The sequence below is a fragment of the Neoarthrinium moseri genome, assembly GCF_022829205.1.
Source record: "Neoarthrinium moseri strain CBS 164.80 chromosome Unknown scaffold54_Wmoseri_CBS_16480, whole genome shotgun sequence".
Taxonomy (NCBI): domain Eukaryota; kingdom Fungi; phylum Ascomycota; class Sordariomycetes; order Amphisphaeriales; family Apiosporaceae; genus Neoarthrinium; species Neoarthrinium moseri.
In genome coordinates this window covers 1-66515 of record NW_026055168.1, presented here as the reverse complement: position 1 = coordinate 66515, position 66515 = coordinate 1, and the positions used below count along the sequence as shown (strand labels likewise).

Below are 66515 nucleotides of genomic sequence, written 5' to 3'. Positions count from 1 at the left end.
CCGGCCGACTTGGGAGCCTCAGACGAAGCTGCACCTGTAGCCGGCTTGGCGGTGTTCCCAAACAGGCCTCCGGATGAGGCAGCCGTTGTAGCTGGCGTAGATGAAGAAGAGCTAGCCCCGGCGGCTCCAAACAAACCCCCAGAGGCTGGTGCAGTGGTAGCCGCAGCGCCTACTTTGGAGTCTGCAGGCTTAGCCTGTGTATCGGCAGGTTTGGCGAACAATGAGGGAGTTGATGAAGAAGTAGCAGCGCCAGTAGCTGCCGGTTCGGAAGCTGCGGGCTTTGCTCCGCCGAACAAACCACCTTCAGCCGCCTTGGGCGGGCCGTTGTTCGCAAACAGGCTTCCTTGCTGCTTGGGCAATGGCCCACTTGCAGCGGAGAAAAGGTTCGTCTTCTTGGCTTCGGTCTTCTGCCCATCAGCTGCCGGCGGTGCGCCGGCGGGAGTCGTAGAGGGCAGATTACTGAACATGGACTTGGCGGGAGTTGCAGTGGCAGAAGCTGCGGGGGCATTGGAAGATCCGAACAGGGACGTCGAGCCGGTTGTGCCAGTCTGCCCGGTCGCCGCAGGGGTAGCGCTGGCGGATCCAAATAGAGACGCCGAAGTCGTGGCCGTCGTCGGTGCTGTCGTGGCAGGAGTGCTGGTGTTGGCAGAACCGAAGGGCGACGGCGAGGAGCCAGCCTTGGGGGCGGCAAACAGGCTGCCTGGTTGCGTGCTTGGTGTACTGGCCGAGGTGGGCTTGTTGGCAAACAAGCCTCCCGAGGGGAATGCGCTGGCGGTCGTTGATGCGGCGGGTGCTGCACTGGAGGCCGGGGCGGAGCTGGCGTTGCCAAACAAACCGCCTGGCGGGGTCGGCTTGTTGGCAAACAACCCACTGCTCATTGCTGGCTGAGAGGTAGATGCACCACCAAACAGTCCACCAGATGGGCCCGTGGTCGTAGGCGTGGTCGTACCTGAGGCAGGAGCAGCACTGGACGCGGCGCCGAACAAGGACTTCTGGTCTGCGGGTTTGGCAGCCGAGTTGCCGAATAGACCGCCTCCAGAGGCGGGTGTTGAAGCACCACTAGCACCGCCGCCGCTGGCGTTTCCAAAGGCGAAGCTGGGGGTTCCGGACGACTGTGCCTGGCCGAAGAGACCACCGCCCGATGCAGGTTTGGCCGAGGAGCCAAACAGGGAGGTTGTGGGTGCAGTCGAGGTGGTGGCACCAGTGGTTTGGGCGGCCGAGCTGGCGGGAGTGCCGAAGGTGAAGGACATGATGGGCAGCTAGGGCCTTGGGAGGGGCTGGCAGGCTGGAATGCGGTTTGATGTCGAGGTGGCGTCGAGATGGGATAGTTGTTGGTCGGGTCTCACAGATCTCTCATCCTTACGTCGCTAGCTCGCTGGATGCCGTGAGCCAGGCGGGATGCCTGTAGGGTCCCGGGTGCGGGCGCGGGCGCGGACACGCTTCGGGGCGTTTGCAGGCTGCTTGTTGTGCGTGCTAGACAGCGCAGCGAGGCAGTCGTCGTCTGGTCGGATGCGGTGTGCAGTCCGTCGCTGAGTAAATGGGCGGTTGTTGTGAGGTGACGGGCTGTCACTTTTCGCGAGATAGCTTCGCAAAGAAAAAAGCACGGGCAAGGAAGCACCAGACAGTTGCTGAACGCGCCTTTGCTCCGCTAACCTTGGGCACGTACCGTGGGAATCTTAGTGGCTAACTCAAGTCAGTAAGTACTGTGGTACCTACCGCACCGTGCCTAGCGCGAGATTTCCAGCACGCACCATGCCGGGCGGCCGGGCGGCCTGGCAGCCAGCCTCGCCGCCAAGCCCTATCCATCCACCCAGCGCCGTCGGATTGGGTGAATGCTAGGCCGCCTGGGTCCCCTCCCCACTCTCTCACGAGGCTGGCCACTCACCGGGGCACACTACACTGCGATACCTAGGTAGGTACTGTGGTATGCCAGCCAGCGCGTGCCAGCAGGAGAAGGTAGGTACTGTAGCAGCAGTCTAGGCCTGGGACCGAAACAGCCTAGCAGCCTAGCAGCCGAAATATGGGCCCATCAGCCAATGCTAACCTCTAGCTAAGGCTGCCAGTCCCAGTCGAAGCCCGTCCACGATCCGTGGGACCCAACTTCCTCCCCCATCGTCAGTGACGAGCATCAATCGACTAAGGGGATCAAGTCCAGCCAACCGCGTCATTCCCTCCAGCATCGCCATCTCGCCGCCTCCTCTGCATTGCACCTCTCCCCTCTGCAATATCCTACCGTCCTCTGCGTTTCATCCCATCTCCATGAGATTGTTCAGCCACGCACAACACCTGAGTTGCCCACCGACCTAGATTCAAGCTCCCCCCTACAAAGCTCTTCTTGTCGAGCCAGATCGTCCGGCGCGCCTACCTGCTGGTGCGATACTTCATACAGCACGCAGCTCGACACCAACAGGCTCCAAGAACATGTCTGAGGGCCGCCGAAGATCCTCGAGTCTCGAGCCCCCCGAGCGGAAGGACGTTGCAGATCCTGGTGCTCATGAGTTGAGTATGTGTATATAGCATGACAAACTATATCCCCCATTTCTTCCGCCTCTCTGCCTGGCCACGGCTCTAACATTATATACCGCAGCCTCCGATTCTGATGACCACTTCTCGGACGCTCAATCCGTCCCTGCCGAGACCCCTACGCCAGCCTCGCCCGTGCCCAAGACCAGAGTTGAGAAGGTGGACGACGAGCCATCGTACGGCGAAGTCCCCGGGACCGAGGCTTACGAGAAACGCACTGGCGATGCCGCGCCGGACGAGATCGCCATCATCCCAGAGACCCAGGCTCAAGCACAAGCCGAATCAGCAGCGTCGACCGACACGCCCACGCCGGGAGGGCAGCCCATCCCCAAGACCGTCGTCGACGAGACTGCCGACGGCCCGGGCTCCACCACCCACCACTTCCAGGAGGACCTCCGCCAAGCAGACGCCGCCCCAGATTATGTTCGGAAGCCAGACGGCACGGGCGAGGCCAACACCATGCCCGCCTCGCTAGAGACTACTGGAGAAGGAACCGGTACGGCCGCCAGATCCTCCTGAGCTACCCACCTCGATTGACCTTGTCCCCGTAGATGCTGCGCCCATCTCTCCTGCTCTCAAGTCCCCCATGAAACACCGGCGAAGAAAGTCCTCGGCTGCCAGGTCGACTGGCGGCTTTGACGAGCAAGGAGCGGATGACGATGGCCAAGATGATGATGATGACTTCGGTGACGATTTTGACGATTTCGAGGAAGGCGACGAAGACGCCGACTTTGGCGACTTTGACGATGGATTTCAAGAGGCCGAGGCGGACACGGCGGCTCCTCCTCCTGGACCCGTGGCTGCGCCGCCGCCGGCCTCTACACCCTCATTTGTATGTTTAGCACCTAGTCTACATAGCAGTCTGCCCGAGCTGACAATCCACTCCTTTTCCAGCCCATCTTGGACCTAGACGGTCTCGACTCAGAGGACATAGTAGCAGCTACGGAACCGTATCTGGACGCTCTCTACCCACCTGACTTGGCAGATTTGCCCGTAACCCCATCTCCCCCCAAGGAGAACCCCATCTTTTTTAACCCACGAAGCGCGTCCCTATGGTCGCAACTGGCAGCGCCGCCGCCGCTACAGCCGCCCGACTGGATACGGTCACGTATTAGACGATTATTCCTAGTATCACTCGGCGTGCCTGTGGACCTGGACGAGATCCTGCCTGCCTCCAAGCAGAAGAAGCTCATCCTACCTTCGTTGCACCGGGTCACCTCGAATGGATCTCTACGGACGTCAATCGACTCTCGCTCGCTTTCACGGGTCAGGAAGACGGATGCAAACAACTCCAACGTGTCGCTGGATTCACAGGGCAAGGAGAAGCCTCGATCGTCGTCCAAGAGGAGGAAGGGCCCGCCGCCGGAACCGGCTCTGGACCTCGTGGCGGCCAAGCAGCTTTGCACGACGACAGACGAGGCCCTGAACGGCATGACGGACGAGGAGCTCAAAGGGCACATCAAGAAGCTCGAGGAGCTGGACGGCTTGGCCAAGGAGCTGCTCGAGCACTGGAAGAAGAGGACAGACGAGAAGATTGGCGACAGGGAGGCATTCGAGGGGGTTATAGAAAACCTGGTCAAGCACGCGCGCAAGACGAGGAAATAGATTATATTCTAATAATAAGTTAATGGGGAACCAAGGCTGCTGGTATGGACTCTCGGCCGAGCTCTTTCTCGTCCGACCACCTTTCTCTCCTTCCCTGTGCTCCGGTCTTGAGCGAATGCTGGGTGTGCGATGTGGAGAGCGCTCGTCAAGCCAGCCAGCCATCCATTCATCCATTGGAATAGAAGGAGAGGAGATTGCATGTTTACGGACATCGGACATGGAGCTGGCCGGTTCTTTGTGGAGCAGGACAGCAGAAGTCTGTGTCTGGTTGACAAATTTCAATTCCACTTCCAACTCCGAAGGCCTCGGCCACGGCCAAAGGATATCGTCGGACAGGCGCGGCGAGAGACGAGGTCGCGCGACGATGATAATTTCATTACGTGGTATCCATCGCCCGTCCTCCTTGTCCCTGCTATAAGTACATACCCTCGTCCTGGAGGAGTCGAAATTAACGCCGTGCCTTCTCAAGAGGGAAGGAGGGGTTGTCGCCAGCGCGCTCGAAACGAGCGCCAACCCCGCGGTTAGGCTGTAGGCTGTAGGCGATCGGCCCAGGGTGGGGCCCAGCCCCAGCACCCATGCACGCCCATGCCATGGCACATACAGTACCGTCCAGTAGGGGCCATATGTAAGCTAGGTACATGCAATCAGGGGGCCTGGGTGCCAACATTAGGTAGGCCGCAGCCCAGGGTACCAACGCCCATAAGAGGTAACCGAAAGGACAGACACACACAGACACTGGACACACACATGCTATGTGCGGTACACACACTTTTGGGCACACAGCAGCACAGCACACCGCTAGCGCGGCACTGTCCTTGGTGTCGGTCCCTGTGGTGGTGCGCTGTTGGTTCGCGGCTCGGCTTGCCGGGTAGGGGTAGCGTGTTAGGGGTGCTACCTAAGGAACGGCCCCCCGGGGGGTGCCAGGGGGCCAGGGGGGCCAGGTGCATGACAACGTGGGCGCGCGGGAACCTGGGAGCACTTTTTTCTTCGGATTGCCTCGTTCCATGCTCTTGATTGCGCCGGCCTCGTCGAGCTCGTCACCAACGCCGGCAGCCCACGGCCATTCATTCGCATGCACTGATGTCCAGCAGGATCTGATTTGCATTCACCGGGCACCCCATTTGGCAGCCCCCATCCCCTCCTTCCACTTGTACTTGTTGCGGACCGCCGGGTCCCCGTTCTGTATTCCCACCGTCCAGTGCCGGGGACACTCGCTCTGTATATAATTGCTGCGTCTCTCCCTGCCCAATGACGCTGCGTCACCTGGGCCGCCTGGAGTCTATGTCCAGACCCTCGCCCGCCCTCAGACCCGCGCGCCTCTGTAGATATAGATCGCCGCCCTCGCTGCCCTTTTCCAGCTCGCGGCTCCTCGCTCCCTCGCACTTGCAGCCAAGCAAGCCAGCCTCAACCCTCAGGCAAGTTCAGCTCTGGGCCTCGGGGCCCGACCTTCCCACCTGGGCAAGCCAGCGGGCAGTGACTAACAACCTCGAAGCTTATGTAGCTCGGCTCCACGCCCCCTCAGCACCACCACCACCACAGCTGCCTCTACACCTGTCCCTCCTACCCGTGTCACCACTTCACGCCGCCCGCTGCCCTCCTCGCGTGCGCCCTCCTCGCTGAGAAACACCACCCCGGCCAGACACTGCTCCTACCAGCGGCTCAACAAAATGTGCAGACTCGCCGGCAGCGACATCGAACACACGGGCGGCGCAAACCCCGACCCCACCCAGGGCCGGGAGCTGCTGCCCACCAACGTGATCCCGAGGCACTACGATGTCACCCTCGAGCCCGACTTTGAGAAGTTCACCTTCAAGGGCACCGTGCTGATCGACTTTGACGTCAAGGAGGAGACCAAGTCCATCTCCCTGCACACCATCGAGATCGACATCCACAGCGCCCGCGTCAAGGACGGCGACAAGATCGTAACGTAGGTCCCCGCCGAAGCTGCTATACTTCGCCGCAACATGCTCACACACAGACCCGGCAGCTCTTCCTCGGCCGTCACCTACGACGAGTCCAAGCAGGTTTCCAAGATCGACCTCAAGGATGCAGTCCCCGCAGGCGGCAAGGCTACCCTCGAGGTCAAGTTCACCGGCCAGCTGAACGACTCCATGGCCGGTTTCTACCGCTCGACCTACAAGAAGCCCGACGGCACCGAGGGCATCCTGGCCACCACCCAGATGGAGGCCAATGACTGTCGCCGCGCCTTCCCGTGCTTCGACGAGCCACTGCACAAGGCCAAGTTCACTGTCACCCTCATCGCCGACAAGCACCTCACGTGCCTGAGCAACATGGACGTCGCCTCCGAGTCCGAGGTTACTTCTGAGATCAATGGCACAACCAAGAAGGCTGTCAAGTTCAACCCCACCCCCTTGATGTCGACGTACCTTGTCGCCTTCATTATTGGTGATTTGAACTACATTGAGACCAAGAACTTCCGCGTGCCTATTCGAGTGTATGCCCCACCAAGCTCGGACATCGAGCACGGCCGGTTCTCTCTTGAGCTTGCGGCCCGAACTCTGGATTACTACGAGAAGATCTTCGGCGCCGACTTCCCGTTGCCCAAGATGGACATGGTCGCCATTCCTGACTTTGCGGCTGGTGCCATGGAGAACTGGGGTCTGATTACTTACCGAGTGGTCGATCTTCTCTACGACGAGAAGACCAGCGGTGCTGCCACCAAGGAGCGCGTTGCCGAGGTCGTCCAGCACGAGTTGGCCCACCAGTGGTTTGGAAACCTTGTGACTATGGACTGGTGGGAGGGTCTTTGGCTCAATGAGGGTTTTGCTACGTTGATGAGCTGGCTGAGTAAGTGACGCCGATGACTCTCCTTTGACTCGGATTCTGACTATTTGTTTAGGTTGCAACCATTTCTACCCCGAGTGGAAGGTCTGGGAGAACTACGTTACCGACAATCTGCAGAGTGCCCTCAGTCTGGATTCACTCAGGAGCAGTCACCCTATCGAAGTTCCAGTGAAGAAGGCCAGCGAGGTGGATCAGATCTTTGATGCTATTTCATACTCCAAAGGCTCATGTGTCCTTCGCATGATCTCCACCTACCTGGGCGAGGAAACTTTCCTAGAGGGTGTCAGACGGTATATCAAGAAGCATGCTTATGGCAACACGCAGACCGAGGATCTATGGGCTGCTCTGGAAGACGCCAGCGGCAAGCCCGTAAAGGATATCATGTCCATCTGGACCAAGAACGTCGGCTACCCCGTCGTTCAGGTTACTGAGAACAGTGATAGCTCGATCCACGTGAAGCAGAACCGATTCCTCCGGACCGGTGATGTCAAGCCTGAGGAGGACAAGGTTCTGTATCCCGTTTTCCTGGGACTACGAACCAAGGACGGTGTTGACGAGACATTGACCCTGTCCAAGAGGGAAGACAACTACAAGCTTAAGGACTCAGAGTTCTTCAAGCTCAATGCCAACCACACCAGCATCTACCGAACATCGTATTCTCCCGAACGCCTTGAAAAGCTCGGAAAGGCCGCCAAGGAAGGTCTGCTGAGTGTTGAGGACCGCGCTGGCATGATTGCTGATGCAGGCGCTCTTGCCGTCTCTGGTTACCAGAAGACTTCTGGTGTCCTGAACCTGTTGAAGGGTTTTGACACCGAGGATTCCTTCGTTGTCTGGAGTGAGATCATTGCTCGTGTCGCGACAGTTCAATCTGCTTGGGTCTTTGAGGATAAGTCTGTGAAGGATGGCCTCGAGGCCTTTGTGAAGGACCTTGTGAGCGAGAGAGCCCACAAGCTCGGCTGGACCTTCACCGACAAGGATGGTCACATCGAGCAGCAGTTCAAGGCCATGGTCTTCAGCGCCGCTGGTATGGCTGGCGACAAGAAGATTGTAGATGCCGCAAAGGAGATGTTCAACAAGTACATGGCTGGTGACAAGTCGGCTGTCCACCCGAACATCCGCGGCAGCGTCTTCAGTATGTCTCTGAAGTACGGTGGCAAGGCAGAGGTAAGCAATGTCCTTCGCGGACGGGTTCTCGATCGATGCTAACAAGACGCAGTACGATGCCATTCTGAACTTCTTCCGCACTTCAACCAACAGCGATGAACGCAACACCGCCCTGCGTTGCCTGGGCCGAGCTAAGGAGCCGGCTCTCATCCAGCAGACGCTTGACCTGGTCCTCTCGGGCGAGGTCAAGAGTCAAGATCTATATCTCCCAGCAAGCGGCCTTCGCAGCCACGCCGAGGGCATTGATGCTCTCTGGGGCTGGTTGACCGAGAAGTGGCCCGAAATCTACAAGCGCCTCAGCGGCAACCCGCCTATCCTTGGCAGCATGGTCACCATCTGCACCAGCAGCTTCGCCAAGCAAGAGCAGCTTGACAAGGTTGAGGCTTTCTTCAAGGACGTTGACACCAAGGCCTTCATTCAACCTCTGTCGCAGAGTAAGGACGCGATCAGGAGTAAGATCGCCTGGCTACAGCGTGACAGAGATGACGTGGCCTCGTGGGTCAAGGAAAACGGATACAAGGCTCAGTTGTAGAAATGTGCGTCATAAAATCATGACCACGATTGATGAGGTCTATTAGGAACTTGGGACAATGATGTGGTCCTAGATTAAGACCTATACAGTGAATGCGGGAGCCATCCAAACTGTGGGTGGCTCGACGCATGTGAGTGCCAGCTAAGATACTATACTAGACCCAGAAGGTCGAGTAGGTTCAATGGAAAAACCTCGTCTCCATTCAAAACTGTCCGTCCATAAAAGACATGAGTCCGTAGTGGCCATCTACCTATAGATGCATTATCACTTAAACTGTGTGTAAGTCAAAAGTCAGCACATGAGCTGGCGACTATTTACTCGATGTCGCTGTCTAAGTGGCTAAATTCTGATCTGACGATATCGGTTACAAGTCTCCCAGTCCTCAACCTACAGCATGGGGTGCTTGAGCATCTTACCAAACCCGTTATCTCTTTTCATCGTATAGTTAGAGTCGCATTCGAGGCTACCAGGCATATATGAACAGACCTGGGACTGTAGCGAGCATTGATGTTCGCAGTACTAGTTTTCCAATGTGTTGGGCGCTCCAGCAGTTGCGCTGGAAGTTGGCATCGTGGCAAATTTAGCCTTCATGACATCGGTGAAGGGGTATAGGACCCGATATTGAGATCTTTTACCAAATACTCCATGTTGCTTGGCACATTGGCAGATAAGATGGCGAGTTTCGGAGATAATCTGGGAGAATAGGGGCTCAGGCATATTGGGACAGCGAGGTATTGCCACGAGATTGGTAAACAAGGTATCCCCTGAGAGGCGTGTGAGATGGCGGCGCCTTGAGTCTAGTCTTTTGTCAGTGATAACACACAGACAAGATACGGAAAGCAGAAAACTTACGATATGGTACCAGACGAGAGGGTATCCGTCTTGCGGAACTTGACAACGACGCGCAACATCCGCCCTGCCTCACTCTCATCCAACTCGTGCGTCAGGTGCAGATGCTCCGTGCTGGGGCAGTCCGGGCCCATGCACGTGGGACTCATCTTGATCAGGCCCCTGGTCCACGCGTTGCGCTGGCTCTGCGTCGATGCCAGCACCAGCGCGGCCGAGTTGCCGTGGACCCGGAAGGTGCACAGCCCGGCCATGTCGCTCACCCGGCGCTTGTGCGCCCGCGAGAACCCGGCGTGGAACTTCAGATAGAGCCCGATGCGGTCCGCGCCCTTGCGCAGAACAATGGCCAGGAAGTCGACCATGAAGGCGTCCTCGACCTCCGGGTCGTTGATGTCTACGGGTCGCACGCCCGAGACCTGCGACGGCCTGGCCGTGTCGCGGACCGGGGGGAAGCAGGACTCGAGCCTATAGCCGGCCCTCAGGAGGGTCTTGAAGTCGAAGTGTAGCTCGCCCTCAAACCGATGAAGCGGGAGCCACCGGGATAGCCAGCTGCGCTTCCGGTGCTTCCAGTCGTAGAACATGTGCTCGGTGCCGTCATCATCCAGGAGGTATATGGTCTGTTTCTTGGCTTTCCGGAGCACGTTGGCCCTGGGACACACGAAAGGCGGGCTCCCGTCCAGCCTCCTGTAGTACGATGTCCCTAGACAACGAACCAAGGGGATGGCGACTTGATCAGACTGCCCGCCATAAGGCAGCAGAGCTAGGGTAACACCGATGTCGTTGTCCACCGGCAGCAGCGACAACTCGACCTGCAAGCCGCGATTGGACAGGGACTGGATCGGCAGTGTCAGCACGTCGCCGGATTCTAGAGATGCCAGTCTGCCACAGTTCTTGAACACATGCGGTGATTTGGCCAGGACGCGGCCGAAGCTGAGGGTGTTCCGGATCTCGGTCCACGACATACCCAGACCCCAGGCCAAGTAGCTCTGATCGGTCCGCGTCCGGATGGCCTCCTCCTGCAGCCGGCGGAAGGCGGCCTCGCCCTCGCCGTACAGAAGCGGCATGTTGACGCCCAGGATGCCGAGGAGGCTGTAAGCCATGTCCTCGACGCGGGTCGTGGTGCGGCCGGCGGCCCACGAGAAGCGCTGGGCCAGGGGCACGCGGCGGAAGTCGCCCGTGGCCACAACGGCGGCGTCGATGCCCGTGATCTCCTCGAGCAGCGCGTACTGCGCCGGCCCGAAGTAGTGCTCCCACGTCTTGGCCGTGCCGACGAACATGTCCAGCCGGATGATCTCCAAGCACACACCCCACCCGCCGTCGAAGAAGACCAGCTTGCGCGGCGCCAGGAACTCCTGCAGCGTCCACCCGCGCGTGAACCACCGGCTCCGCCGAAATGCCGAGCCCGGCGCCCCCGGGTCCTCGCCCTCTCCGCCGCCGCTGCCGCTGCCGCTGCCGCTGCCCGCCGGCACGTCGGCCAGGAAGATGTAGCACTCGGCCGCGTTGTGGTAGTACGAGTACATGGAGTTGATGGCCTCGGACAGCTCGGCGCTGCTCGACTTGTCGATGCAGCACGTGTCGATCCAGACCCAGCCGTAGCCGTCCTTGACGGCCTGGCGGCAGCACTCCTCGATCTTGGCGTAGCCCTTCTTGCCCCTCGTCCCCTCCCCTTCACGAGCCTCGGGGTCCCGCATGTCCTGGAACGTCACCTCGTCATCGTGCCAGGTGTGTGACAGGATGGCGTAGGACGGCGCGGCATCGCTGACGTAGTCTTCGAGCTCCCGGGTGAAGACGTTGAGGAGCCGCATGGCGATGAACCGAACCGGCAGGCCGGACGCCCTTCTTGTTGTTGGTTCTCCTATCCAGTGCCTTGGAAGTTGCGTCTAAGCTATCCATACGGACAAGGTACTTCCCCGCGGGCCTGAGAGAATGTTTGAAGCTATATGCATCGGACGATGACGAGCAGTTGTCATGATGAAGATGAACCAGTCCCTGAGATCAATTGAGGGTCTGATTTGCACACAGTTGTGAACGATCCTTGTACGTCGGTAGGATTATTGGTGTGGGGGTACGTGTAAGCTGCTGCGCTGGCATAGAAAAGTACCTAGGCATGTCAACAATAGCGTGGGTGACCGATAGAGTTGGGGCTGAATTGTTGGTACACTCAACAGCAATTCTTGGTCAACTGTTTCGAATGAAATACAATGCCGACTACTTCTGGCATTTGGCAAGCCACGGTGCTTATTTCATATTGATGTGCGAAGATGCCTCAATAATGACTACCATGAGTTAGAAATGGGAAGATACTTCAGGACGGGTCAAGTGACTGTCATTCTCATCATAGTCATCAGGTCCAATTCTTCTGTTATAGCGAACTCAGGCCGTGTCATGAGTTGCAGCCTTCGTTTGGTGTTTATCGAAAGAGCAACATCTGGAGTCACAATCGTTTGACCCACGTTTGCGGAGATGGCGCTACTAGTTCAACAGCATAGAAATGTGTCCGAGAAATAAAGCAGGAGTTACTGCGATGTTTTAAATTACAGTTCCATGTAGTTTCTTCAGTGCTTAGTCATTTAAAGAGTTTCGCTGCTATAAAAACACCTAGTTGCCTAGTTGCAGGGCATTCCTGCAAGTGACATTAAACACCAGCCCTAGTCGCTAGGCTCAGTCAGATGGCGTGCTCATACCGCAAGCTTGTACTCGAAAGGTCGTCGATCACCGCTGGAGTCAAAGACGGAGGACGAGCTTGAGCCGCCGCTCGAGTTCCCTGAAAAGCACCGGGCCGGAGTTCCTACTGAAACGCCCCCCCAAACCCCCAAACGAGAAGTTGTAGCCGGCGCATCCTTGAGTGCCCTTTGAAGTTGTTGGTGACAGCGTCATTTATTAGGTCAGGCGCTGTCAGAGCCGAGCCGCCATCGAAGTGTGCGTGACTGGTTTCATGTTACAGAGATGCTGTATTTGAAAGTGTTCAAGAATCTACAAGAACCAAGGCTCGAGGTAACCTAATGCAGAACACTAATTAGGCTGATTCATTCGGTACATGTTGGTTTGAGGCTACATGAGCCACAAGCATCTGGTAACACTGCTGCTTTCTGAATTTCCAACAGCGAACTTTGTGTTTGATGGTGGATCTGGCGGTAACCAGTATTTCAGAACGGTTGGCGAGCATTGCTCTGCATGCTCTGCGCACTTGAGCCACCCAAGCTGGTTCTGTGCCTTTTGGAGCCCTGGGACGACGACTGCGCGTGGGCAGGTGGTGCGGCTTTCCGCTTTGCGTTGACCACATTCAGAGCCGAGTACATATTTAGGCGCGCCAATGTCTGCTCGAACTCGGCTTCATCCAACTGCGAGGTTGGCTGGGAATCATATACTGCTTCTGAGTAGTCAGCGCTTGCATTCCATGGAGAGGGGGGAGAGCGCGCGCTGTCCATTCTTGGGCGGTGGCCATACCTAGATCCCTAGACCGAGCTGTTACGAGCTCCTCGGTGGTGGCATCCTCACTGCTCTCGATCTCGTCGCTGTCTAGGAGGTCGTGATCTTGCGTCGAGCACTCCTCGCCTATGGCGACTTCGCAGCCCTCAATGGTCTGCTGGTCAACAATGCGATACCATGTCTGCCAGAACGGCACGAGCCTCCTGCCTGTTGGGTGCCACTTGAGAAGCACTCGCTGATCTCTAATGTCGAGACGGTTCAACTCTGCGACGTCTCTGGACATGAAACATTCTTTCCCTAAACATCGCCTTGCACTGGCTACCTTGAATTCATCGGCTCGCGCGACCCAGAAACTGATGCAGTATGGGTCCTATTGTATAAGTCAGTATATCGCCCGATCGAGTCGAATTCAGATGTAGACTCCGTGATGGGTGCCGAACGAAGACTCACTTCATCCGTGAAGGTGGGCGATACGTCCGCATCGCATCTGTCTCCATCAGGCTGTGCTTCTCCCGAAGGAGGACCGGTCGAGCCGAGGTTGGACCCATCTGGAGTCAATGGCAAGCGGCTTCGGGCCTTGACTCGCAGGAATATATTGAAGATGTCTCGCGAATTCTTGTCGAAGTCTGCCGGCACGCTGTTCTCTCTGAAGAAGGCCTCGACTTGGTCGATGTCGTCGAACTGCCTACCGTCCACGAAAGCTTGGTGCAACACAGCCTCGACGTATTTCTGTTGGTACTTGTTCATGTGTTGCGACGACGAGTCCCCCATGAACAGGGTACAATTGATGGCTATCGCATCCTCTTCCCTTTACTGTGTATGCGATGGCTTGGCGCGCAACGAGGATAGGGTGTCGGCGACGTGTGTGACAGGTTGCGATGGATTTATTTGACAACGGCAGAGGTGTTTCAGCAATCGCCCGGCGAGCGGTTGCGGGGTCTATCGCATGCATGTTTGGGCTGCGCCATCCGCCATGGTGTCTGACCAGGTTTGGCAGGGCTATAGCTAGGCTACGGAATACTATAATGCGCGATATCACCTGCCGAGACACTTCGTGGGAAAGTGGAAGATTTATAGCAGCAAAACTTCAATTTCGATTAAGAGCTTGAGATTGTTCGATTGAGATTCTCATTATGTGTAAGGTTGACCAGGCAAGAACGCAAGACAATTGGTCTTCGCTTGGTATTGCTGCGCTCGATTTTGTTAGTCCAAGTAAACCCACGAGGTGAACACTCACAGTCTAGTGGGCACGTGGCCAGAATACAGTGAGTTCTATCGATCGAGACTTACCACCTTGACTCAGAGCATTGGACTGCCAAGTTCGAAGATATCGTACCAAGAGGAGGCCGGCCAACGGCCTCGCCTTCAGCCTGACCACTAGTCCTCATCGGCGAGCGGAGTGTTTATTTGTCGAGTCAACAGCTCCCTTATTCGATTGACTATTTTTCTGTTGTTGCTCTTTCCTTTTCTTTTCTAAAGCTGCAGCTTGAGCTGCAGCCGCCACGCGGTTGGCCTCTATCTGAGCCTTTTCTGACGCCTGCCACCGCCGTGAGCATTGTATTCAGCACCTTGAGAGGTAATCAACTAGGATCTCACCGTCTTCTTGGTTTGCACGTTGAGCAGTACAGGATCCACCTCGGGCTTCTCATTCAGGAACACCCCCTTGTTCTCCTTGAGGAAACGTCTTCCCACGAGAAGCTGTATGGGTGCCTCCTCCGGGGCTAGATAGAACCAATCGGTGCCAAGTCTCCCCGGCTTGCCCATCCACTCGACCTGAGCCCATTTGTCGGACCGGAACTGCTGGCCGGTTATGACTTTGTGGACAGTTGGCGCAGTGGGGTATATCCGGAGACCACAGGCTTGTGCCAGTGCTGGATGAATGAAGTTGACCCCAGTTCCCGAGTCTTCGATGACTTGCGCATCAAACACAAGAGAATTTGTAGGGTTGTGAATCTGTGCCCATTTTAGATGTGACTCGCCGCGCACCAAAACCTCTTGGCCTCTACATTCTTCAATCTGGCCAGCGGGACACTGGGACGGTGATTTAGTATGAATCCATCAGTGAGATACTAGTAAATGGGCTCACTATGAATGCATCTCCTTTGCCAATATCTCTGACATTCTCCTGGATAGCTTGTGCGTGCCATTCCTCCCATTCCTCCTGGTCGACATCTTGAGGGATACCACTCAGAAGATCAGCTATAGCGTAGGCCCTCCGTCTGTCTAAGTGTCTTCTCTTAAACTCCCTATTTTGCTCAGGAGTAAAGTTCCGCGCAGTTGTGTTGGCGTACACGGACATTATTGGGACTGTTAGACAGACAGCGCCAACATGCATATGACGTATTATACAGCAAAGCGGGAAAGAGATTCAAGGTCACATAAAGGATTTAATAGTTTGCAACATCGACTCCTCAGCACGCCAAAGAAACACGAGCATCTATACCAGGGTGTCACTCTGACCTGAGGCCAGCCCTTGCCTGTGCGCACTGTCGAAGTTGCGAACACAGCTATTGAGGAGCCAGCAACAGGCAACAGACTCTGTGAGGGAGCATGTTTCACTGGGGAGGTGAAATGGTGTGAACGGTAGACGTATTCGCCATTAAGGAGGTGCGCCATCTCGATGGTACTGGTGCCACGTCGAATGACAGCTGATTGGTAACAGGGCTGTGCTTCAAAAGAGCACAAGACTGAATTTGCCATCGCGGCGTATCTGGAGTTGCATAAGGCTGGATATTAGGCAGGCTGTGGCAAGCTGCACGCTCCTGCATATGCAAGTTTGCCTGACGATTCCGCTCGAATCGGATATATGAGAGCGACCGAAACGGCTTCTTGATATGCTGAAATCGCGATTGCGATGATGTACATTTCGTGACACGATGGATGGCTACGCAAAGGTCGCAAAATTGATGGCAACTCATGGCGAATATGCCATATTACGTCGCTTCAAAGCGCTGAACATACAGAACCTCCTATATCTTCAGGCCGAAATAACACATCTGGAAACGGAGCTAGCCGAGTTGGCACACCGAGACTCTCGGCATTTGGATAGAGAATACCACTCCAAAGACTGGTTTTCATTGAGTCGGTGTACTTCCGACGAAGACAGGGAACAGTGGGAAAAGTTTGAGGGCCTGAGGAAGAAGCTGGATGCCTTCAGTGCGTTGTCTCCTGGTCACATACAGCAGCCTAACGCATGCTGAATGGCGTAATGAACAGATACTGCTCTGATCAAGCAGCACCATCTTTCGCAACTCTCAAAACCGCGAAAGTACGACCTCGACTTCCTTCGAGACTGGTTCGAACGACCAGGCATGGGCTCTTTTCCTCTGCTTGGTCTTGATCGTAAGTCCTGGGAAAGCCAGTACGAGAATGATCTGGTAGGACTCGTCGTTCGAACTGCGCCTGATGCGTTTTCGGCATGGTTCGCTGAACGTTTAGTCCCTGCACTCCATCATCTCATTGGTGAGAGCTTTCAGGTAACAAAGAAGATGCCCCGCTTCTTATCCAGATCGGATGTTAATCTGTCGTTGTAGAAGCCTATACCCTCTGAGACGGTCGGCGCTGGGATATACAATTATTCTGAGCACAAGCTGGCGGTGGCTCTGCGGGTTATTGCGACTGTTGTTGCCTCTCTATTGCCACTCTGCTCAGTCATTGCTCTGTACATGGTACAGTCAAACAACCTGAGACTCGGACTGGTGGTTTTGTTCTCCGCTTGCTTCTCCCTAGCTCTGGCAACAATGACAAACGCACGCACCATCGAGATCTTCGCAGCTACTGCGGCGTAAGTATACGATCAAGCAAGATGCATGCAAGCGGGCGGCTGACCGCCATGATAGATTTGCAGCAGTGAATGTGGTATTTCTAACGAACAGTACGGGCTGTACTCCTATGGACACACAGTAGATAAAAAGACGATCCGGGCCGCAAAGGCTGCAAGGACCTCCCGAGGGCCGAGTAGAATGAAGCAGCGCAATCTGCTTCCTTCGTATCCTCTTCGGCAGGTATGCCGAGCTCAGATCTGGTTTACACTTGTAGCCGCGGACGGCTCCGAAGAAACAGACTTTGGGGGGTTGCTACCGTAACTCGTATGTGGACAGCGATGACAAAACTCAATTCATCATAGCAACGTTAGCAGTACCAGCCTAGTCCGTTCCTCGGGCAGCCAGACCAAGAGGCACCCTGATGACAGAGACGGTCCGATACAGTGAGGAGTGTTTGGCTGGGCAGGAGAGACGTCGAGCCAATCAGCAGGCCAGGATTGACCAAGTGCGATGTCTCTGGCTGGAGTGGGCAGTGTGGCAGAGTGGCAGAGTGGCAGAATTTGTTGACCAGCACCAGCACCAGCACCAGCAACGGACGAGACGAGACAGACGGGGGACTGGAGGCAGGTTTCGTTTCTGTTTGTTGGCAGCCGCCGTGGCCCGGGCGCGGAGCTTCTGGTGGGGAAGAGCTGGGAGCTTCGGCCAGTCCGCGGAGGTGACTTGGGCGACGGTGCAATTTAGTATGGCGGGCCATGTACCTCGACCCCTCATGGCCCTCATGGGCAGTGGGCGGGCAGCGAGTCTGTCTGAGACTGCCCAGGTGCTGGCTCGACTTGCAGGCAATGGATGGTGCTGGCGCTGGCGTTGGCCGCTGGCCGCTGGATGATGCGCCTTGGTGCCCACCACCCACCTGCCTTCCGGCCGCCCAGCCCGCCCTCAACCCGCAGGGTTGACCGCTGAGCCAATGCAGAGAACCCCGCCAATATTTCCCATGCCCTGAGAAACAAGACGGCCAAGTTCGAGCTTTCATCTTGACCTTCTGCCCGGACTGTAACTTCGTCCTGTCAACCTTCATACCCTTCCCATACCTCCAGCACACCCAACGTGTAAGTCTCAGATCCCCCAGCATCCGCCTCGCAGCACACAGGACCCAGAACCTCCCGTCGCCCTTCCCAAAGGCTCGGGCGAGCTTGCGAGGGCTGTGACAGCCCAGCACAGCTACCCCACCTACCTCTGCTCCTGTCCGTTGCCCATTGCCTCAAATTTCACCAGTGCACCAGGCCGTGGCGTGGCGATGAGGCATATATCTGGGTACCGAGTGGCATCCAAAACATGGCAAAACACGTCCAAACACGACAGCCATCACTTCCAAGTCCGGGTCTTGGCCTTGTTTGAGCACATCCCTTTTGTCGCTTTAAATAAACCTAAACCTTCCCGTCCTGTCTACGTCTGCAAAACAAAACACAAGGTCGCCAGCCCCGTCTTGTTGACTGACACCATTCATCACGACAGAATCACACACTACTAGACACCATGGCGATCAAGAAGATCCACGCCCGCTCCGTCTACGACTCTCGTGGCAACCCCACCGTCGAGGTCGACGTTGTCACCGAGACCGGCCTTCACCGTGCCATCGTCCCCTCGGGTGCTTCCACCGGTACGTTTCCATCGCCCCTCGAGGCCCCCGTGCAACCCGTGAAGCATCGTAGACGATAGCGTCGTAGACTAACACGGCCCCGGACAGGTCAGCACGAGGCTTGCGAGCTCCGTGACGGTGACAAGACCAAGTGGGCTGGCAAGGGTGTCACCAAGGCTGTCGACAACGTCAACTCGGTCATTGCTCCCGCCATCATCAAGGAGAACATTGACGTCAAGGACCAGTCCAAGGTCGACAAGTTCCTCATCGACCTCGATGGAACCCCCAACAAGACCAAGCTCGGTGCCAACGCCATCCTGGGTGTCTCTTTGGCCATTGCCAAGGCTGGTGCCGCTGAGAAGGTAAGTCCAACTACTCTCCCTGACGAGTTCCTCCGTGACCCCATTTCTCCAAGTTTCCCATGGCCAGGTAGCTGACTGAGTCGCCCAGAGCGTCCCGCTGTACGCTCACATCTCCGACCTCGCTGGCACCAAGAAGCCCTACGTCCTGCCCGTTCCCTTCATGAACGTCCTGAACGGTGGTTCCCACGCTGGTGGTCGTCTGGCCTTCCAGGAGTTCATGATTGTCCCCTCGGCCGCACCTACCTTCACCGAGGCCATGCGCCAGGGTGCTGAGGTCTACCAGAAGCTCAAGTCTCTGGCCAAGAAGAAGTACGGCCAGTCTGCCGGCAACGTCGGTGACGAGGGTGGTGTCGCACCTGATATCCAGACGGCTGCTGAGGCCCTCGACCTCATCACCGATGCCATTGAGCAGGCCGGCTACACCGGCAAGATCAAGATCGCCATGGACGTTGCATCCAGCGAGTTCTACAAGGAGGACGCCAAGAAGTACGACTTGGACTTCAAGAACCCCGACAGCGACCCCTCCAAGTGGCTCACCTACGAGCAGCTTGCTGATCAGTACAAGGAGCTGGCCACCAAGTACCCCATCGTCTCGATCGAGGATCCCTTCGCCGAGGACGACTGGGAGGCCTGGAGCTACTTCTACAAGACCTCCAACTTCCAGATTGTCGGTGACGACTTGACCGTCACCAACCCTCTGCGCATCAAGCGGGCCATCGAGCAGAAGGCCGCCAACGCCCTGCTGCTCAAGGTCAACCAGATCGGAACCCTGACCGAGTCGATCCAGGCCGCCAAGGACTCGTACGCCGACGGCTGGGGCGTCATGGTGTCCCACCGATCCGGTGAGACCGAGGATGTCACCATCGCCGACATCGTCGTCGGTATCCGAGCTGGCCAGATCAAGACTGGCGCCCCGGCCCGTTCCGAGCGTCTCGCCAAGCTCAACCAGATCCTGCGCATCGAGGAGGAGCTGGGCGACAACGCCGTCTACGCCGGCGAGAAGTTCCGCGAGGCCGTCAACATGTAAAGGGTAGACGGGCTACCCCGGAACGAAGAATGACTGATACGGATTATGATCGGAAAGGCGAGGGATGGCTCGGGCTTATTCGGTTGATCGGTTGAAAATAGTGTCATAGACAAAATGCGACTGCTTGTAAGCCATGGCTGGCACCTTCTCACCGAGCACTAACTCGTGAATGTCTTAGCGCGAAAGCCGCGATGGGGGAGGGTTACCAGGGCGAGCCTATAGGTGGCTGTCGTTTCAACAAGAAAGCAGGACCAGCGTGCGAGGTTGGTCTGTATAGGAAGTGAGAGGTGAAGAAAGAGGAGAGAGTCGCGAGAACGAAAACCACCGGCACCTCGGCTATGCGACTTGTCGCCCAGAGCGGGACCCCCCCCCCCCTTTGCAAGTTGCCGGAAAGCTGCAGTGTAGACCAGGTGGCTTGGGGTCCTCTAAGGGCCAGAGGGCTGTGGTTCAGTTGTGGCTGAACTGTGGCGTCAAATTACCTAATTCTTGGGGCTCATGGCTTATGGCTTGTGGCTTGTGGCTTGTGGCTTGTGGTAGGTGTTGGTTGTCAGGGCAACGATCAACGGCGTCCCCTGACTGCCAATTCGGCAGCGGCGCCAAAACAGTCAACAAGGGTTTTGATTGCGATAACTAACAAACCCGCTCCACATGACGGCCCTTTCACGCCTCCTAAGATCTCGCAACTAACACTTAGGAATCCACGACCAGATACACTGCCGGGCCTGTCTTGCGAATTCGGTAACCGGACTGTCCGCAATGGCCCCGTCGGAAGATCTCATCAACTTCGATGTGATCGAAGGCCAGAAGGAGAACATCCAGTCTCTTCCTGGCGGCCGGTCAGCAAAGAAGCTGGCCCAACTATACTCGCCCACACCCCTTCAGCAGCTGCCGACGCCCTCAGACATCAAGGACGCAAATGAGCGCACAAGAGCACAGTACGAGGCTGAGGTCGCCGCCCTCTCCGAGTCGGATGATCCCCTCGACATCTTCGACAGATATGTGAAGTGGACTTTCGACGCATACCCTTCGGCACAAGCGACCCCGCAGTCGCAACTACACACGCTGCTTGAGCGTGCGACCAAGTCCTTCATTGGCTCGTCGCAGTACAAGAATGACCCGAGATACTTGAAACTCTGGATGCACTACATCAACTTCTTCTCAGACGCCCCGCGCGAGACCTTTGTGTTTCTGTCGCGACACAATATCGGCGAGGGGCTTGCTCTCTTCTACGAGGAGTACGCCGCCTGGCTGGAGGGTGCTGGCCGGTGGAATCAGGCCGAGGAGGTGTACAAGCTCGGCCTCGAGCGTGAGGCCAGACCCGTGGCCCGCCTGTTGCGCAAATTCAACGAGTTCGAACAACGACGCGCTGCGCAGCCCGACGATACTAACGCGCCCTCATCTCCTGCTCTACCGACCGTCAGGGCCGCACTCGTTGCCAAGGTCGATCCTTTCGCAGGCGCACGGGCAGCCGACCCGCAAGCACCACGGGCCAACCTGGGCGTGGGCGGCGCCGCTTCGAAACCCACCAAGTCAAAGCTCGCCATCTTCTCGGACGCCGACGCAGCAGCACCGGTCATGTCGTCGATGGGATCAGGCTCCAAGGGCTGGGACAGTATCGGGTCTTTGGCGGACCGCAAGAAGGAGAACACAATGGAGCCCAAGCCGTGGGCAGGAGAGACGCTCAAGGCAGGAGGGAAGAAGAGCAGCGCACCCAAGATGTCCATCTTCAGGGATCCGGTAAGCCGCTGATTTCAGTTCCCCCAATTCGGCCAATGCCAAATGTTGATGATCATAGGACTAATTGTTGGCGGTTGTCGCATTTGTATTTTTTCAGTCCCTAGCAAGAATAGCAGAGTCCCATATTGTCATTGCACCGTCAAAACACCAGGTGATCGTGAATCCCGTTAACGGCAAACGAGAACGTATTTTTGTCAACCTCGAAGCCGTCTACCCGACGCCCGAGGAGCCAGGCACAGAGCTTAGTTTTGAAGAGCTATGGGCCGCCAGCCGAGGATGGTTGGATTGTTCGTGGGAGGAATACGAAAGTGAATTTGATAACGGACAGGAGGACTTCATTGATGAGAACTCACCGGTCGATGTATTGACCCAGAAGGTTGCGACCAAGCTGGTCGTCCACCACGACGTGGTCGAGCTGGACGAGAACGGCGCCATCAAGGCCCATCAAAAGCCCAGCAAGCCAAAGAAGAAGAAAATGATGGAGGTCAACGAAACGCAAGTTAGTAAGTACTTCCAATCCCCAACCCATTGATCTATTTTTCTTTTACGAAGCAAACGAGGGGGGCATTTGCTAACCACCTTTCACAGTCAAGGCAAAGCTGGACTCGCCATCTGGACCCAAGATTCGCAAGAGGAGCACGGCTGAGCCCACCATGACGCTCCACACCAGGGCGGCTACCGATGAGATCTACGACATGTTCAACGCACCTCTCGAGCCATCACAGGGCCAGGATGAGAGCGACGACGATGAGTACATGACAGACGGCGATTACACTAGTGGTGGTGAGAGCACTTGTACTACTCGCCAGATCTCGATGAGTGAGGCTGGTGATGATGATGATCACGACCATGACCATGACCATGACGAAGAGACCTCTGATGTGAAGAGCGTAAGCGAGTGGTCAGATTTCACTGCCCGGAAGCACATCCCAGATATCGACGGTGAGGATGTTGACATGGCGGACGAGGAGGGTAACGAATCGGACCTTATCGACGTCCGCGATGAAGACCACTCTGGCCAAATTACTGGTGAAATCGACCCCCGAGAACGTCGCGACATCAAGACGCCCACGGATGAGGCACCGCCCCAAGGTTGGACGACGTTTGTACCCATCCCGCCAGAGGATTATGTTCCCAACTCTCGGCCGTATAGGGACCCGGTCGAGGTGGCTAACAATCGCCTCCCGTTCATGACGCCGATAACAGAGCGGACTGAGATGTCACTTACCGTCACTGCAGCCAAGTCGCGGTATACCGCCACCCCGGTGTCTTCGCAAATATTGGAAGATGACGAGGAAGAGGAGGACGATGAAGATTTTGAGCCTCTCAGCAGCCCCCTGCGAGAGATTCTTGGCGATAATCGCTCCCCCGTCAAAATCGCCCAGCCAAAATTGCAAAAGACGGCCACGGCACCTGCCAAGACCATCCAGAAAGGTCCCATCATCAAGGACGCACAGTGCAACCCGGTCGACTCCGCAGTTCGCGAAGAAATCTTAAACAGCATGCACCCTCCCTTGGACGCCTACCGAGGCTTCTTTGACCATCGGGACAGCCGCTGCAACCGTGGCGCAGAAGTTCGCAGATTCTCCAAGTCTGGGGCCAAGGCTGGCAAGAGTGGCAACGACCGAAGCAGCATCGGCACCCCTGTTGTTCTGGAGTTTCCAGAGATCAAGTCGACCTACACACTGAAGCGGGAACTCGGTGCTGGTGCCTTCGCCCCTGTCTACCTCGTGGAAAACTCGTGCCCCGACGATCATGCAGAAGATGGAGAGGAGGCATTGATCGAGATGGGTAAGGGCGCATTTGCCACTACGTCTCGAGCCGCGCAGGAAGCATTGAAGATGGAGTTGCCCCCGACAGCTTGGGAATTCCACATGATGCGCCTGTCAGCTACACGTCTCGGCCCTCAACACCGCGCAACTGCCAGCATCTCCGCTGCGCACGAATTGCACCTATACCAAGACGAGGGCTTCCTCTTCTTGCAATATCACCCTCATGGCACCTTGCTAGATGTTGTCAACTTCTTCCGCGAGCAGCCCTCCCAAGCCATGGATGAGCCCCTCGCCATGTTCTTCACTATCGAGCTGCTACGCACTGTCGAGGCCCTGCACTCGAAGCAGATTCTGCACGGCGACCTCAAGGTGGACAACTGTCTCCTCCGCCTGGACTCTCTCGCCGGTGATCAATCTCTGAGCAGCCAATGGCATGCTGATGGCAGCGGCGGCTGGAGCTCCCGCGGGATCGTCATGATCGACTTTGGGCGCGGCATCGACATGCGCGCCTTCGACCCGGATGTGCAGTTCATCGCCGATTGGAAGACCACGGCGGCCGACTGCGCCGAGATGCGCGAGGGCCGACCTTGGACCTGGCAGATCGACTACCACGGCCTGGCGGGCATCGTGCACTGCCTGCTGTTCGGCCGCTACATCGAGACGGCCCGCTGCGACCAGGGCGGCCTCGGCACGGCAGCCGGCCGCCGCTACCGCGTCCGCGAGAGCCTCAAACGCTACTGGCAGACGGACCTCTGGGCCGCCTGCTTCGACGTCCTGCTCAACCCGGGCTCCTTCGTCGACGGCGAGGATGGCGCCCGTATGCCCGTCATGAACGGCCTGCGCCGCGTGCGCGAGCAGATGGAGGCCTGGCTCGAGGCCAACTGCGAGAAGGGCATCGGCCTCAAGGCCCTCATGGGCCGCGTCGAGGGCTTCGCCAGCGCACGAAACCGGAAGTAGGACGCCCGGCGATCGCGCCGCTCGCGCGGAGTCTAGATGCCGTATCTATTCGGCCGACCTAAGAATTCTGAATTCTGGGAATAGAGGGCAGTGGCTCTCGAGCTGGAAAGGGAGTGAGTGACTTGGACTTTTTGCTACCGTGGCAGGGAAGTGGACATAGAATGATTGAGCCCGAAGTTTCTTTTGCACATACACAACAGGCGTTGGCAGCACAGCAAGCAAAGCTTGGGTCTCAGAGACTTGGAATCATGGAAATTTTGTCTCTGTTGCGGGGATCCTCTGATCTCTCATCGAGTCTATAGTATACAGGAGGCGTTGGTGGTTGGTTGTTGTACATTTCAGTTTTACATACCCCCAATTGCACAAAACTGAGTTTCTTCTTTCTTACCTTTTGAACGCTTCGGCCCCCCCTTTTTTTTTACCGCCTTTTGGTTCGTGTGACCTGCCCTTTGCTCAACCCCTAATCTAACCCGCTCTCCTCGTCCGACTCGGCCTTTTTCTTCCCCTTCTTGCCTTTGGCCGCTTTGCCCCTGGTGCCCTTCTTCGCGTCCTGCGCGGCCTTGCGATCGACCTGCTCCTGGATCTTGTTCCGCTCGCTCGCGCCCTGCGCCTGCAGCTTCTTCTCGAGCGCCTGGAACTCCTCTCCCTCCGGGTCCATGCCGACCAGGCTCTCGAGCAGCTTGATCTCGTCGGCCCAGACCTGCTTGTCCTCGACCGTCTTGCCGTCGGGGCCCTTGCGGTCGATGGGCGTCTCGAGGACCATGGGCAGGCCGGCGAAGGCATCGTGGTTCACAACGTTGTGGAAGGCGCGCAGGCCCAGGAACCCCGTGCCGATGTTGGCGTGCAGGTCGCGGTGCGAGCCCAGCGGCGCCTTGCTGTCGTTGATGTGGAACGCGCGCAGGTACCCGGCCCCGACCACGTCGTTGAACCGCCCTACCGTGTCCCGGAACGCCTCGGGGCTGCGCAGGTCGTAGCCCGCCGCGAAGGCGTGGCACGTGTCGATGCACACGCCGACCCGGCTCTTGTCCTCCACCAGCGCGATGATGTCGCGCAGGTCCTCCCACGTCGAACCCACCACGTTGCCCTGGCCGGCCATGTTCTCCAGCACCGTGACGACGGTGCTGGTGGCCTTGTGGGCCTTGTTGAGCTGGGCGGCGATGCGGCCCACGGCCTCGGCGCGCGCCTCGCCGTTGGTGTTGCCCGGGTGGAAGTTGTACAGGCGGATGCCGAGCTGCTCGCAGCGGCGCAGGTCATCGAGGAAGGCGTCGTAGGCTTGGTCGGCCTTGGCGCGCTCGGCGGCGGCCAGGTTGACGAGGTACGAGCCGTGCGGCACGCAGTGCTTGTCGACGGCCCAGCCGTGCTGCTTGGTGCAGGCGTGGAAGGCCTGGATAGCCTCAGGCGCCAGCGGCGGGTTGGCCCACTTGCGCTGCGACTTGAGGAACAGCGCGAAGGCGTTGGCCCCGATGTGCACCGCGTTGGTGACGCTGTTCTGCACGCCGCCGGCGCTCGACACGTGCGCCCCGATGTGCATGGCCTTCTGCAGCGAGGCCACCGCCGTGCGCGGCGCGAGCGGCATGGCGTCCTCGGGTTTGGCCTTGGCCGTGGTCTTGCGCTTCTTGGTGGCGGTGGTGGTCGTGGCGGCCTTGGTTTCGGCCTTGACGTCCTGCTCCTCCTCTTCCTCTTCGTCTTCCACGACGGCCTCGACCTTGCGCTTCGTGGTGGTCTTCTTCACGGCCCTGGCGGCGCCGTTGGTGCTCGGCGTGGGCGCTTCGGTCTTGATCTCAGTCTTGGATACCACAGTCGTGCGCTTGCGCGGGGATTGGCGAGGCATTGTGTCTCTTGTGTGTATGACCTAGCCGATGGGCTCGGCTCGATATCCTGGTTGCTAGTGCCACGACGGCGTCACGGACGGGCGGGCGATGAATGCGGTCTCGGATTGAAGTGGTGATGTCGAGGGATGGAGCTTGGGACGCGCGTGGAGTCGATAGGGACGCGGCTAAGCGCTACGCGACATCACGTGCTCAATTAAGAAGTCATCTTGGTACAACGTGACTGATTCCTTTTTCTGAACTCCTGCTGCCAATCAATTGTCTAACAAGATTGCTTTTTCTGGATGAGTGTTTTGTCTCCGATTTATTCCGTCGAAGAGGATTCTCGCCCTCTTGGCGACCAGCATCTGATGCAAGATTGAATGTCGGCAATTGATGGCTGCGAACTCGTGTTCTGAAGTTCATATTCCGATGTCACCTATAGATCGCTCGTTGAAACATGGAGACACTGAACCAACTTTGCCCATGAGTAAGACAGCGATTTAGTATAGCTCCATTGCTGTGCATACAGATCCACAAGGATTGGCCTTCCATAACCTTTATTGCGTCCATTTTGGCCAATGATATTACTACCAATTTGCAGGACGCGGCGAAAGGAAGCAATAAACTGATCTGGATGCCTTAATATAGGTACCTCGTTAGGTATACAAGTACGACAGTTGCATGCATATCTCTAAACACCAAGTGCTCACATTGTCGTGGCCAGGACGACGGATCTCCGGTGGCTGACCAAGCAGCCAAGGAAATTACTGCACTACACTTCAGGTAATTATTAGTTACAGAGATGTGTAATGTACCACTCGGCAATTCGGGTAAATGCAACAATGGGCAAGCGTAGGTCGTGCGCAGATCTCACTGAGTGTCAGCCCCAGATTTGTGATGTATTGATGTGTGCACGTTCCTCTAGTGCACAATAGCTCGAACAGAACCAGAAAACAATCAAGACAATCCTTGGCCGCCAAACCGAACAAAAAATGGGTTGGTCGAGCTGATGATGCAAGATGTGTGATATGGGCTTGTCCTTCCCATCCGCCCACGTCTATAGGAGCACAATCTGGCAGGGGAGCCAGAAGTTGCAAACCATGGAGCGGCTGGTCGCGGGTCCTCCGTCTCTGCCACCAGAGCACCTAACTACGGGCAGACTCCGACTTCCGCCTCGCCAACTGCGTTGCGTGCCCGCCTGGTGCGAAAGTGCTAACAGTTCTCACTTGGGCGGCAGGGGAACCTCGGCTACCCATGGGGAAAACTGCGGCAGAGACGGGCCTAAGCTACCGCACACTTACCAATTCAGCTGGCCAGCGCAGCGGTTGTGGGTGTGTCTCGGTGTCTAGATTCGTATCTGGGCGCGGCCCTCATCAGCTCATCAGTCGATTTCTGGGGCCTGTTCAGGGTCCAGGCGGTTGGGGGAGGGCGAGTCTCGCGAGTCCCTGCAGCTGGCCACCGCGATACCTCCACTAATTGGCCGAGTCGGATGGGAAACCCATCTTTCTTGCACGTCCAAAAGGGGATGGAGGCAATGGAGCATTCATTGGCCATCCGCTAGTCCATGCAGGCTGTGCTGGATACTCCGTCGTCCGGTGTGCAGGCGCACACATGTGGCCTCTGCAGGACGGTTTGAGGTTGATACTTGGACGTTATACCATTTTTCCTTTGCAGACCATCGTGTCAATGTGAGCACGCGACCACTTTCCTGATTGATGAAAATTTGAGCGCTGTAGTGTGTGTGGATTTGCGGCCAAGCAGGTCAAGCACCAGCCGAGACTGCAGCCAAGCAGGCCAAGGTCGCCAAAGGCTTGAAAGGGGGCACACAAGCCGCGTGGGTGGCACTGGGCGCTCGGCTGGGCGCTGTGTTAGCGGCGGGCAGGCGGGGTGAGGCCAGGTGATGTCACCCAACCACATCCACGCCTGTGTGCCTCTGGGGCCTCTGGAGCCTCTGGGGCACCTCGCAGCGTCGACACCACAGATCGTCTCCTTCAACCCATGAAAAGCGGCACCGATGGGCGGCGGATGGACCGCTGCCCTCATGACTAGCCCCATCCTCCGCCGCGCTCTAGCACTGACATTTCCCGACTCGCCAGGAACCAATTGTCGACCACACGTGGTGCTGTTCTTGTGTCTGATTGGCCACAGATCTCTATTCTCCCTTCCCTTCTCGGCATCCCCTTGGTATGCGGCTCGTCATATTCAAGCTTCGCCCGACATAGTCCCCCCACTCGCGGCCATCTGCGAAACGACCGTGGATCGTGGCTTGTGAGACGTTACTCGGCGTCCACGGAGAGCTCCCATGGCCTCAGGTCCCAGGCCTGCTTGTGAATCTGAGCCGCCCCGAGTGCTGACGTCGGGGGACGCAGCTCGAAGGGGCTTCGACCAGGTTTTCCTGGCCGAGGGGGACTGTTTTAACGTTGCTGCTCACCCACGTCCTGTCCGCTTGAGAATCAAGCATAGCAGCACGATGTCGAATCGGGGGCAACCATTCGCCAAGACCAGGCACTCCACTCGGTAGTGGCCGTTTTTGTGGGGGATACCTGGGTTGTCGTGTGTAGTATGCTGTGGTGATTGCATGAATCCCTGTGCCCGGATTGGCGCGAGCTCGATCGCGAAGTTTTTCAGACGCTCGCCTTCCGCGCTATACTGGCCCCCGGCCCGCTTCTGTTCACCACCTGGGCACGACAGGGTCCCAGTTTCCATTTTCTTAAGTATCTTAGATACTCGCAAATCCGAGAACCATATGCCTTCTCCCTCACTCTTCACTTCCAGGAACAACCACAGTTTCTGAAGGTGCGGTTCGGTTCCACCACCCAACCGTCGTCACACTCAGCGAAACTTAATCCGTCCCAGCCCGCAGCCTTAACGAAAGGTACCACCCTTTCGCTAAACGCTGCCCGCTGCCCATATTAAGTATTTGCTTATTGTTTCTTCCGCCGCTTTTGTCGTCCTTCGAAGACCAAGACACTATGTCTACTGTCTTCCGCCGCCATCATGAGCATGATCCGCCCATTGGCGAGATCCCGGTTCCTCATGGACCTGAGACTGGCAATGAACACGAGCACTACCCAACCGTACCGCCCGCCACGGACTACGAAAAGGAAATCTTCAAGCACATCACACAACCCGACGATTCCTACACGTCCGAGGGCGTGTACTGGGCCGACCTCCCTTTTTGGAAAAGATGGTCCTTTGTGAGCGCGGTTGACAGGGCCGAGTCCAAGACGGAAATGAGCAACATCTGGGCCATGGTCAAGAACGATCCCTTGAGCCCACTGGGTTGGTACTGGCGCAATGCTATACTGCCCGGTGCCGGACTTGGCCTCGAGGGCTACGTGCTATTCTCTATCGGCAATCTCGAGCCTCTGTTCAAATCCGTCTGGCCCGAATGTTGGGGTCATGCCACAGTGTGCAGTAAGAACTGGGTCGCATCCGTCACCTACCTTGAGGTTATCGGCATCATGGTTGGACAGGTTGGCGTTGGTGTAAGTGATTCCTCCTATTATTGTCGACCCCACCATATCAAGGACTATTGCTAACGGGCGCATCTACTGCAGATCATCGGTGACTGGGTTGGTCGACGATGGGGTCTCATCCAAGACGCATTGATCATGTTCATTGGTCTGGTCCTTCTCACTGGCTCGTGGGGCCTCACGCTTCAAGGCTGGATCATCTGCTACGGATGGTCCTTGTTCATCTACGGTCTTGGCGTCGGTGGAGAGTATCCCATCACCGCAACATCTTCCATGGAAAATGCTGTGTCTGCTGGCAAGCTCTCGACTCGCGACGACCGTCTCCACCGTGGTCGCAAGGTCACAATGGCGTTCCTGATGCAGGGTTGGGGTCAATTTGTCAACCAGGTCATCCTGATCGTTCTCATGTTCATCTTCAACCGAGGCTACGGCAACCCACCCTACAGCGAGACGGCCACCCAATGGGTCTTCCGCCTCCAATTCGCTATCCCCTGCATTGGAACCTTGTGGCTTGTCTACTACCGTACTTGGAAGATGAAGGCCGCCGGCAAGAAGCTTGATCAGGCCAAGAAGAAGGCCAATGTCACCGGCTACGATGTCAAGTCGATGAAGATGACCTTCAAGAACTTTGGAGGTAGAATCGTCGCCACAGCCGGCGGCTGGTTCTGCAACGACGTTTTCTTCTATGGAAACAAGCTGTTCCAGGGACAATTTATCAACCTGGTCTCCAACAACCCTTCCTCGGTCATGACGACCTGGACCTGGAATCTCGTCAACGTTGTCGTCTCCCTCGCCGGTTACTACGCTGCGTCCATGCTGATTGACAACAAGATGTATGGACGTAAGATGATGCAGCAAGTCGGATTCCTGATGTGCTTCATCATGTTCGTCATCCCAGCTTTCAACTACAAGTACTACACCAGCGATGCAGGCGTTCACTCCTTCATGGCCATGTACTTTTTGTCGTCGTTCTTCAACCAGTTTGGCCCCAACTCGGTTACCTTCCTTGTTGCCGGAGAGGTCTTTCCCACCCAGATCCGAGCCAGTGCCCACGGTTTCTCAGCTTGCATTGGCAAGGCTGGCGCCCTGCTGGCTTCGGTACTCTACAACTACATCGACAACCAGACCAAGTTCTACGTCGTACCCTGGTTCGGTCTTGCTGGTATGCTCATGACCTGGCTTTGGCTTCCAGACACCACCGGCCTTGATCTTAAGGAGCAGGAGCGTCGATGGCAGTACATTCTCGAGGGTCGTGATGACGAATACCACGGTATCGCCGTGCACCCGGCCCATTTGTCCATGTGGGAGAGATGGTTGGGTGTTGGCAAGTCGTACCACCCCGACTTTGACCTTAAGGCTAAGATCCGGGACATCAAGGCCGACTGGCAGGACAAGCAAGCCGCCAAGGAAGACCCTGAGCAGGCAGACATTCTTGACGATGATGAGGATCTGACTGAGGAGATCCACAGCTACTTCCGCGGTGTCGCACCTTCCAACGGTGGAATCTTGAGCTCAAAGAAGGAGAAGGGTTCGCATGAAGTGTCCTCGGCCAAGGGCAGTGACCACACGGCTGTGCAAGATGATAACGAGATCTCGGAAAAGTAAATCAAGTTGAGGGAAGCGTCAACGAATTCAGTTGACGCGGGCCTGCATGGTCTTCCACGGATGCATTCGCATCATGAAGATTGCCGAGCATAAGCAGCGAGGGCACGGGTGTTCAGGCGTTACGATACCTTGTTTTTGATCTTGGGCGTTCAGAAAAGCGAGCAATGAATGATACATAGTCGAGGTACAGACTACATGATAATTAAATATAAGGAATGACAGGCACGCTGTACAACTCACAATATTTCGCCGACAGGCATTATTTTCTCAATATACTTGGAATCATGTCATCGCTGCTGAGTCTTCTGACGTTCGCAATGTGGCTTTCTCTGGACCTATAATAATACGTTGTTTTGTGCTTGGGTAGGCTCTCCCAGTAGTTTTCAGCCCAGCATCGGCCTCTGGCGCTGGATAGGCCGTACTGTTATATCCCCGCTTCAAGACTCACGCCTTCCTACACTGCGGCTCATCCGCGGTACCCGTTGTCTCCTGCACGAGTGCCTCGTACTGAATCTCTAATAGAACCTTGCGTGTGGGTTACTACAGTGTGTTGCAGCGTTGCGCCCCAAACTGTACACATTTGCTCTAGTCAGTGGGTTTGAATCCCCAGCAAGTCAATTTGGACCATTCCTGTCAATTTGCTGGATAGCGGCTCGGTATCTGATGAACAACTGCCTACTCGTCCGCGCCGGACCCGGAACTGGTGTCGAATGGAGACGACGAACGATGTGTGGCACTAGACCGGAGTCAATCGTCGCCCTTAGCTCAGTGACGTTCCTGCAGGGGATGACATATTCTTAGTGGGGTTCAAGAGGGGAGGGTGAGGTTCAAGGAAATTGTATTCCATGTGCTCGACTTGGATGAATCGGTGAGAATTCCTCACTATTCCAGGTAATATAGTTGGAACTGTTACGTCTGAGAAAGATGGACCAAATTACGTACATGGATTGAAACAGCATCTCACCTCCTGATGTACCTTACTCAGCAGTTCTATAGGTCCATATCTGAAGTAACCTGGGCTACAGACTTCCAACAATACGAGAGCAGTTGCCCGTTGATGCATTGAGTAACGGTGATCCCCATGGTACCGTAGAGGATGACAGCTAATGGTACACATCTACGGATACATGGACCAGCGAATACTCCGACATCCACGGCTCTAGTCCAATATTGTTTGTTTCTGTACCATTAGACATCCGTCTGCTTACGAGATATGTGGCAAGCTTAATCTTTGCGGCAAGTAGAAGTCGAAGTACTATGTTGGTTAAGTTGCCATGATGATGAACGGGCCCATTATCGCAAGGCTTAAAGGTGCTAAGTTGGTATAATTTGGTTCTTGCTTCGCCCTCTGGAACAAACAGCAAACAGACAAATCAATCTTTCATTCCTTCGCTCATTGTTACATCGGGGAACAGGACGAAGTAAAATGAAGGTGTAGACGTGAGATAGATGTAGTCAAAGGTTAAGATATCAACACTCTAGATTCTATGTCGGCGTAATGGGCAAGGGAACCATAGAGCCACTACGACGCCTAATCGTTGAGTATTACGCTCTAACACGAGCATCGGGTCTTTATTTCTGTGGAGTACACCCAGCCATTCTTCCGGTAGTTGTGCGGAAGAAGAATGGCTCGGAATGTGAGACTCGCCCGGGTGACTACTTAATGTAATGTGATAAGGAACTACGGGGAGTGTTACAATATGTGAGTTAATTGAAGGCGTATGTTCTCTATTCTATTAACCTATGAGTTCGGTTTATTTTCCCTTGTTCTCAGGAGATAATACCTTGTACGTATACAATGCTTGCCTGAGTTGAACACATAACCTGTGCGAAATGAAGCTCAAGATCAGTCCCCCTTGAGGCAGCGAACGGTATAACCTGCCAAAGCATGACCAACATATACGCCTCAAACTAGTCCTAGATGCCGTGATCATGCAGGCTGTATTACGTACAGAAGTAGGGGGGTATTTTCTGACACTACTTTCAAGATTAAATAACTGGTCTGGTAGATTTCTGAGGAAAACACCGCTATTCTGACGAATATTTGTGGGACGTGGCAGAAAGCGCTCTGTTGTTCCGAACCGCGAGCTATCGGCATTCATCGCGTTGTTCCCACTGAGGAAGCCCACAGGGTCATTAGCATGTAAATACATAAAATCGAACAATGCATACTGCGTAACCCAGCTACGATCGTTGGTTTTAAGAGTCCTAGAGACGACGACTCAAGATATTAAAAACAACCTTCCACAGTTGGATTATTGTTCCCGATACCTTCGATACTTGGAAGTACTCATACTGACTTTGTGACGTCTTCTCTAGTGCCCTCCTCACTAAATTCAAGTTAGGAAAATGTCTCAGAGAAGCGAATTACTCGAGAGCCACGCTGTAGTCTAGGGTCAAGGCAGGCGCTTTTTTTATTTTATTCTTTCTTTTTTTTTTTTTTCAAACCACCAGATAACACTATATTGAATATATCCGGCAACTCATGATGACGAGTTCTATGTATGTAGCGCAATTCGTTAACACTCCATTGAACGAATAAATCTGTAAGGAAGGTTCTGACAGCTCTACAGCAGCCTCGTGCCCGCTGAGTTGTAGACAGTCTCATGTTATGCCTTGCTTGATGAGTTCTCCAAAGGAGCAAAGCCTTCGTACCATCTACACAAATACCAAAATCCAGCATATCTTAGGCCATGCAGTGGTGATGAAGCACAGCATCAAACATGCTTCACGATTTTCTATAAAGCCTAAACTGGTTCTCAATCCAAGATGTCCCATAGTACTTGTCACTGTTGAGATAGTACAGCCTCGTGGTCCATCAGACGCAGCACACCTCACTCGGATTAAGAACGAGAACAACATGTTCAAAGGTATCATCAGACTAAACAGACTTCTTCCCCAGAACAGCAGGTTAACAGCGAGCTCGAAGGCATCAGCGAAGCTGAGTAATGTCAATCATACTACGGCTCAGCCACCGCTGTGGTAAGTCCCTGCGTTTTGTGATAACATGGCGTGTTGACACTGGCTCAAATCCAATCACAGCACGAACGATCATACATCGTTACGTTTGCAGAATAGTCACCGATGCTCGTGCTTTCTCCTGTTCAACTCCGTCCAGGTACGAGAAACATGCTTAAGCGCGCGTGCAAGGGGTTAAGCTATGACATCGGCACTGAAGCTATGTAATGGGATGAAATAGTGCGAGGCCGAATCAAAAGCCAGAACCCCAGTTCCAACGTCTGATTCGCCAGACAGCTCCTGGGTTGTCGGGATGAGCTCTTTGCAATATTAGGAAATAAATGGGCCCAGCGTTTGATAACAGATGGTTCAAAGTGTGTTTTGAAACGTGATCTAGACTGGGCGTATCGAGGTGCCTACGAAATAACTAACGACGACATACCATATGGCTTGTGCAGCGAAATGAGCGGATGTGATGACAATGCTCCTGACGGCAATAGATCGACTTTATCAGCTGATGGAATATTCCGGGACGTGTTCCGACAGCGGAATAAGCCAAGGCAGACCTGTGATTTGAGTTTGGAGCGCGCAGAGAATGGCTTGGCGTTGCCTTTACAAGAGCATCCTTCTGCTTCATCGTCGTTCAGCTGGGGATGCCACTTCGGTGATCGGCGTGGATTATGACAAGGAATATCGATGCGCAGCCTGCCTGAGTGGGTAGGCTGTAGGCAGAAACATGACGGGAGCTATAGCGAGGCAGGGAGGCAGAGAGGCACAGGTCGATGGAACCATCACGGCGTTTACTGGGCGTTCTCGTGATACGGTGCCTCGATGCAGGTCGTTTCAATGGCCGCTCCTCTCAGCCCCCAGTCGACCGATGGAGCCCAGCAACCCTGGCAGATCAGCCCAACCCAACTGAGCGTGACCACGAGAGGACCACTGAACTACTCTGAGTCGTTGAAAATGGATGAATTCTGGCCAGTCACAGAATCTTTCCAGACCAAAAACCCATGGATTTTTGACCACTCAAAAGCATTGATCAGTGTATCACGTAGACATCCGTCTGAACGCTGTCGCAGCAGCGAGTCTCTCTATCTTTTCTTTTCTCGAAACCGTGGCATCGGATACGCACAGCACTAGCTGTCGCAGCCTGCCTTGCCTGCGTCGGCAGATTCATCATGGCCGCCGCCAGACTGGTTACACCGACTTTTGCCATTCAACTCATGTGCGAGCGTTGCTTTGCCCCAGGGCTTGGGTCTGATACCTATCCGTCGAGGACCCCGCCTCGCAAACTTCGCTGTCCTTCACCGTCTGAATGATGCATTCCCAGCGGCTGTCCATATCGGGCCACCCCTAGCTGGCGCCTCTCCGTTCTCAATTCATCCCGTCCCAGCACAGTGCATATCCTGTTTTACATAATGTGATGTCACATGACTCCGCAGGGAGAAGGCGCGCTGACGAGCTCGCCACCGAGGCCTGGAAAGGAAACAACTCGCAGGCGGTGTGCTGCCCTTTTGAGTTTCCAGAAGTTCACTTTCCGAGCACAATCTGGTCTTACATATTACAGAGGGCTGAGAGATCCCAACCTCTTTCTCCAGCTCACCGCGTCGCAGATCCCGAAACGGTGTAGAGACTGTACTATGGTACCGTCTAAATTTAGAGGCTGGCTGGTGCTAAAACACTAGCAGACTTAGCTGTACGTAAAGGCCGGAGGGATCCGGCTCCGACGCGCTTCGTATCTGCGGCACTGTGAGCTCTGAGCTGGACAGAGGAGAGTACGGCTCTGGGTGCTGAGGTCCTAGTTGGGTCATTTCGCATGAACCGAGTGGAAGCCAGAGATCGATGAGTTCTGGGAAATAATGTAGGCGCGTTAAGAGATTGCCTTGGCTGCCTGCCGTCTGTGAAGGCACGCTGATTCTTACCACCCGGCCGCCACCCCTGTCAGTGAACAGCTCCCGACCACCCCGCCGCCCGCCGAAAAGGACTAGACCCGTCCCCTCGACGGAAGAAAGGGCGCCAAAAGAAGGACGCTTGCAGACCAGCACTTGCCGCAAGGCGTACTGTGCCGGAGTCGTTCGCGCACGCGCTGGGCACCACAGCATCCCTGCCGGCGCTCTTCTCCAGCGACCCCGGCTGCACGTCTGGCGTTGAGTGCTCCCGCCCAAGATGGGCTCGTACCGGAGCGAACGATCGTCTTGGTCGTGTCGAGGGAAGGGAAGACTGGCAAGGGGTGGCTCGATCAAACCTCACCCCCAGCCACCGACGTTGTATCTTCTCCCGCACCCCTTCATTGAAGGCTGTCTTGTCATCAAGCGCTCAATGCGGCGCGGAGAATCTGGCGTGGAGAGAGAGCAGTTCCAGGTCCTAGCCACGAGTGCCGGCAGAGCGAGTACACAACAAGGCTGGGGAACGCCAACCCTGGCCCCCCATACATGCCATTATACATAGTGCACAGTAGTTAATAAGCGGGCGGTCATCATCAGGCCGAGCAGGGAAAAGCCTCCAGCCCGAAGCCGATCGCCAGAGCACAGTCCAGGGCCCCCAGCTGCCAGCGCCGGGAGAGGTTTTGGACCTTGGAAAAGAATTGAAAGGGCCGACCCACAGCAGTTTTCGCGCCTGCTCGCTGATTAGCCCATTAGTCACTGGCGGCGCCCCATTAAAACACCTCTTGTCTGCTCCTTCCTCGCCCTTTGACTCGCTTCTGCCATTTTTCACCAATCAATCCCCTCTCGGTCCACCGTCGACCAAGAATCATCGAATCAGTTGTCATCCCCCTCTGCCCGCGCTTTTCTATTTGGCAAACCGCCTCTTGGGATTCAGACGTCGCAGACCACGGCCTCGTCCATCAAATCACATCGACCGCTGCCGCCGTCACTAAATTTATCCGCTCCGCAACTGCACACGCGCTGCGCTGCGCTGCGACTATCCAGGCTTTGTCCTGACCTCTGATTCGGTTCCATTGCCCGGGACCAGGCACACGAACAGTCAGCCATTCAAAGTCAATTCCAGCACTCTTCCTCACCCGGCATCTGGGCTGTGTATGCGAGAAGCCCTGAACTGCAGAGCTTGAGCTTCATTCACCACAGTCGCGTTGCCCTAACCTTTCGTCTCAACAACGCCGTTGCGTTGCGCGCATAGTCCCCTCATAGCATCAGAAAGGGAGCGTGACACGGTGCACAACAGCATCCTTCCTCGCACCACGCCGCCCTTTGTCAAACGTCGCTCCCACCTAGCTTACCCCGGTGACGCTGGAGGGTCCCCCCCGAACACACCCAGCCACTCAGAGACTTGTCGCAAAGGACAGACCAAGAAAACTGCCCGAACAGCAAATCAGCGACTCTACACGCACTCGTCAAACCCCCATAGTATCGCCAAACTCTCAAAAGGCCTATCATCGTCGCCACAACGCGTTTCAAAGTCGCTATTGGCTTAGAAACCTCATCAGGTGACAAAGGCCGTCTGCGGACGACTATTGACCAACTCAACAAAACACTCAAACCAGAGGACGCGTCGACTATCGTCGTCGTCGTCGCTTGCCGAAAGCTTTCAGGACCGAGGGACCGCGACGCGTGACCTCATTGTCAAGCTTTGGTAAGTTGCACCCGTTTCGTCGCTGCAACCAAACTGCCTCTTTCGCCGAATCCCGAGCCACCATCCTTTGCGGTGCTATAGGTACTGCCAGCTATTGTCTCAGCATTGGAACCACGGTGCTCTCACCGGCTCCATCTTTCTTTGTATATCTCCCGCACTGCGTCGCTTTGCGATTCACTATTGACGTCGTGGCCCACGAGAAAGTGCTCCTGGCGCAAGCTTCCCGATAGATACTGACAGTATCTTTGTGAAGCAGTTTGCGCTTCCGCCCGTCTGGCAAGGTGTGCACACTACTTGACGTGCATTCTCCCAACCGCTTGGTTTTCTGACAAGGTACGCAATGCTTTTCTCGCTCCGAGTCTCTGAAGCCCCTACAACTGCCCCATCTGCCCATCTGCAACGATACATCCACCCACCATCGGCACTACCCTACCATCACCTCTGACACTGGGGTGGGTGCGAAGATCGGGTGAACCGTCGCCTGGCCTTGCACATTCGTGCCCCCGACACCATCCTTTCGGTGCATTTTGCCCTCGGGCATTGCCTATTTCTACACTTTGTCCCTTTTCGCGCACACCCACTGTGTGCCCTTACGGCGGTTAGTTCCCCACTTGACGTCCCAGACGAGAGTTACCCCTGTGGGTGCGCGCAGGTGTGAGGACTGCATACCTAGGTGCTGTGGTGTACAGCGGACTCGTCACCAGCCCTCTCCCATCATCTGTGTGCCTGGGGCCTGCCATCAAACGCTGGAGCGAAAGCCCGCCACCGTGCAGGGTATCTTGAAGCAGTCGCCTCCAGGCCCTGTAGCCCAGAGCAATGCGCTGGGCACACCTGCCTTGCCTTGCTTGCAGTGCGCTGCCTTGCCCTGCGCCGCCACCGGCGACCAGTTGGCTCTCTCTTGTCGCTGAGCTGGTCGTCGAGTGGGGCCTAGCTCGTGCATATTCCGTCATGCATGCCAGCGCATCAAATGGTGGCTCAAGGCGCGAAAATGGGCACCCTCCCACCCCCGTCGCACCCCCTCACATCACCCGAGCCTTTTCTTTATACTTAATCCAGCGATTCTAATGTCTTTGGTTGGATAGATCTCCACATTCAAACAGCCCGTTAGAATAGCTCTGGGGAAACTCACTCGACGCTGTTTCGCCAGACTATCCACCCGCGCAGAAACCCTTATTGCAGGCGCGCCCGAGGACTGGAGAGCCTCGCCGTCGCGTTCGCAGCTTTCTCACGTGGCTCTTGCAGTTGCACGCAGGCTGATCCTACGAGCCCAGTCCAGCAAGACTGAGCCACATCCGCCCCGCGACAAGCTTACATCGTCTCGCATATGCCGTGGTGCGGCCACTTGCGCTGTGCACCTACCACCTCAACGACTGCCAGCTCATCCGCGCATAACCAATAGATTGGCTGCACATCCAGCCTGCTTCGCGGCTACCTGAGTGACGAAACCCCGTCCCAACGCGTGTGCCCAACTCTGCAGGCCAACCTTGGGGCCTTTTATCTCCCATCTCGGCGACGTCAAGCAGCAGCTTACATCGGTCTCGCGACAGTCTCTCTTATACCCATACCCGGCCTTCGCATTGCTTGCAAAGACGACCTTGTAAACCCTGGCCGAGTGTTTCTGATCCGTATTGCACGACAGAGACATCGACCTTTGGTACTACCACCAACCCCACCGCCCCCGCGCATCCCGTTCCCGATATGATGGACTACGCCCAATACCAGCAACCACCACAATCGGCGCATTCGCAAGGGCATATCCAATCAGGTTACACCAATTCGAACACTGGAAATACCATCACGTCCCCCTCAAGCCACAACATACATCAGCACGGCGTGCAGACATCTCCCATCCTGCCCACACAGCATCAGCCATCTGCGTCAAATCAAGGTCACAACATGTATCAGACGCAGTACAGCGTGCCGCAGCAGAACATGCACTATGGCGTGCCTGGGATCCAGGCCGCCGCCATGGCTGCAACTGCTGCCGCCGCCGGTGGCACAGGATATAGTAACTACATGTCCTCGGACCCCAGCCTGACGCAGAGCTCACCGCGCCTGGGCTCAGGGGTCAACGCAAAGAAGGATGCCCATGGGCCTCGGTCCCCGCAGCAGTTGAGTCAGGCGCGGAGACTGAGCCAAGTCACGAGCCCCGGTGTTCCGAATGCGCCCATGCTGAACCACGGTCCACGGTCAGCAATCCCGCCGCCGATGCCTCCCACACAAGCTATGCCGCAGCCTCAATCGCCCGAGATGCCAGCAGGCGCCGAAGAATCGCCCCTGTATGTCAACGCGAAGCAGTTCCACCGCATTCTCAAACGACGAGTGGCGCGCCAGCGGTTGGAAGAGGCGTTGAGGCTGACGAGTAAGGGTCGGAAGCCTTACCTCCACGAATCCAGGCACAACCATGCTATGCGGAGGCCAAGAGGGCCCGGCGGTCGTTTCCTGACGGCGGAGGAAGTGGCGGAGATTGAGAAGGGCAAAGGCTCCGAGGGTAAGGACGATGAAGAGGTGTCCGCTCAGGCGGGTACTAAGAGAAAGTCAGATGCCCAATCCAGCGCGTCGAACAAGAAAGCGAAGACGGAAGAGACGACTCCGGAGGATGACGACGATGAAGATGCCGAGGGAGACAGCTGAACGCTGAGCGTCCTGCTACACACTCTTCTAATTTGTCCGATGCTACGAGTTACGACGATTCTGATTCAGCACCTATACCTTTTTCAATCTAAGGCCTTTACATGTTTATTCGCGTCTATTTTTGACGGACAACGGCGGCATGGTGGAGCGAAGCGTTGCTTTCTTTGTCTTCGTCTTGCCCATCCGGAGTGTCGAGCACAGTGGATCGGATCAGTTCGATATTCTCCAGGGGGGTTCAAGTGCATCACATCAGGGGAGGGCGCCAGGACACTCGCTCTCAAACGTCTCTCCTAAAGTTTCCAACATCGCCCACGCGATAAGTTCTCGTTCTTTCTAATTTGCGAATGCATTTTCGGCACTGTTTGATAGGACGGATTGGCCAGGGATCATCGGACGGGAAAGAATGCATGGAATGACACGAGATTATGGAAGGATACCCCCCCAACTTTGCCATTTTCCCTTGGAGGCAATGTGCCTTTTGAATTGACTTCACTTCGTGTTCACTATGTTGAAATGACCCCCACCCCCCCCCCCCCCCTTTTTTTTTCACTTTATGCGCATGGGTCCGGCTACCAACATTGCGTCGGAGGAGGTGGTGGTGGATGTATGGGTAGACTCGACGAGGAGCTACCAAGAAAACAGCAAACAGAAACAATTACCCAAATTGGAAAAGAAAGTTGACGACACGCAAATCTGATTCGTTGGATTTTGGTTTTGGGAAGAACATAGAGACTTCCTAGGTGATCCGTCGCCGGATTTTGGAGCAAATACACGGCAGAAATACACATCTCCTATTAAAAATGATTGGCTTCCTTTCAAATGCAGAGGCATGATCCCACTGAATTAGAATTGGAACTTTGAGCATTGAAACACCCTGAAACTATCTCGCAGAATGGTCCAGTGAGCTCACATCGCTTGGGCTTTGGGCACATGCGGCTCAATCCTGCTGCAAGTATCTTTGGGTTGCTAGATGCGACAGTGACGTGTAGATTCGAAGGAGATATGCGGCGTGAACACAATGAACAGAGAGATGGCCATGCACTTGATGCTTGGTTAATTACCCAGTCTACAGCAGAGGCTGGGCTGGGTCGGGTAGATTGTAGGGGACTTGGGCAATTCGCACGGATCACGTGACTGGTTGGCCGCTTTTGGGTGTCGCGCCTCCATCAGAACTTCCCTATGGTCTCCGGAGCCGCATCTCGAACTCAAGAACCACACCATTCCCGGAAAGCAAGCAGAACCCCAAATGCAAAAATGCTTTTCTTCAGGTACGTTCGATTGAGAATCACTGATTCTGCGAAGCAACTTCGTGCGTGTGGCCGCGTAACCTGCCCTCGATGACCCGCGATGGCATGACTGCTTTGAGTCTATATCCCGATTCCCCACCATACAGGTGGACGTGAGAGGCCATGGGGAGGGACCGCCTCGCGAGGGCCCGACGGGCTTTTGCAAGTAACCGATGTGGCATCGACTCGTGGATGGGAGCTCCTCGCATGGTGGCGCTGCCACCGCAGAGGAGTTCACAAGGCAGGCACATGGCATCATCCATCACGTGGTTGCGGGCGGTCGAGAAAGGACGCGGAAGAAATGCAGGCATGTCGGGATGTGTGAGCCCAGCGCTGACGAACGGTTGCGGAACAGCTTCTTCAAGACCCTCATCGACAACCAGGTGACCGTCGAGCTCAAGAACGACATCCAGATCCGCGGCACCCTCAAGAGCGTCGACCAGTACCTCAACATCAAGCTCGACGACATCTCAGTCCTCGACGACCTGAAGTACCCTCACCTGGTAAGTAGCCACGCCTCCTGTCGCATCTCTTGGGCCGATCTCCCCTCCCCTTGGGTGCTTTTCCCCGCCCTCCCCCTTATTGGACAAAGAACCACTGGTTAGACTGTGACAAGGGGAACTCGCGATTCAAATTTTGAAATGTTCTACGGATCACCAGCTGACTAGCATTTGTACCCCTAGAGTTCCGTCAAGAATGTCTTCATCCGAGGCTCTGTTGTGAGATACGTGCACCTGCCGCACAACGCCGTGGACGTCACGCTGCTGGAGGACGCCACACGGAGAGGTAAGTTCCCCCAACGACACGATACGCTTCCGCCAATATTGTTTGTTTTACTAACGGACTGGTACAGAGGCTGCAAACCAGGCACAGAAGGCAAAATGATGACCTAGGAACGGTCTGTGTCTTTCCCATAGATGGCTTGGAAGGGTTGATCACAGTAGGGCCAGCGGCGTTGGCCTCGGGAGACTGGAGTGTTCAGACATCGTCTGCTACAAGCCGGATGACCCTTGCAGTGGGGAACAACGAATTCGTGCGCATGATCTGCGGCGGTCCCAGAAAGTAAATCGACTTGGCTAGGATCGCAAAGTCCAGAGCGTCTAGCGCTATGAGCAAGCGGGCAGGTGTCTAGACACGGCCCTCACGTACGAGAAACGTGCAATAAACATGACAAAGATGAGCCAATACAGTGGTATCACTTGCTCTTCCAGAGAATCAGGCCATCTATGCTATATCCCATTCCAACAGTTTCATGTCGTGATCCAAACCTCGCTTCAAAACCGACTCTACCAATAAACCCCACCTCCTCGCCCATCCTTGCCTTCCCAGAGCGCAGTTGCCTTCGCGGTAGTTCTCTGCCTTGCTTTCCCATCACCGTCACCGTCTTCTTCCGCTGGACAAGCTTCGCCTTCTAACAACCTGACAAGGCCGCCGCGGCGCCTCTCGCTCACCCACCGATCGAGCCAGGCCTTCATCCGCTTGCGGCTCGGCTCGCTCCCGACGTTGACGGTGGGGACGATCTTGTCGATGCGCAGGGCCATGGTGAAGAGGGCCAGCTCGCGGAAGCTGCTGTGCTCCGAGTAGGGCACGCCGAAGCACATGGCCTCGCGGGTGCTGCCGCGCTGGGCGACAAAGTCGCGGGCGCCGAAGCTCGTGCGCCACGCCGTGCCGTGCAGGATCTGGGTCGTGGCGACGGCGCCGGGGCTCACGTTGGCGCCGACGGCCTTGGCCGTGGAGCTGGGGTTGCGGAAGTTCCAGCCCGAGGGCCGGAAGCCGACGATGCGGCTGAAGTGCGGCTTGTAGCCGTTGAGGTACTCCTGCAGCGTCTCGGCGCGGATCTCCATCAGCATCTGCATGTGCACCTGGGCCTCGCGGGGGTCCGACGTCAGCAGGGCCGAGAGCTCGGGGTCGCCCAGCTGCTTGATGATGCGGATCTTGGAGGCCGAGGCGAAGATCTTGGTGTTGAGGGCTTGCGCGATGGCTTTGCAGATGCGCTCCTTGCCGATGGAGTAGGTGCCGCAGATGACGAGCAGACGATAATTCGTCTTCGGGGGCTCGGGCACGGCTTCGCCCTCGCCGGCATTCGACGGCTCCTTGGTGAAGAACTTGGTGACCGACTCGGTGCCCTTCTCGCGTTTCAGGGCGTCAAAGGCGTCGTCAAGGGCATTGGGGTCCCCAGAGATGGATTTGCAAAAGTCGGCACAAGCGTTGATGACGTCTTCCTGGGGCGGAAAGGAGTACCGCGGGTTAAGGTAAGTGGTGTCAAGATAGCATACGTCAATCTTTTGCTGCTTTGTTTTGCCAGAAATGGCATCAACGATGTCCGGCTTCAGGAGCGGGTGTGTAACCTGAGCCGGACAGGCTCGAAAGTCGCCGCAGTGGAGTATCCGCTGTTTTCTTGCGCTGGCCCCTTTCCCAAGCGTCTTTTCGAAGAGAAACAGGGAGCTGCCAGGGCAGTGATTAGCTGGCAGCATGGTAACTGTTACCCCCTCTGTCCCTGGTATCTCGATTGTCTCCTCAAACTCGATCTCTCGAACCCATTTCGCGGCTGTCCGAAGTTGCGTTTTGACCAAGCTCCCGGTGACTTTGCTACAATAAATCGGTCCATGGGTCCAACTCGCTGTCAAACCGACGTAGTGATCACTATGAAAGTGGCTCAAGAAATAAGCATTACACCCTTTAACAGCACCGTACCGAAAGGCGTCCACGCAGATGAAGAACCCAGGCATGATTTTATAAAAGGGACATGTACGCTGGTAGGCTGGCTTCCCTCGAGAAGCGTGCTCAGTAGCGGCCGCGGAAGCCCACGCAGCATCTTCGGCATGTCCTGACATCAACTTGCTGAAGGCAGAGCCTCCCTTGTTCCCGGAGGACACGCCTCCTCCGAGGCTGATCGGGTTGGCTTGTCCAGGCCGTGGCACGGCCGCCTTTGCGAAGCGCTTGCCGATTTCAGGGGCATCCACCGAATCCTCCTTGGGAGGCTTTGTCGGTGTTGGCAATGGCACCGGGTTTCCATCTAAGCAGCCGTTCACATGGACAGTTGCCTCGTCAGGAGTGATTCCTGCCAAGCTTGCATCACATAGGGGGCATCGCTGAGTCATACCGTCATCGGCTGGGTACTTGTAGGTAGCGTCTTCCGGTGCTGGGTCTCCCGCTTCCTCGGCCTCGAGACGTGCTTGTTCCTGCATGAATCGCATGTACCTATATTCTTCTCCGGCTTCCTCATCGTCACCAAACTCGTCGTCAAATGCTCCATCCAGGCCGTCCAGGTCTTGGTCTTGGAATTTATCATATATCGAATCCTCTTTCTCCAGGGTCAGGGCTTGGGTGACCGCCGAACAACTCTCGTCTCGTAAAAGATTAGGGGGCACTGGTGAGGGCTCTATTTTGGTGGGCGGGTTTAGCATAGCGTTATCGGGGGGCTCTCCTGTTGTTTCTTGCCTTGTGGGGGAGCTATGAGCTAGGGCGTCCTCTTCGCTGTCCGAGTCGTCAAGGAATGGACCCTTCCGTGCTTTCTTCTGTTTCTGTTTCTTCTGCGTCAAGGGCTTGGTTGAATTCTCGAGTTCGGAAGCGTTGTCAGGCTTGCCGCCATCGAACAAGTCCTCTATGTCGTCCGAGCCATCGTGGCTCATTTTGCGCCGCTTAGACGAGCCATAATCTTCATTGTACCTCGTCGGCGCGGTCTCTAAGTTGCAGGAATCGTTCTCGTTGTCGGCGTCCCTACTGGGGCTCGAGAGCAGGATGGCCGTCGACGAGCCGCTGGGCGCGTCGAGGAACAGTTGTTCTTCAATCTCGACCTTCTTGAAAAAGTTCAAAATATTGCCGTTGGCCGGCTTCTTCTGTTTCGAGGCCGAGGCCTTGGATCCGGACCCATTCGCAGCGCCGAAGTTGAGCTTCGTCTGCCGCGGGGTCTTGGGTTTCGCTGTCGACTTCGCCGCTGGCATCCTGGACCGATCGCGCTGGGTTTCAAGAGCCCAAAAAGGAGCTACAGCATATCTAATGCAAGTGTCGAGTCTTCTAATCGAGCCGATTACAAGGACGCGCTGCGAGGGATGGAAAGGTGGCAGATCGGAAAGTAAAGAGGGAGGAATTTGCCTCCCCGCCAATGAGCGTGGTGACGTCTGGACCCTGAATGACGCGCTAGAAGAAGTCCAGCCTACGCGCTATCACGTGCCCCTCGCTCTGTTTTAATGAGACTGTCGACTGTCTCCTGAAAGCTTTTGGCTCTACACCCGTATTCATGTTCTGTTGGATATTTTGGTTTTCTTTTGATAGCCTTTTCCCTCTTTTTCCCTCTCTGTGAGCTAGGCAGTATGGGGCGTATGCTTCATACTTCCTGGCTTGGCCTCATAGTCCCACTTCAACAACCTCCAGTCCACCAAGTACCCATTGATTGAACAATCAATTGCCTAGAAATTGCTACAGGTTTTCTGTATCATTTTGAACATTATAAGCTAATCTTAAGCATTAACCGAGGGTTCTTGTGAAAGTATCAGTACACCGGTTTGCGAGCATTGCTCGCAATGCCTGATAATTCGAAATTCTCTTAGTGGATATAGACACCAATCATTTAAAGCAGTCAATACTATATCCTTCGAGCAAGCAATGTGATATAATAGCGATTAGGGGAAGGCACTTGTTGAATGTTGATACGTAGAGAAAACCTGGAGAGAACCTGGAGTAAAACAGGCCTGACTCACATTGGCTCAACGGTCAGGAATTCTCAAGGTGTATTACTCGAACGACTCGCACCTGGGAACAGAAAGACAGAAGAAGGTGAGACAAGCAGGTAGCCACGAAAGACAATAGGTAAGTCTTTGATGTACAACTTCGAGTACCAGCACGAATAGCATTATACCCGTGAAAAATCTACGACCCCAGATACAGAACTGATATGGCATTGGAAGTGATTTTTTACTTTTCCCCGACGCTCGCTGGCTGCATTTTTCAGCAGAGTCGATACAACTAGGTCCTCTCGACAACGCTCTGGTACCCTCGGGTATAGCTTTAAGTCCAAGCCAACGCAGATAGTATCACCATGTAGAGATGAGAGACAGCAGAATCGCTCCAATCCTTGTGAATAATTATTGTCTTGTAAGAATGTAACGAACAAAGGCTCCGATCCATGGCCAGGTTTACGAGTTTAACTATAGCCTCCCCGCGATTTACGAGCATTACCGTGGGATCGTCCTTGCTTCGCTTCGATCGTGGCCGACCGGGGCCGTGTGGAATCATTGGTTCGAATAGGGGCTCGGTAATCAGTATCACAATGGTGCAACTCGATAATTTGGTGGCGATCTCGTTAGAGAGTGAGGCTAGGTACTGCCATACATTGCAGAGTACAGGCTGTGATAAGAGAGTTCAATGTCAAAGAGCATCAAGAGACTGATGGGATGGGGCTGGTAGACGAAGAAATGAACGAAGAAATGGAATGGGAAACAGGGAGCCTGCAGGTATGTGGGCATCGCAAACCCCCCGAAAACTCGATCGACGTGATTCACTGTTGAAAGCGTGCAGAGTTGCTCCTGTGTAATGGCTGTATTATTGGCTCGAGACAGGCAATTCGGACATGGTCCCCCTTCACCGCCCAGAGATTACTGTACATGGCAAGGCTCGAGGTGTCTTGAGAGCAAATCTGCAGACGAGTGTCTCGGCCCTCACGACACCTTCCGTTTTGCTACTTAGAGCAGACCGCAATGCCGATGGTGGCATTCTAGACTTGTCTGCTGCGGAAGGAATGTCTCGACTGCGGATGGGCAGACTTCTACCGCGGACAAAAGGCTGATGGCAGCGAAACGATGTTGGTTGATGTACCTTCTATCCATGCCTGGTCTGTCGATGGTAAATTTCTACAGGCCCAAGGAGGCGCGTATGGCACCAAGATCCCAACAGGGAGATACATGAGGCCCGGCACAAGTCTACATATCAGCATGGGCAGGGGTTCATTGGGCTTGTTAAAGGTACTTAAACATGAACCTGAAGCTAAGTACCTACATTCTAGTATAGGGGGGTTGATATATCCATCTAAAACACAGGGGTTTTGCCATGCGGAATACCTCGAGTGGAGGCGATGTTGGCTGCTTTGCACCTGTACAAGAGCTTCGGCATGATGAAGCGGAACATACATGCAATCGAGAAACATTTACCGCGATGGTCCAAGTAGACGCTTCGACATTCTCGTTTCAGCCGACTTACGCGCGCTTGAGGGCACATCTTGGATGCAGCACCATGCAATCGCAAGGATGGGAATCCCAGAGACATATAATCTGCCCAATGGTTCAGAGAGTTCTCACATGGGATTAGAAGGCTGCCGGTCAAGCAGACTATCGGTTAGCGTATTCGTCTCACATGACAGTGTGGTACCTCGTACTGCGACATCTTGGTTGCGGACTTGACCAAACGTGAGAGGTGCGCTGTTTGGCCGATGTCGATACTAGTGCCGATGAATGACCGTGGCCTCCTGCCCACGACCGCCTCTGGGGTAGTTCTCTTCCAGCCAGGCTTTGATGCGTCAACGACAGGATCATCCGAGAATTCGGCACCGGTGGAGCGTTGTGCTAACCCAAGGAACCGAAGCTGTGGTTCTGGGACCGCGTGTATATCCTAGTGCCACATGGAGCCCTGTCATGAAAACCTTCCATGTTTGTTCTGTAAGCTGCAGTAGTCTGAAGGATTGACGCATATAGCCAAGGAAGATGCATGCGTGAGGTCTTTCTTGCACGGGGACAAGCCAGAGATCTCCACTTCTATTACCAAGAAGAGTAATGGTGAAGGTGTTGTCGCCGACATCAGACTGGTCGTGGCTCCTACCAGCTAGGGGCATCCTCCATCAAGCGACATAGCTCCGGTCGGGGAAGCCACGAAAGCTGCAAGTCGTCTACAATGGCGGCATGTTGAGCAATCACGATGAAAGCCTACTGCGCTAAGCGCAGAAGCCGACCCGGGATGCGAGGTTGAAGGATTTGGTCGACGACCACTGACGAATCCCGATGAGGTTGCTGGCGCTTAGCACTCATTAGTCGAGCGGCGGGCCCACTGACGGGACCGGGAGGGGACCGGGTTCAACATGAAGCAATGACATGGCAGCCTGCTCTTGGTTTGGAAACCAGAGCCTCTGCGTCCTGTTCATTGAGGCTCTCGAAGGCCGGAGAAAACGGCCGGCGCCAGCCCCCGGGAGCCGCGCGCTGTTATTGCTCCGTGTCGAACTTGTGAGACGATGGGAGTTGTTTGGTCGGAAGCCGTTACCAGCCCCCAAGACTATTCTGCTGAAGACCTGTGGACCAACGACGGCCAGCGTCCGCCATGGAGCGACATGTTGCGTCAAGATGCGCGCGCTCCCCTCCGACATGCTGCCACCCTGAGCCTGCCCAGTTGGCCAGACGCCAGCCAGGCAAAGAGCAGAGAGCCTGTAGATGGAGGAAGCCAATAGAGAATGAAGCAAATTCTGCAAAACCGCGCGCGGACTGAAGCAGCAAGGGTAAGGTAGGAGGCGATAAATAACATGAAGAAAATAAATTTAGAAGGTAAACAGCGGTTAGACAGGCAAGCCGTTAAGCATAAATGATGTTGGGGGCCCGGCCATAAGTCGTGATGCCAACAGCCAACTTGGAGCAAAGCACAAGACACAACAGTGACAACGACTCACTCGGCAATCTTCTTCGCCCCAATATCTCCATTCTGTCTTACCAACGCCCGAATATCCGCTTGGATCGGGAACCTCAACCTCATCGCCCCATTACCCCTCCCAGCTCACACGACTCGTTGAGCCTACCACCGCCAAGTGTGACAGGACAACCACAGACAACTGTGGGCGTTGTTGCACAAGGAAAGCCATCGCGGTCGCGGAATTTGACCGAGATCTTGGACGAGGTTGTCGAGGCGTCTTCCCGGCAAGACACAGCACGTTTGGTTGATCTGGATCTGTAAGTACGAGTTAAGAGGTGTGGTCGTTTTCGCGACCTGGGCGGCCGTCGAATGAGAGCGGGCCAATGACAGGTGCTAAGAATAGCGGAAGCGCTCGCAGGACAGGGGTTGCACGCAGCCAGCCAATCACCACTGCCGGCCCGGGCCAGGTACATCGGCGACCAAGTCCCGGATACTCGACGGGCGCTTACACCTCAGCAACCCATCCTGGACCGTTGTGCCGTTCAAGGGACTCGACCCAGGGTCCTTGGGCGAATCACGGCCGCCATCCGGCCTCGCAGCTCCAACCACCGGGCTCTCCAGTTCGCGGCCAAGCACCGCGCTGTTCACGTAGCAGATACTTGGGCTTCCCGCCGACGTGTATGTATCTTCCTCGACCGTCCATCTATTTGCCAGCGCCTCCAGACTAAAGCACGTCTCAGCACACACGCGCCAGAGCAGCTATCGCTGACGGGCACGTCTGTCCCATCCTCGAATCCCACTTGCCCATCTGCCGCTCTCGCGACCAATCCCGCGCTCTCCCACGCCATTTTGCCCCAAAAACGAAGGCATCTCTTGTCCAGAGTCTTTCTTTTACGTCTTCTTTTGGCCCCCCCGAGTCAGCAAGTCGAGGTCCTGATCGGGACTCGTCCTATACCAATCCACTACGGGGAGCTCGTCCGTTGGTCGCCCGGCTATAGCACGCGCCGGCCACCCACTCCAAGCCAGTCCTACATACGGGACTTCCTGCCGCCCAGCACGCCGGCCTCTGCTAAGCCTTCACACCCCTGGACGCACACCCATCCGCTTGGATCAGGTCACATTGATTCTAGCGTTTCTAGCGGGGGGCACCTATTAGCCCAAGCTTTCCCGTTTGGCGCCCTCGTCTCAGCGTCTGCTGCTCCCGGGTTCCCACCCCCCTCGCGCGCGTGAGACAAGGCAGGGCCCGCCTTTGCCTGCCTTACGTACAAACAAGTTTGGCTCTCCCTCGCCCTTCACCAGACACACACATACATAATATATTCTTTTGCTTCCCTCTTCCTAACCTCTCACCTCCTCTCTCCCCCCCACCCAACTGCCGACTCTTCCCTCCCCAACGGGCGTCAAGTCAGTGCAGCTTGTAGGCATCCTCACCTCTTCCTTTCTACCTCCCCCTCTCCCTGCTCCTAGTCATTCACTTGACTGAGGACTCTTGTGTGTGTCGATATATCACATCGCACTATACCGCACCGGGACACTATCCGCCTAGGTCGACTCTTTTTTCAACATCACCAATATGCCACCTACAAGCAAGCCCAAGCTCGCGCAGTTGACGACTCCAGTCACAGCGACATTTCCGTCCGAGCTCTCAGCTCTGTCGGCGAGGACGCCACGCTCGGCAGTCCCTGATTTTATCAAGGAGGAATACAGCACCAAGACTCCGATCAGTCCACCTACCGCTTACATGGACTTCCTCCGGGCCATGTCAGTAGCGTCGCCCGTGGTACCAGAGAAGCGATCCGGCAGCTCCAGCGAGGAGGAAGAGGACCATGCTCAGGACTCGATGCCATCAACGGCCAGCAGCGAGCACACCGACTGCTCGTGCAACTGTGGAAACCACAAGTCTCCCACTGCTGTGCCGCCTAGCCCGTACCCAACTCATCCCATGTCTGCGCCGCCAACCGGCGCCACGTCGTTCCCCAGCCTGCACATTCCGCCATCGCCCGCAGTCTCGACCATGGACTCGCCCATGAGTGCCACAGCGAGGTCGCCGTTCAGTGCGCGATCAGTCCGCTCGCCGTTCGACTGGGAATCGGCGCTCAAGTCCCGGTACTCACAGGACTGCAAAGCCACCAAGTCATCCAATCGTAGCGTGCGCCACATCCGGGAGGTGGTGACGAGGACCGTCACTTACACGCCGAGGATGAACCCAGCCCCCAAGGGCAAGCGGAGGCGAACCGAGTGCTCAAAGGTTCAGGCTCTGAAGGCAGCGCAGGCAGTCGCGGCCGCGGCCGGAGAGACGAAGCCACAACCGACCACGCGGTCAAATTCGGCATGAGAGAAATAAGCCCCATCGTCGTATGAAACTATCTATCAGCCACACCATCAGCCGATCCGAATTAACTAAAGTCACCATCCTACCCAACTATCTTCCGTCCTTGACCTATTTTTCTTTGTCAATATTCTCCAACCTCTACCCTACGGCACTCTGCACTTCTGAGTATTTATTATCCACCCATCGTCGGACTTTATTGCAATCCGGAAACATTGCAGAATACCGCGACTCCTACCCAGGAGACTGGTGGGCGAAAGGGGGCCCAAACGAAAGCAAGAATGCCCCCTTCCTGCCCCGACCAAACAAGACCAACACAAAACACAAGGAGCGGCGGAACGACTTTACGAGGACAATCTTCATCTTAACGGAGTTCAATGGCGTTGCTGGCGGCGTCTTCATAAGAAGTGACATATGCGCTGATACCAAGGGAGTTAAGAATTTCGGGACGGGATGGCTGCAACTTTCTACACTTTTACGGAGGGCGTCTTGACTTTTTTGACCGTACGTCAAAAATGGGAGGGCATTCATTGAAATCAAATCTATCGACATGTGTCAAACGTTACCGGATCCCCAAGCTTAGGTAGCTCTTAGGCCCACCACGGCGTGGCCCTTTCAATATGAGAAGATCTTGAGAAAGACCCATACCAGCTCTGTTGATGCATTCGCAGCGTGTAGTAGATAGCTTTGTTTACTTGTTTGCTTGTTTATCCCGACCCAAAAAGCGACCACCCGCTGCGTGCCACGACTGCGATATCCACAGGCCGCCAGAAAGGCCTGATGGGCGGTCCGTGTTATTGCGGCCACCTGAGCTCCAGTTTTACATGCGAGACATCTACAGTAGCTAGCAAAAGGTACGATAGGCATGGCAGGGGGACACTGATTACCGACCTTGCAGCCAAGGCCCAGGCCGAGAATCGTAGGCCTCATCCACCCCCCTGCGAAGATCCACAAGGGAAGACACGTTGGAGCGGGTCCCGGGGAGCAAAGTCTCAGTAATGGCCCAGATTGAAATGTCGACACACGACGAATGGTAGCATGCTTGTTACGAGCCTGTGACGCGTAAGACGGATATCACCGAGCGGCAGCAAGGACATGACATGCCTTAGGTAATATTTGCAGATGATGCATTCAGTACAACACCACAGCCCACTTGCCCCCCATGTCCCCGAACCCAGGCAAATCTGCTGCAGAATCTAATAGGTTTTACTACATGTCAATCTTGGGGCAAATAAAAACCGGTTGACAGTCAATAGTCTATTTCCCTCCAAGTTACACTCTGGAACCACATGATTTGGGGAGCACTGGGTACGGGGCCGTGGATTAGACATCCAGCAATGGGAAAAGCTCCCAGTCTGCCCCTCCGCCCCCCCTGCCCGCCGCTTGCTGGTGCAGCAGCACCCTCGCCGTCCACGGCCCATGACATGACAATTGCTTTTTCCCCACTTCCGCCCTCTGTCTCTTTGAGTCTCTCTGTACCGACATCCTGGAACCTGCATGGGGAGAGCGACAGGGGGGCGCACAGCCTAAGCGCCCATGGGCTGAGCCGAGCGGCCAATCAGCGCGCCGCGTTGTTTTGTGCAGCTGGTGCCCACCTCGAGTGCTGTAAGACGATTGGCCGGCCTGCCTGCGCACTTAAGCGCCCACGACTTCGTCCCAGGGCAGGCAGCTTGCTTGCTTGCTCCGCCAGGGCCACTTCAACGCAGTATAGCGGGAAGAAGGCAAGAGGAGCTTCTTTTTCGGTGAGCGTGGGCGAATGAGGGTCGTTGCTGTAAAGACAGCATCTATTTGATTAATTGAGTCCTGAACGGAAGTTGCTCGCCGCCCCCGGCTAACCCGGTGTCATTCTCCTCAATGCGTACGGGCGGCGGAAGGCCGCCGGCGAGGTGGCCGTCCATTTGTGATGGTATTTGCTTTCAAACAAGCCACGCAGCGCTTCCTCGATACTGTCACTGGCGATCTGGCTCCTGTCGTCGAAGAACGCCGGCGATTGCATCGAGCAACAGAGGCCAGTAAACGGCTAGCATAGGGCACAGACTGGGAGTGCATGAGTCGAACTCATCAAGCGTGGCAGACTGACAACCCATGAATGACGATGCCTTCCAATGATGCATGTGACAAGTATTGCAGTAGGCCTGCATATTGGACTTCGGGTGTGACAGCATCTGGGTGAGAGGCCGTGGCCCTTTCTGGGGCAGCGCGTCCAATCAGGAACCGTCCTCCAGAGACAGATCACTCGAATATTCCCCGAACGAACGCTTCCGGATTGGGTAAGTTTCGTTCCATCTCGATTTCGTGACAGGGAACAGAAAACGTGACCAGCCTTGCTCTCGCGTGGGTTTGTTGAAACAGAACCCCTCATTTCCTGAGAGCATGGGGCCCATGCATTTTCCTTGTTTCAATAGTACCAACCGGGCAACTGCAAGAAGAATCTCCGCTCGTCACGATATAGGGAAGTCATCACGGACCCCTCAATCTCGCAGGCGTTTCAGACGGCCATAGGAACAGGATTGCGTCCCTCGACGGGCCTCTGCTACCTCGTACACGTGGGATCTTATTTTGGTGACAATTTGCCATTCTTGGTCTGATTCATGGAATCGCGGCCGAGCGGTACCGTGACATTGCAGGAAAGTGAGCGAGGCTGGGGCTGTTTTGCATAGGCCTATACCTCTCGGACCTCATTAGCCACCGCGTTGCACAAAGCCACCCGCACGCCAGCTCCTGTCAGCACATGTATCCAAAGCCTCTGAGTGTCGCTGAGGCGGTCGTTCGCGCTTTTGACCTCGGCAAACATCACCTCCTTGTCTGGTTCGACCCGCCACAGAATGAGATCTGGAAGGCCGCCCCCTCTCTGACCATACTCCTGTGCCATGACCTTGCACACTGTCGCCAGGGCCGCGCCATCAAAGCAGCCGACAAGCTCAATGAGGTCGGGCAGCTCGTAGTCCCAATTCAGACCAACGACACAGGTTCTCCTCTCCCTTTCTCGTTTATCAACTTCCTCAACCAAGCGAGGTGCCTCGCCATTGGCAATCTCAACCAATCGATGGTTAATCTCGGATGCTCTGGTAGGGTAGAAAGAGTCGGTATGTAGGTCAAGAGGGCAGGTCTGATATGCCGTCTGGAAGACATTGGGTATATAGAGAAACAGAATATCGTAAAAGAGGTACGCAAATAGCGTGCGTATGATGCCGCCTTCAGCGTGATAGCCTTTCCAGCCTTGGCTGCGATACGAGCTGAGGCACATGGACTCAACACTGCATTCGCCCCCGCCTTCAGCCTCATCAACCCAAATAGTCTTGGTGCTCGGCCCACGGCCCTTTTTGCCCACAATGTCGTCCTTCTTGATTTGTATTCCCTCGATATAGTGCTCTTCGGGCTTCTGTAGCTTTACATGCCCGAAGTCGTGCTGTAAACGGTAGGGGACTTTCATCTGCTTCTCAAGTTTCAAAAGCCGCTTCTGCAGATCATAATGATATTTGATGTGGCAATCGGGGTCCTCGAGGGCTGTCTCGCATGTCGTAGCCGCAATGCGCTTCCAGTGCTTTTTCTGCATCTCCGGATCTTTGTATGCAGGATCCGGCTCCAGAGCAAACATGTAGTGCTCCTCTAGCAGAGCCTTGCGCTGATACCATGCGCCACGTCGGGCGTGGTGAAAAAGTCTCTGTTCGAGAAGCTCCACCATTAAAGCATGCTCCCTTCGATGCTCCTTCAAGCGGCCAAAGACGAAAGCAGCTTTATGTATTATGCGAGTGTAAGGATGAACCGGAGAAAAGCGGCGTAGATACGTGCCCTCGCCCGTCTCATACACTCGATCTTCCTTCACTTGCTCTTCTTGTAGAAGCTTTCGCCATCGGCCGTAGATGCTGTCGAAGATGTCCAACACCTTACGAAACCCATCTTCACCAACAGGTCCATTGAATTCAAGTATGTTGTCAACACTGAATTCTGTCCTCGTTGCGGTCTCAAATTCCAACAAGTGATTCCGGGAGGTGAAGATGTTGGTAGACCTGCTCACAATGTACTCTGGGAAATTTCGTCGTGAAATCTTGGCGAGTATGATTGCCGTTAGAGACTTCTCTGTCCACTCTGTGGATCTGTAGAAAACCAGATGCACCCTCTCGAAGAGCTTGAATACAGGCAGAGAGAGCCGGATGCATGGACCAGTGATAGCCATGATCTTGTCAAGAAAATGCTTGTTCCTGTTAGAGTCATCGCCTGTCTGTGGCCCAGGAGACTCGACTTCGGGCGTCCTATTCTCACTTGAAGCCGCCGAGTCCTGGGTATCCGATCTCCGCAGACCCAGGGACAGCAAGCCAGCTTGCCGATTGCTCATCTTGCAAATCGATTTGACCAGGTCGGCTTTGTTCTTCCCTTGGACCCTAGCATCCTTGCCAAGCATTTTCAGTTCCTCGAGATTTAACAAAGTGATGGACTCCTCGACGGTGTTGATACAGTCATTTGAGTCATCCGCGAAACTGAACGAATCCTCCAGACTGTGCTCTTCCTGGGCGAACGCAGCATCCGGGTCAGGTGACTCTGCCCGGGATTCTGACGCCACAGGAAGCGCCCGACATGTTTGGAGTTCCTTTACAGCATCTTCAGTGCTGGATATATCATCGTAGTAACCCAGCTTGGCAATACGATGCCAGGTTGCAGATTTCCTGAGGAAGAGGCGGACGTACCTAAACATTGAGAAAAAGTCAGAAACACTGGCTTATTGCGTTGCATGTGCTGGCAAAATCTCACAAGTATTGCGCCTCGTAGCTCAGGTTGTCCCAGTAGTCGAACAGCTTACGTTCTTTATCATCGAAGAGGTGAGATTCGTCGTCGAGAACAGTGCTCAGGGCGAGGTTGAAGGCGTCCACATACAAGGAGCTCTTGCCCTTCACCCACTCCCTTTTGACGAACCTCGAGGCTGTGTCATTCTTGCTGTCTCCTTGGGACGCTCGGAAGGTTTCGTATTCCTCGATGGCCTCCTTGTCCGACTTTACTTCTGGGAGCGAGCTTTCAATGGCAGTAGGCCTCCCGATTTGGGATTCGGGGTCGGACTGCACGTCATCATAGGCAGATGCTGCAGTGTCTTCCCTCAGCAAGGGAGCGCGGCTTGGACCCAGCGAGTGCGTATCTGACAGGTCGCCATCGGAATCCCCGTCACTGTCCGCGATCTCCCTCTTCACACGCTTGGCAGGTGGCTCATGACGTGACCCGGGGTCCGGCGCCCTGCAGCATGGGATGTCCTGCTGTGCTCTTGTAGGAGGTGCTGCTCTCTGGACGAATTTGTCCATTATCTATCTCGTAGTTCGTGTGTAGCCTCGGGGCGCTCTTGTGAGGACATTTTTGCCTCCTAGATGGCTCATTACCTCATCGAACAAAGGGGTTGTGCCTCCGGCCGCGTTTCTGGCGAGACACGAGATTGACGCCTAGTCATGTGGCCGATCGCTGGCTTAATTGGCAGGACCCGCTTCGGCGCAGAGGTCCAACTGTCTGCCTGCCCACCGGCCGCCCAATCAACGCCGCCAATTGCGCGCCCGCCCTGAAGGTCGCGCCGTTGCCCGAGAGTTCACTTGCCAGCAAGCTTCGTCGGCTTGCACCATCCAGCTACCCAGTCCCACTGCCAGCGTCGTCGAGCCAGCCTCAGACATGTCCGAAGAGAATCGCCGGGTCTCCACGACCCCGATCCCCGTGCCAATGCCCTTCGGCGGGCTCCAGCCACCCGTGCAGCCCTCGTCGAGCACTCTGGGCCAAACGCCTGCCGCCGTGGCTCCGCCGCCTGCACCCGCTGCTGCTACTGCTGCTGGCACAGAAGACGCAACCACCACCGAGACGACTGCTGCGGCGACAACGACCGAGGCTTCCACCGAGCCCACACCCAAGGACAAGGACATCACCATGACAGACGCCGACGCCGCTGCCGTAAGCCACACCCTTCATAGCTCATCTCTGAGATTCTGGTCCAAAAGTCGAACGCGTCTGCTAACGCAATCCCCATCTCCCAGTCCCCCGCCCGCCAGAGTGCCGCGAGCCCGGCTCCCACGTCGGGAGGAGCACCCGCAGGACGAACAGGCACGCCGCTGCGTACGACAAACGGCGCGCAGCAGCAGGAGCCGGCCAGCAACACGTCGCGCGCGGCGTCAGCCCATCCCGACCCGGGCTTCACCATGCCGGCCGAGGCGCCGCCGCATGGTGCTTCGGTGCGGCAATACCTGAACACCAGGGTCACGGGCGTCTTGCTGGAGGGCATGAAGCTTCTTGCCAAGGATATGTGGGTTTTCTCTTTTTTTAACCAATTCACTAGACGGACTTTGCTGACCGCCGGTGATCATGGATAGGCCAAAGGATCCCCTACGAGTGCTTGGCGAATTCTTGCTGCAGCGGTCAAAGGAGATTGAAGGTTCGACAGCTTGATGGCAGGCCTTCAGAGCAAGCAAGGACAAGGGTCTGCATTTACGGAAGGCGTTTAGGTTACGGACAAACAGGAAAAGCTGAATGTTGGTCATGACTGGGATTGATCATGTTCTGAGCAGGCAGGTGTTCTCATTTTCACAGGTGATACCCTAGCATTTTGAATTGAGGCCTCGATCCAGTGCTTCATACATCGTTATTACGTTCATGAGATATTCATTGGCATCTCTACGTGAAAGCTCTGGCTATCTACCGGTGAAAGCCGAAGGATGACTTTTCCCCTAAAAGCAAGATGTTCCGTTCCACAAACTCCATGACCAAGTATCTCATGCAGATTTTAAATACCCACCCGCCCGAGGAAATCGCTTATGCGACAATGGTGGAGGCGGTGGCGGACTCGTACTTCCAGGTAGGAGGAAGGACACCGACGGACTTGTAGTAGCGGGCGAGACGGTGGATACGGGACTCGATCAGAATGAGGCGGAACTTGGAGTCCTTGTCCTTGCGGTTGCGCTCAAGGTGCTTGCGGACGGCAACAGCCTTTGGGGGATGTGTTAGCATGTTTGTAGGGTTTACCGAGGTGGGGTACAGAGCTGGATCGACTCACCTTCTTGATCAACATGTACAGATCCTCAGGGAGCTCGGGAGCGAGGCCTGTAAGATCACTCTGTCAGCCTTGACCAAACAGAGGCATAATTGCTTTTCCCCTCTCCGTCCGCGAGGGACGGGGGCAGGTTATACACGCAACACACACAAATACAACACATCGAGTATTCACGGATCGGGGAGGCGGGTTCATGGCGTACCGTTGGACTTGAGGATTCGCAGAATCTTGTTACCTGTTACGCAAATATGTTAGCCACAATGTGTCTCCCGAGAAAGCCTTTCTCTCGCCCGTGGGGATGCAAGACGTACCAGTGACGAAGCGGACCTGGGCGATTCCGTGGGAGTCACGCAGGATGACACCGATCTGGGAGGGGGTGGCACCACGCTTGGCCAGACGGCAGATCTGCTCGACGACCTGGTCGGGAGTGGTCTTCAACCACGCCGGGGGAGTGCGCGAGTAGGGGGTAGCCGAGGAGCTGATACCCTTTCCCTTGCTGTGAAGACGACCCATGATGGCGGTTGCAGAATCTGGTTGTTGTCGGGGATTCTGGGAAGAGCGTTGGCGAGGGGCGGTGGTTGTCTGGCTGGTCGTTGGGCGTGAGGAAGGAACTGGTCCAAAAGTCGATGGAGTTGGAGTATTCTCACAAAATTCTCAATGCCCGAGTTGTGGGTTTGCGCCCGCTGTGGGCTAGCGGGGCCGCCGCTGATGATTGGTCGGATGGCCAGCAACTGCAGAGCTGGAAGCCTCGCGGCTGCCGGGGATCTGCCGGACGCAGACTCCACCCTCCAAATCTCTACCGCGTCCAGGCCTAAGAAATTTTGCAGGACCCTTCTCTCTATCCTCATCAACCCAAAGCACGTTCGTGCCGTTGGATGGACCAGTGGCGAGTATGAACTCAGACCAGACGTCTTTCAGGACTTCATGTTTACTGTCGGGCTGATATCATCAACTGGAAGGGTATTCCAGTTCACATTTCCCAAGGTAAGCTCATTCTCCAAATTCGTCACAGCCTTTTCCCCTACGCGACTACGACTCGAATGATGAAACAACACATTATTACTTTTTTCTGGTACCTCTTATGTTAGAGCCTCTCGGGGCTCAATGAATGCAACGGACTTCTGAACGAGCATCACAACTCTCATTTCTTCAGCAAACATGCACTTCATGGACTCTGCTGACAACAAATGATAGGTCTCTCTGGACTGGAATGAGTACTGCCTTTTGGGTGCATTTGTCTTGATCCAGGCATTCAATCGTAGTCCACCTTGCCTGACCTCTGCCTCAAGCTCTATACTTGGAACCATCGATATTGAAACGGTAATGTATATGGTTAGACAGCTGTCTTGCACCGTACGAGTACGTATTAGATAGCCAGGTATAACCTACAATATAGACGTGAAATTTATGTCATCCTCTGAACCCGTTCTCACTCACATTGTTGAAGCGACGTCTTGAAGATTCACATGGGGCCAGAAGCCCTCCTCGAGCTGCAGCACGTGTTTCCACAGCTCCAGCGCCCTATCTTGAACGCCCTCGCCGCCTTGTGCTGCAGCATACTCGTCCAGGCAGCCCTGGATCTCGTCGACAAACCCCTTGAACTCCTCTGACGTCCAATTCGGGATGAACTCCCTCCGCAGCGCCCCTCCATCCAGGTCCTCCCCCGTCTTGCCGCCCTCCCTGCCGGCGCCCTGCTCCCGCGCGTACGTCCACGCATCCAGGTAGACCTTCTCCGTAGCCCAGAGCAGCACCAGGCCCTCCAGCAGCGTCCTCTCACCGCTAGCCACCGAGGCCGCCTGCGCGCCGCCGTGCGGGGCTCCGAACGAGTCGAACAGGTCCACATACGCCGCCGTGACGCGGTTGGGCCCGAAGCCGCCGCTGCTGTTCTCGCTTGCCTCCCCCGGGCCCGCCGCCAGGTCCAGCCCGTACCGCGCGGCCGTGTCCTCGAAGAAGGCCAGCTCGCGCACGATGCCGTCGAGGGCGTCCTTCAGCACCCGCAGCACCCGCCACTCGACCGCGTCGGCGGCTTTGGCGACCGGCAGCCGCAGGCGCGCGAGCAGGCCCCCGATGAAGCGCACGTACGCCTGCGCGTACAGGCGGTCCTGGGACAGCCACTGCGAGAGCACGGGGCGCGGCAGGCGGCCCTGGCCCGCCAGGCTGAGGAAGGCGGACTGCGTGGCGCGGGTGTAGGCCTCTGCGGTCTGCGGGTGTGAGGTGAGGTGTGAGGTCAGGGTGGGCATTCTGTGCTGAGCAGGTACGACGATGCAAAAAGTTATAGGATGGTTTGAGTGTGTCGGGTAATTCAGGCGTGTTGCAGTTCTTGAAGACTGGCCCGTCGGAAGCAATGTGCTATGCAGCGGAGCAGACTACAAAAAAAAATTATGTCCTCGATGGTTGAATAAAGTAATCGCTGTGAAACTTGCACGTTTACGAAATTGGCTCTATAGTGAGCTATTTGAGTCTAGAGATGATGAAGCCTATGACGATGTGCTGACTCCAAGTAGCTGCATACGGGGGCCCCTCGCGTCAACCTAGTGTTGCATTGGTGTCGAAAGGACATCGTTGGGCCGATTGCACTCTACTACGCACAATACTCTTGGGGCCAATCCGGACGACCCGTGGCGAACCAAGGCGATGAATTTCATGTGGGTTCTCTTACTTCAACACCAATCTATGTACAAGTACTGATGGCTCCCACCAAGACACTCATCTCGGCTGCGACGCGCAGCGAAATGGAATTCCGCCCTTCTATAGTGACCCTTTGCGTGGATGCTGACCTTGCTCTCCACTTTTCCCCTATGAGAATGCCTCCAGATCTTGCAGAGACGAGCTTTGAATCTAAGCCAATGATCCTTACGAGACGTGGACAAAACCTCGCTTCCTAACGTTCTGCTCTTGGTCATCTTCCCAGTTCTCGTCAACGTAGTCCTTAACGCTCTTATCCTTGATCTGCATGCCAACGACCTTCAACGCAGCAATGTTGTATCCCATCTCGTCCTTCTGCCTCTTCAGCGCCTTCCTCAGGTTCGTCCTGATTCCGTCGAGCATGGCCTTCATTGTCCTGCTGGCCACTATCTGGTGATGATGTGTCTTGAGCATGAAGAACAGTATCCGGCAGGTCAAGGGAATGTTCATCGACCTCATCGCGAACAGGTTCAGGAAGGTGAAGAGCATGGGTACTGTTGCGAATGGCAAGACCAGGAGTGCATCGTGCAGCGCTGACGCCTTGATCTTCTGCAAAACGGACAAGACGTACTCCTCAGCGCTGATACCACCCAGAGCAAGGAAGATGGTGTCCCTCTGTGGCGGTGCAATGTGAGGATTGGCAGCCTTCGCTTGCTCCCACTCCTTCATCACATGCAAATCTGCCAGACTCAGTTCGAGAGCTTCCTGGATACGTTCGCCGGCCATGAGGGTTTCAACGGTCTGTTTTGTTGCAGCTGCGACCTCTGCGTTCTGGTCGTCGTCGTCAGGGTCTCGCTCCAGGGAGGTTGTCAGGGTGCTCTCATATAACTCCTCAATCTCCTTTTCTCTCTCTTCCTCCAGGAAGATCTGCTCGTCCGTTTCGTTCCAGACGCGGATGCTCTTGTCGTGACTGGCACTGACGATGAAGTTTCCAGCCCGACTCATTGCTAGAGACCAGATCTCGCCATGGTGGCCATCTAAGCGTTGTATCTGTTCAAACTTGTCGCCATCCCAGTATTTAATCGTGCGGTCCTTGCTTGCGCTGAAAAAGTGGTGTCCGTTGCCTTCTTGGTTGTGGGGGACGAAGGCAACCTGTAAAATACTGTCTTGGTGGGCAAAGAGAGCCTTGTGGCAATCGCCAAAGTCGAGACCCCATATACGGACGTTCTTGTCGGCTGAGCAAGTAACGATCAGCTTACTGTCGTATGAGATATCCATGTTGAGCACAGGCAGCTTGTGGCCGTAAAGGTTGAGATAGAGCTTGAGTGAGTCTGTGAAGAACACCTTCACCGTGCTGTCCAACAGAGCCACTGCAAGATACTTCGCATCTGGAGAGAATTTGAGGCTGAGAATATCATCAGATACTTTCAAGATCCTCGACTGCACCAACTTGAGCTTCGGTGTGGTCCGCGTCGTCCCCAAGACTTCTTCTTGAACAATCTGGAAGTTCCAGAACTTGGCGGACTTGTCGGCACTTCCTGAAACCATGGATCGGCCATCGGGGTGGACCTGCAAAGACCATATGGCACCCTCATGAGCAGTAACGCTGTCGAGAAGCTGTGCTGAGGCGACGTCGAACAGTTCCAGTTCACCAGCCTTGGTCCCGACCACGACGACCTTGTCACCGGGGAGGAACGCGCAACACAAAGCATATCCACACTCAAAAGTTCTGATGCAAGACCGGGTCTTGATGTTCCAGATCTTCAAGCTGCCGTTGGAGGCGGACGCAAGCATTCTGTCATCGGAACTTAGAGCAAGAGAACGGATATCGGCGCGGTGTCCAGGCAGATCCACGCCTAACGAGCGAGTATAATCCGGGACATCTTCCTGCTTCGCCTTGGAGTTCTTCTCCTTGGTTTGGATGCTGTATAGCTCCAGTTGGTTGTTGGTTGTTCCGACTAGTAGCTGGAGCTCCTTGTGGCCGTGGTTGTTGGCCCAGTCGACGGATTTCACCTTACCGCCTGTGCGGACAATGAGATGCTGCGCAAAGGCCTCGGTGACAGACGCATTGCTCGCATCCTCTTCCTCGTCGCCGTCAACATCCATGTCTCCACCATCAGCGCCGCCCTTCTTAGACGCCAGCTTCTCTCTTCTCCTCTTCTTCTTGCGGGCCAGGCTCTTTTTTATCTCAGCCTCGGTCCGTATCCGCCAGACTTCAACCGATTTCTCCGAGCCATGTACCGAGAAGTAGTCTCGGCGGGGATGGAAGATGATTTCGGTCGCCTTGTCCTTGCCCTCGCGGAACAGAGTACCCCTGTCGTGGAGATATTGCGCAGTCTGAGGAACATCGACCTGCTGCTGCGACGCTGCCAGGCCGGGTGCGTCGAGGGCCCATACTTTGAGTTCGCCCGAGTTGCCGGCAGTGATACAGCCGCTGAAGTCTGGCGACAAGCCCAAGGCCCAGCACTCTCCATTCGTCTGGGCGATATGGGTCTCAATGCAGTGGCGCGACGACAGGTCCCAAAGCTTGATCAGGGCGTCCTTGCCGGTGGTGAGAAGGAAGCCCTCGGACGTGGCCGTGGGGCCGTCCATGGTCATTGTCTGCTCTCCATCCCCCTCGGTCACTTCTGGCTGTGGCTCCACAAACTTCAGGCCCGTGATCTGGTCCTTGTGGCCCCTCAGCTTGAACTGGCCAACTTCTGCCACCAGATCCCAGATGATGACATCGGTATCCTTGGAGCCGCTGGCAAGACGCACGCCGGACTTGTCGAAGGCCAGCAGGGTGATGGCGGACTTGTGGCCATTGAAGTTCACAATGGTGGTTGCGATCTTGCTGTCCCACAGGCGGATGCTGCCATCCTCGTAACCCACGGCGAAGACATCGGGGTCGGTCTGGCTCTTGGCAATGGTCGAGACCTGGGAGGAGCAGTTCTCGTCCCTCCAGCGACTCAGAAGCTCGCCCTTCTTGATGTCCCAGGTAAGGACTTCCTCGTTGGCGGCGACGACGGCGTGGCCAGCGCTGGTACTCGAGCGAGCATTGGGGGTCCAGACGAGATTGGACGTGCTGGACGTTACGAGGCCGAATGTTTGCGAATGCTCATACTTGCTGTGGAGGACTCCAAAGTCAGTGGCTGTCTCAACCTCACGTCCATGGCTCAGGTGACATGCGCAAACACTTACAGGTATGATTTGACCATGATGACCGGCGCGATTCCTCAAGGCGACTGCACTGGACGCTTGTAAGTCGAGCACGCCCGCGGGATGGGATCTCGAACTTTTTTTCTTGCAGAGGGCCGATAAGAAATTCTTATCGCGACCTTTGACGGAGACACACGCGTGCACGGGCCAGAAGAGCTGCCCCGCGCGGAACCAGGTCCCCACTGGGGGCACTGCCACTCGCGCTGGCCCGGGAGATGTTCGGACGGCTGGGCCTTGGAGCTGGGTGCCAATGTGCTGCTACAGCGCCTGGGCCCCCTGGAGGACGGGCATTGGATGGTACCGCCCGCCTGCACCTGCGCCTGCGACGTAGTTAACTCTCTCTGCCTTGCTGCTGGGCTGGCTGTCGTCTGTCGTCCGTCGTCCGTCGTCCAGCATCACAGCCCCACCATCATCCCCCCAAGTCTCCAACCCCGAGGCATCCTCAACGCCAACATCGCAAGCTCTGGCGCATCGGAGCACACGCCGCCAAGATGCTCTTGCTAGACTATCAGAATGTCCTGCTGCAGTCGGTTCTGACCGAGAGGTTCTCGGGGTGAGTCGCCGTCCACGTCGGGTGCACGCCGCCCCCTCTAACACCGCCGTCCAGTGCTCCTCCCGCATCCATTGACCAGACCGTCTCCGACTTTGACGGCGTCACCTTCCACATCTCGACCCCGGAGACCAAGACCAAGATCCTGGTCTCGATAAACATCCGCTGCTACAGGGAATTGGTCACCTACGGCGCTGAGCAGGTGCTGCAGCGCGAATATGGCCAATACGTCGTGCCCCCGGAGCCTGGCTATGACTTCTCCATCCTGGTAGACCTGGAGAACCTGCCTGCGGAAAAGGGTATGGCACCGCCCAGACTTTGCAGCGGCAATGAGAGTGGCGGGGATCAAGGCTGACGCTCATCTGCAGAGGACCGTGACGAACTGGTCAAGAAGATCTCCCTCCTCAAGCGGAATGCCATGGCGGCCCCCTTCGAGCAGGCCTACGCCGAATACTACAAGCTCAAGGAGGAGGCGTCCAAGTACACGTCCGAGGAAGCGCCACAGGGCGTGCGGGAAGGAGGCGAGGTCATGGCCATCCACTACCGTGAGGAGGAAGCCATCTACGTCAAGGCCAGCCACGATCGCGTGACCGTCATCTTCAGCACCATCTTCCGCGAGGAGACCGATCGCGTCTTCGGCAAGGTCTTTATCCAGGAGTTTGTAGATGCGCGAAGAAGAGCGATCCAGAATGCGCCTCAGGTCCTCTTCAGGAACGACCCGCCTCTCGAGTTGCAGGGCGTCCCGGGGGTCAAGGCGAGCAGCGACGGCGAGATCGGCTACGTCACATTTGGTAAGGAGACAACCTTCGGAAGCCCTGTGATGGTGATGGTTGTACTGGTGGCTCACCATGGCAGTTCTGTTCCCTCGGCACCTGACACCGCAGCGCATGCCCGACGTCATTTCACACATCCAGACCTTCCGCGACTACTTCCACTATCATATCAAGGCATCCAAGGTACGCCGCATCTCACCCACAACCCCTAGCGTCCCCGTCGATCTGCTTGTCTAATTGCTGCAGGCCTACATTCACTCCCGTATGAGACGGAGAACCGCAGACTTCCTGCAAGGTGAGAAGAACGCCGCGCGGTGTCCGATCTTGGCTGTCAAAACTAACGGCCGCAGTCCTCCGAAGAGCCAGGCCAGAGAACGAGGAGAAGGAAAGGAAGACGGCAAGTGGGAGGACATTCAAGGTTCAGGGGGCTTGAGCAGCTGGTGGTCCAGCGCACATGGGTGGAGGTCCAGAGCAGTGGCAGAGGGGTTTGTTGGACTTGGTGCCCGATGGTTCACGATAGAATGTGAGACTACGCACCTACGAGATGATATGAAAATAAAAACACTTTTCCCCAGGCGAATCTACTCCTAGGTAGTCGGTGCCAGAGGCATGGACAAACGGCGAGCTTGACAGCTGTATTGATGCTAGTATTTCTCACGAATACTCATGTTGATTTATCTCCCTATTAACCACTTATGCTGGTCGCTCGATTAGTGCCCGTTTCTCTCTGTGTCATGTGCAACACGAAAGGGCCATGCCTCTCGACTGTAGACGTACTAGAAAACCGGACACAGCGAAATCAGCCACACGCTACACCACAAGCTGCAACCAGATTTGGATGTGCAGTTTTCTTAGTACGTCAGGTCTGCGGGCGCTCTCCATTCTCATTGCAGAAGGAAAAAAAAA

At 55.7% G+C, this 66515-nt stretch overlaps 22 protein-coding genes across 22 annotated transcripts in view; 12 read left to right on the top strand and 10 right to left on the bottom strand.

Annotated features, from left to right (window-relative positions):
- JN550_010432 (uncharacterized protein) overlaps positions 1 to 1250 on the bottom strand; it is a gene marked incomplete at both ends in the record, with an annotated part of 2236 nt that extends 986 nt beyond the window's left edge. Inside the window, one exon of the mRNA XM_049308685.1 lies at positions 1 to 1250. This exon is cut by the window's left edge and continues 730 nt beyond it. Within this exon, the coding sequence (XP_049167565.1) occupies positions 1 to 1250 (1250 nt within the window).
- A 1171-nt stretch (positions 1251 to 2421) lies between these two features.
- On the top strand, positions 2422 to 4128 carry JN550_010431 (uncharacterized protein; the record flags this gene model as incomplete). The annotated part of the gene is made up of 4 exons (XM_049308684.1): positions 2422 to 2503; positions 2588 to 3019; positions 3075 to 3355; positions 3418 to 4128. 4 exons carry the CDS (start codon positions 2422 to 2424, stop codon positions 4126 to 4128), a joined length of 1506 nt encoding a protein of 501 aa, XP_049167564.1.
- A 1667-nt stretch (positions 4129 to 5795) lies between these two features.
- On the top strand, positions 5796 to 8629 carry JN550_010430 (uncharacterized protein; the record flags this gene model as incomplete). Its single annotated transcript, XM_049308683.1, has 4 exons — positions 5796 to 6055; positions 6107 to 6936; positions 6989 to 8097; positions 8150 to 8629. 4 exons carry the CDS (start codon positions 5796 to 5798, stop codon positions 8627 to 8629), a joined length of 2679 nt encoding a protein of 892 aa, XP_049167563.1.
- Positions 8630 to 9338: 709 nt separating this feature from the next.
- On the bottom strand, positions 9339 to 11280 carry JN550_010429 (uncharacterized protein; the record flags this gene model as incomplete). The annotated part of the gene is made up of 2 exons (XM_049308682.1): positions 9339 to 9426; positions 9482 to 11280. The coding sequence occupies 2 exons, from the start codon at positions 11278 to 11280 to the stop codon at positions 9339 to 9341; spliced, it is 1887 nt and encodes a 628-aa protein (XP_049167562.1).
- A 1341-nt stretch (positions 11281 to 12621) lies between these two features.
- On the bottom strand, positions 12622 to 13651 carry JN550_010428 (uncharacterized protein; the record flags this gene model as incomplete). Its single annotated transcript, XM_049308681.1, has 3 exons — positions 12622 to 12842; positions 12923 to 13274; positions 13355 to 13651. 3 exons carry the CDS (start codon positions 13649 to 13651, stop codon positions 12622 to 12624), a joined length of 870 nt encoding a protein of 289 aa, XP_049167561.1.
- Positions 13652 to 14488: 837 nt separating this feature from the next.
- Positions 14489 to 15203, bottom strand: JN550_010427 (uncharacterized protein; the record flags this gene model as incomplete). Its single annotated transcript, XM_049308680.1, has 2 exons — positions 14489 to 14935; positions 14991 to 15203. 2 exons carry the CDS (start codon positions 15201 to 15203, stop codon positions 14489 to 14491), a joined length of 660 nt encoding a protein of 219 aa, XP_049167560.1.
- A 577-nt stretch (positions 15204 to 15780) lies between these two features.
- On the top strand, positions 15781 to 16810 carry JN550_010426 (uncharacterized protein; the record flags this gene model as incomplete). Its single annotated transcript, XM_049308679.1, has 4 exons — positions 15781 to 16060; positions 16121 to 16380; positions 16438 to 16688; positions 16744 to 16810. 4 exons carry the CDS (start codon positions 15781 to 15783, stop codon positions 16808 to 16810), a joined length of 858 nt encoding a protein of 285 aa, XP_049167559.1.
- A 1391-nt stretch (positions 16811 to 18201) lies between these two features.
- JN550_010425 (uncharacterized protein) lies at positions 18202 to 19693 on the top strand (the record flags this gene model as incomplete). The annotated part of the gene is made up of 3 exons (XM_049308678.1): positions 18202 to 18325; positions 18413 to 18666; positions 18755 to 19693. 3 exons carry the CDS (start codon positions 18202 to 18204, stop codon positions 19691 to 19693), a joined length of 1317 nt encoding a protein of 438 aa, XP_049167558.1.
- A 756-nt stretch (positions 19694 to 20449) lies between these two features.
- On the top strand, positions 20450 to 24159 carry JN550_010424 (uncharacterized protein; the record flags this gene model as incomplete). The annotated part of the gene is made up of 3 exons (XM_049308677.1): positions 20450 to 21430; positions 21582 to 21933; positions 22019 to 24159. The coding sequence occupies 3 exons, from the start codon at positions 20450 to 20452 to the stop codon at positions 24157 to 24159; spliced, it is 3474 nt and encodes a 1157-aa protein (XP_049167557.1).
- Positions 24160 to 24619: 460 nt separating this feature from the next.
- JN550_010423 (uncharacterized protein) lies at positions 24620 to 25990 on the bottom strand (the record flags this gene model as incomplete). Its single annotated transcript, XM_049308675.1, has 1 exon — positions 24620 to 25990. The coding sequence occupies one exon, from the start codon at positions 25988 to 25990 to the stop codon at positions 24620 to 24622; it is 1371 nt and encodes a 456-aa protein (XP_049167556.1).
- Positions 25991 to 28942: 2952 nt separating this feature from the next.
- On the top strand, positions 28943 to 31051 carry JN550_010422 (uncharacterized protein; the record flags this gene model as incomplete). The annotated part of the gene is made up of 2 exons (XM_049308674.1): positions 28943 to 29458; positions 29531 to 31051. The coding sequence occupies 2 exons, from the start codon at positions 28943 to 28945 to the stop codon at positions 31049 to 31051; spliced, it is 2037 nt and encodes a 678-aa protein (XP_049167555.1).
- Positions 31052 to 39298: 8247 nt separating this feature from the next.
- On the top strand, positions 39299 to 40234 carry JN550_010421 (uncharacterized protein; the record flags this gene model as incomplete). Its single annotated transcript, XM_049308673.1, has 1 exon — positions 39299 to 40234. The coding sequence occupies one exon, from the start codon at positions 39299 to 39301 to the stop codon at positions 40232 to 40234; it is 936 nt and encodes a 311-aa protein (XP_049167554.1).
- A 1603-nt stretch (positions 40235 to 41837) lies between these two features.
- Positions 41838 to 42405, top strand: JN550_010420 (uncharacterized protein; the record flags this gene model as incomplete). Its single annotated transcript, XM_049308672.1, has 3 exons — positions 41838 to 42023; positions 42204 to 42306; positions 42374 to 42405. 3 exons carry the CDS (start codon positions 41838 to 41840, stop codon positions 42403 to 42405), a joined length of 321 nt encoding a protein of 106 aa, XP_049167553.1.
- Positions 42406 to 42806: 401 nt separating this feature from the next.
- On the bottom strand, positions 42807 to 45464 carry JN550_010419 (uncharacterized protein; the record flags this gene model as incomplete). The annotated part of the gene is made up of 1 exon (XM_049308671.1): positions 42807 to 45464. One exon carries the CDS (start codon positions 45462 to 45464, stop codon positions 42807 to 42809), a length of 2658 nt encoding a protein of 885 aa, XP_049167552.1.
- Positions 45465 to 49110: 3646 nt separating this feature from the next.
- On the top strand, positions 49111 to 50355 carry JN550_010418 (uncharacterized protein; the record flags this gene model as incomplete). The annotated part of the gene is made up of 2 exons (XM_049308670.1): positions 49111 to 49442; positions 49524 to 50355. The coding sequence occupies 2 exons, from the start codon at positions 49111 to 49113 to the stop codon at positions 50353 to 50355; spliced, it is 1164 nt and encodes a 387-aa protein (XP_049167551.1).
- A 343-nt stretch (positions 50356 to 50698) lies between these two features.
- On the top strand, positions 50699 to 51460 carry JN550_010417 (uncharacterized protein; the record flags this gene model as incomplete). The annotated part of the gene is made up of 1 exon (XM_049308669.1): positions 50699 to 51460. One exon carries the CDS (start codon positions 50699 to 50701, stop codon positions 51458 to 51460), a length of 762 nt encoding a protein of 253 aa, XP_049167550.1.
- Positions 51461 to 54116: 2656 nt separating this feature from the next.
- JN550_010416 (uncharacterized protein) lies at positions 54117 to 56742 on the bottom strand (the record flags this gene model as incomplete). The annotated part of the gene is made up of 2 exons (XM_049308668.1): positions 54117 to 56139; positions 56204 to 56742. The coding sequence occupies 2 exons, from the start codon at positions 56740 to 56742 to the stop codon at positions 54117 to 54119; spliced, it is 2562 nt and encodes an 853-aa protein (XP_049167549.1).
- Positions 56743 to 57097: 355 nt separating this feature from the next.
- Positions 57098 to 57862, top strand: JN550_010415 (uncharacterized protein; the record flags this gene model as incomplete). Its single annotated transcript, XM_049308667.1, has 3 exons — positions 57098 to 57370; positions 57454 to 57719; positions 57787 to 57862. The coding sequence occupies 3 exons, from the start codon at positions 57098 to 57100 to the stop codon at positions 57860 to 57862; spliced, it is 615 nt and encodes a 204-aa protein (XP_049167548.1).
- Positions 57863 to 58225: 363 nt separating this feature from the next.
- JN550_010414 (uncharacterized protein) lies at positions 58226 to 58976 on the bottom strand (the record flags this gene model as incomplete). The annotated part of the gene is made up of 4 exons (XM_049308666.1): positions 58226 to 58399; positions 58467 to 58513; positions 58666 to 58698; positions 58775 to 58976. 4 exons carry the CDS (start codon positions 58974 to 58976, stop codon positions 58226 to 58228), a joined length of 456 nt encoding a protein of 151 aa, XP_049167547.1.
- A 920-nt stretch (positions 58977 to 59896) lies between these two features.
- Positions 59897 to 60703, bottom strand: JN550_010413 (uncharacterized protein; the record flags this gene model as incomplete). Its single annotated transcript, XM_049308664.1, has 1 exon — positions 59897 to 60703. One exon carries the CDS (start codon positions 60701 to 60703, stop codon positions 59897 to 59899), a length of 807 nt encoding a protein of 268 aa, XP_049167546.1.
- A 613-nt stretch (positions 60704 to 61316) lies between these two features.
- Positions 61317 to 64285, bottom strand: JN550_010412 (uncharacterized protein; the record flags this gene model as incomplete). Its single annotated transcript, XM_049308663.1, has 2 exons — positions 61317 to 64194; positions 64269 to 64285. The coding sequence occupies 2 exons, from the start codon at positions 64283 to 64285 to the stop codon at positions 61317 to 61319; spliced, it is 2895 nt and encodes a 964-aa protein (XP_049167545.1).
- A 492-nt stretch (positions 64286 to 64777) lies between these two features.
- Positions 64778 to 65846, top strand: JN550_010411 (uncharacterized protein; the record flags this gene model as incomplete). Its single annotated transcript, XM_049308662.1, has 4 exons — positions 64778 to 64839; positions 64894 to 65135; positions 65205 to 65627; positions 65692 to 65846. 4 exons carry the CDS (start codon positions 64778 to 64780, stop codon positions 65844 to 65846), a joined length of 882 nt encoding a protein of 293 aa, XP_049167544.1.
- Between the last annotated feature and the right edge of the window lie 669 nt (positions 65847 to 66515).